This window comes from Coffea eugenioides, chromosome 8, assembly GCF_003713205.1.
Source record: "Coffea eugenioides isolate CCC68of chromosome 8, Ceug_1.0, whole genome shotgun sequence".
Lineage (NCBI taxonomy): Eukaryota > Viridiplantae > Streptophyta > Magnoliopsida > Gentianales > Rubiaceae > Coffea > Coffea eugenioides.
The window spans coordinates 18458156-18530244 of record NC_040042.1 but is presented as its reverse complement, the minus strand read 5'-3'; the positions used below and the strand labels follow the sequence as shown (position 1 = coordinate 18530244).

Below are 72089 nucleotides of genomic sequence, written 5' to 3'. Positions count from 1 at the left end.
AGAGAATAAAAATAAACAAATTTATGTTCCAAAGTGCATCAGGAAACAGAATTGGATATGGGGAATGAGCAGGTGATGCAGACGTCAAAGATCCTTAACAGAGAAAGTAGTGGTGTGGCAAGTAATAGGAGTGTTGATGATGTTTTATTGTCTAATCATATACTAGTGCTGCTATGGTGAGTGAGGCTAATCTATTTCACCCTTTGATATTGGTGGATAATCTACCTAGTACATCTAAATAGATACAAGACATTGAATCTTTGAAGAGTGGGGGTAAGATGAATGATGTATTTTTTATGCGATTAATGACAGTACAATTTAGGCGTTCAATTGGGGGGATGGATCATTGCAGGAGTCTATGAATCTTTATGATGCTATTAGGACTAGGTTTTCTACTAATACGGAAGGGGTGTCGAAGGATATTATGTAGAGACAAAGGTAGAAGAAAATCTTTTGATGCTAAAAGTAGTGGTTCAATTGATAAGGTAGAGTTGTTAGTTTTTTAGAAACAATTGGAGAAGCGGATGGAGGATTTCATGGCTCTACGTATAGAATCACCTATAACAAGGAGGCTACTGCATTGAAGGTACATGTTTAGCATCCAAGTCTAATTGTTCAAGCAAAAAATGATGAAACAAATCATGGGTTTTCGTAGGTTGCAAAGAAGAAAAAGAAGGGAGGGCCGCGTAAGAATCCTAACGCTATTGTAGCCCAAGTAAGTGAGGCAATTACCTCTATTCCTACCGATAATTAATGTGTACTCCTCTTAATTATTTGGTATGGAACATTCATGGGACTTCTAGGAGTGATTCCTTTAGATATTTAAATGATATATGTCATGAGTATTCTATTCGATTGTTGGTTCTCATTGAGCCAATAATGTTTGATCAACATAAAGATATCATCAGAGTTAGATTGGGGTTTGATTCAACTAAGCCATTTAATGATGGCAAAATTTGGGTTTTTTGGTACAATGAACTTGCATGTTTGCCATTGGTTGATCAATTACTTCATTTGTCCATTACCTTGTCTTCTGGTGTTATCATCTTCTTGTCTATTGTATATGCTAAGCATTTTCGGGTGACTAGAAGACCCTTATGGGCTACATTGGAAGTGTTGGCAGATTCTATGACTCAGCCATGGGCAATTACTGGAGACTTTAATGTAGTTGCTTCGGTTGATGAACGTCGAGGAGGTACTGCTTCTAGAGTTAGTGAGATTGAAGAGTTTAGAGAGGCAATCTTGCGTATTGGGGTGGATTCTTTAGATTTTGATGGATCGCCATATATTTGGACCAATGGGCATCTTTGGCAATGACTGGATCAAGTATTAATTAATCTGCAATGGATGCAGCTCTTTGCATCTTCGCATGTATTTTATTTAGGTCATGGTTTCTTTGACCATTTTCCTTTATTTGTTAAATATGGTGAGAATGTCCAGTCAAGATGATGCTTTAGATATTTAAATGTTTGGGGAAAACACCACAACTTTAAAAATGTGGTTCGTAGGTCATGGAGTCAACCTATGCAGGTGGTGGGGATGCAAGATTTTTTAAGAAAATCAATGAGAATTCAAAAGGTATTATGGGAATGGAATGCCAATGTTTTGGTAACGTGGGTGCTATTATGAAAAGGGCAGAAGCTGAGATGGTGGAATGTCAGAATGCATTTTTTTTTACATGGAGGTGCTAAAGCGAGAAGTAAGTTGAATGAACCAACTGCAAAACATGCTAGGGAATTAGCTATTAAAACTAAATATTGGAGACAAAAATCTTCAATTAAACGGATTCAATCAGTGATGCAAATACGGCCTTTTTTTCATGCAGCAACAAAGCAGAAGAGAAAAGGAATTTTATTGCTAGAATTCAACGTGAGGATAGTGCTGGGCTAAAAAATTCAATAGATTTCTCACATTCGGGAATGGAGTATTATGCTAATCTTTTTGGCCAGGATCCAACAGTGCAATGACATGGATATTCTCTTTATGATTTTCCCAAGGTTCCTTCTAATTCTTTGACAGTGTTGAAGGCTTGTACATCTGAACAGGAAATTAAGGACATTGTTTTTCAGATTGATAAGGACAGTGCTGCAGGGTCTGATGGTTTTTCATTATTGTTTTATCAATGTTGCTGGGAAATTATTAAGGATGATTTATGTCAGGCTGTTCAGGAATTCTTTCAAGGAGTTGCATAACCTAGAGGATTTACTAGCACATCTATGATTTTAATTCTTAAGAAGCAGGGGGTTGTTCATTGGAGGGATTTCCATCCCATCAATTTGTGCAATATTAGTTCAAAGAATTCATCTAAGATCTTGGCTAACTGTATTATTGTCATGCTTCCATCGCTAGTTGAGCTTTACCAAACAGGGTTTTTTAAGGGTCACAATATATCTGAAAATATTCTTATGGCCCAGGAATTAGTGTTGGAGATAGACAAAATTGAGAGAGCCTAATCTTATCTCAAAACTTGATTTAGAGAAAGCCTATGACAGAGTTGACTGGGTTTTCTCATGCATATGTTGAGGGAATTTGGTTTTTGTACTATACTTATTGATTTGGTGTTTAGAACTTTATTTAATAACTAATTTTTAGTGGTCATTAATGGTGTGGCAGGTGGCTTCTTTAAGTCCTTCAGAGGTGTTAGACTTACTCTTTTTGCCATTGTAGCAGAACACTTAGGAAAGGGATTACATAAATTTGTGCAAGATTGTCCTACATTTGCCTATAATTCTTCTGGTGGGGTGATACCGTATCTATCCTTTGCAGATGATACATTAATTTTCACACATTTGTCAAAGCAATTTCTAGTTGAGGTTAAGAAATTATTGGATCACTATCAGGCAGTTTTAGGGCAAAAAATTAATGTTGGAAAGAGTTTCTTCTTATGTTCTAACAAAGTGTCATCAGCCAAGATTAGATTGGTTGCTAAGATTATAGGTTTTCAACTGGAGAAATTTCCCTTTAAATATCTCGGCATTTTTTTATCCAACAGTTGGAGTATGGGTGTTTTATTTGATGGAATTTTGAGAAAAATTCAAGCAAGTGTGACAACCTGGAATACTCATTTTCTTTCTGCTGGTGGAAAACTCATTTTGATAAAGCATGTGTTAAATTCTATTCCTATATTTTTATTCTAGGTGATATAGCCTCCAAAGTCAATTGTTAAACAGTTGGGTAGGTTGTTCAATAAGTTTTTGTAGGATAAAAGGGGTGACAAACGGATGCATTGGAAGTCTTGAGATGATCTTTGCTTCCCGGTTTAGGAAAAGGGTTTAGGTTTTAGATCTCTTAATGATGTGATTGATTCATTCAGCATGAAGTTATAGTGGAAATTAAGATGCAATGATTCCTTTTGGGCATCATTCACACATTGAAAGTGTATTAAGCATTCACATCTAATAGAATATTTTTCAAGCGTTAGGTCTCCCACTTAGAGGTGTTTATTACAAATTCGGAATAGAGCTAAGAAGCGCATCTTTTGGCAACTTGGTCATGGAATGGTTGATTTTTCGCAGGATAAATGGGTTACTAATGATCCTTTGTATTTTTTGTGTGAGAGAGATAATCTTCCTTTTCCTTTGATGGGCGAATTTTTTTTGCAAGATACTTGGAATAGGGATAAATTATCTTTGGTTGCTCCAGAATACTTAGTTGAGTCGATCTATCAGTTGATTTTTATGCCTATGGAAAGGGATTTTGCAGTTTGGAATTGTCCTCTACTAGTAAATTCATGACTTCTTCGGCTTATGATTTTTTTAAGGAAAAGGAAGATGGTATCCTTGGTGGCTCATGTTAGTTGGTCTTTGCTTGTTCTTAGGAAGATGGCTTTCTTGTCATGGAAAATTGTATACAAATGTTTGCCTACTGATGATGTGTTGATGCAAAAGGGTTTTTCCATTCTCATGTTGTGTCTATTGCTCAGCATGTGAAACAATCAAACATATATTTTTTGACAGTCAAGGTGCTCTTTAGGTTTGGGTTCATTATGGTCGTATCTTTGGGCTGCTGGAAAGTTTGTCTGCATGTTTATTTATTACCTTAATGACTTGGTATTTATTTGGGTCTTTAGGGAGGGTAGATCATATTAGATGTGTAGTTCCAGTGACTATTTTGTGGTTTCTTTGGTGTGCTAGAAATGAGAGTAAGTTTCAAGGTATTGCCTTTTCTCTAGATAAAATCATTTTCAAAATTGATCGCTTCCTGTCTACCATCAGTGTTTCTCAACTAAAAGGTAACGAAAATTCAGCAATAACATCCTGGCTTACAGTTTCTTCTCCATCTCCTACAAGAGTTCTTCCTGTTTGTTGGATTCTGCCATCCAATGGGTTCAAATTGAACACAGAAGCAAGTGTTAAAGATGGGATGGCGATGGGAGTTGGTTTAGTGTAAGGACAGTATGGGGAGTTTATTTTTGCATTTTACAAAGAATTTGAAGACACAAATGTGTTATCAGCAGAAGCGAATGCGTTATTATTTGGCTTGATTCAACGCTCGGTCCGAGGCTTTCCCATTTCATTAGTTGAGGTAGATTCACAAAATTTGGTCCATCTCATCAATTCATCTTCTCCAGCTACATGGCCATTATGTTTGATTCTTTAGCGTATTCACAAATTCTTACATCAACTATCAACTGTGGTAGTGCACGTGTTTAGGGAGGCAAATGCAGCAACTGATTCGCTAGCTTCTTTGGGTATGGCTTTGCAACAATTTTTTATGTAATTAGCAAATTTGCCTAGACTATGTAAAGTACCAGTGAGACTAGATGCTCAAGGATTTTTCAACTTTAGATCAATTTTTGTAAGGGAGTAAGTACTCCTTATTTATGGGTTTTTTTTCATGTATTGGAGGTTTTGGTTTGGTCCCCTTCCATTTGTCTATTTATGTTGATGATTAATAAATTAGAGTTGGAATCCCTCCCCCGTGTACGGGATTTGCCAAAAAAAAAAGAAATTGTACATTCTAATATATGTGAACTTAATGGTCTTCTAACTAGAGCTGGCAGAATATATGTTATCATTTTAATAGATGATCATTCACGTTATGTGTATATATATCTGATGAAAATAAAAAAACGAAGCTTTTGATAAATTAAAAGAATATAAAGCTATTGTTGAAAATCAAAAAGGATAAAGGTTCTTTGCACTGATAGAGGAGGTGAATATTTTCCTAATTCTTTTTCTTTGTATTGTGAAGAAAATAGAATAATTAATCAACGGACTACTCTTTATTCTCCTCAACAAAATGGCTTGGCTTTAATAAAGAATAGAACCTTAACTAACATGGTGAATTCTATACTTCTGAATTCTAAGTTGTCATTGAATCTTTGGGGTGAAACTTTATACAACTGCTTGCCACATTCAAAATAGAGTTTCATTAAGAAAATTTAAGGTTTCACCTCATGAATTGCGCAACAATAGCAAAAAACCCAATCTGAATTATTTGAAAGTATGATGATGTACTGCATTTTTTTCAAATTCTTGATCGTTACAGAAGTAAATTAGGACCTGGAGTAATTAAAAGTGTTTTTGTTGGGTTTGCTAAAAACTCAAAAGCATATAGATTACTAGGCCTAGAGCCTAATGTCGTTGTGGAATCTATACATGTTGAGTTTTTTGATAACCAATTCATCTCTAATTCAATTATTGATGATCAAAGAAACGAAATTTGAACAAAATTAAATCCTTCAATGACTTCTTTTAGAAATGGTGTCATTGCTTTGTTGTTGCAATTTTTGGCCATTATAAGCACCTATGAAGTTAACATCCTCAACCAAGGTGGGAAACTCTCGATTGTAACATCCAATAGTTGTATGCCATATATATGGCAAGAGGAACAAGTTTCCTGAGGTTGAGTATTAGGAGTTAACATTAACTGCATCTGTTGTACTAGATGGCTTAATTCAGCAACATGTGAACCCAAATCCTCTGACGTTCCCACTTTATAGACACTCAATCTCTTGCCCCTAATCGGCTTTTGTTAAGAGTTAATTAAAAGCAGCTAACTCTTCAAGCGTCTTGTCCCCAATATACCCTCCAACTGCAATGTCCACCATGTTTTGAATTGTTAGATTTAACCTATCATAGAAAAACTATACTTGAAGAGCTAAAGAATATTGTTGGGACATTGGGCAAGTAGCCTCTTAAAGCATTCCCAAACTTCATGAATCGACCCTTCTTCCAGTTTGTCCCTCAAGTCAATGGTCTTTTACGATGAGTAGTACTTTGTCATAAAGATGTTATATACATCTTCCTATGTTCTCAAGGATCGCTCAAGTAAATTGAGAAGTGAGACTTTGCACGATCCTTAAGACAGTAAAAGAAGCATCTCATCCTCAAGTCATCCTCTGTCACCCCCATTTAGTGGAAAAGTCTGAACCATAGAATAAAACTCCCGTATAAAGTGTAATGGATCTTCATTAGCTAGACCATGGAATGCGGGTAACATACTAAAATGCTACTTCTTTACTTAACTAGATGTAGTGTGGGGAAGCTACAATAACAGGACATTGGATGTCCCAAGGATGAATTCCTGCTGGTTGGGTTGAGCTGGCTACTACCTACTGTTGATCATTAACATTATTTCTGTTCCCCTCAACCATCTCTTTTTCATCCGAACTACTTGATATAGTTAACTCATTGGCAATGTTAATATCGGGAGATGGTTGCGATAATGCTTGTTTTTTCAACTTCAATTGCTTTTTCAATGCCTTAGCAGTCTTCTCTATTTTTGGATCAAATATTAAATTGTGTTTCGAAAATCGGGTTATACACCAAGTACCTAAACAAGATAATTAAACACAAAGTGAAGAACAAAAAATAAGGTAGATTTGAAATAAATGAAAAACAAAAATAACTAAACTAAAAGAATTAAGCGTTGTCCACGGTAACGATACTAAAAACTTGATCAATGATTTCCTACAAATGCATAGAGTCGATCGTAGTAATAATTTATCTGGAGTAATCCAGGGGTCAAATCCACAAGGACGAATTAATTCTTTTTACTTCAATTATTTAACGAATTTAAGGAAATAACAAGATTTGAATTTGAATGTGTGATACCCCTAATGGTAGGAAATTGAATAAACCGTGTAATCAAGGCTTGGGATTTCGTTCTATTTTCACGCTAAAAGTAAGTTCTATGTACTCTGTTATAGCTTCAAAAGTTGAATAAACTAGTATAACAAGTCATAGCACATCAAGTCAGACATACCACGAGTACCAGAAAGTAAACCCTAGAAAAGCTGATAACTACAACCACCACGACAATTATATACATCTTACTAGTCAACCTATAACAAGTACAAACTCAACTATTCTATAGCCAAACGTCTAAACACCTTCCCGAGTGATCCCTGCGTCGGTCCCCTACTAAGAAAAACAAATGGAATTGTGAGGACTCGAAAATCTATTATTTTTAAATCCCTAATTTTGGCTTAATTAATTATTTATTTAGATTTTTGCCACGAATGATATTTTCTAGCCTTATTAGACCTAAGTACATGGTATTATAGCTTCGTTATATTTTTAAAGTGTCTCGTTTCAAAAATTATTTTCTTAGAAGCTTGTTTAGTGAAAAGTGAAAACGCGTTTGGAAAATTTAACCAATTGGGAGTACATTAAGCCCGGAAAATTGGAGACATGTACAATGGTCTTAAAATAGGTAAATTTAGGTTTAAGTACTCAAGTGATAGTTAGTGGTACGATCGTTATAAGAATTTCTCAAGGTTTCACTTTATCGCGCTAAATTGGAAATACGCGTTTTCACGCGAGCTATTAATTAAGGGACTTTAGACCATTATTTTGGGACAATTAAGAGTGAATAATATTTATATGAATATAAGTGCATTAGAGGTTTAGTGCACTAGTGAAATAAACTCGAAAGGAATCGAGCCCAAAATGCGAGCGTACACGCGCAAGAGAGAGTTGACTTTCGGCGAATTGTGGCCACACATTTAAGCTTACTTTAGAAGCTTTATTTCAGCATATCATATGCCTCTTTCTTTCTCATTTGGCCGAAACATCAGCTGCAACAAAACAACTCCAAGTTTTGCAAATTCCATCTCCAAATCTTACACAATCTTCATCCAATTCACACCCAACTTAAACCACACGTGGCTTAACACTTAAGGATCATTTGAGCTGCAAAGGGGAGCTGAAAATCACGGTTTTGCTGGAGTAAAGGGGGGGCCGAAATTCTGCTTGAACATCAAACCAAAGTAGGTAATGATCCAACACTCTAAACTTGGTTTATAGAGGTTGTTTAACACCTTTAAGCTTGGATATTCATATGGGTGGTTGTTATTGTTGGAAATTTGGAGGGTGGGCTCTATGAACTCCCACCCTTTGTCTTGATGGCTGATGTGATGATTGATGATGAATTTAATGTTGGTTTAGTGCTCAAAATGGTAGATTAATGGTGTATTAGTAGTATGAACTTCAAGAAATGCATGAGAGGAAAAGTTCCAATTCTGCCCCTGCTTTGAACGTATCTATTTCTGCGGAATTTTGGGGTTGTAATGACTTATATATGATGTTTATATGTTGTATAGATGGTGTATAAAATTTCATTGAAAAATATTGAGGTTTGGTGGGTCAAATGAATTGATTTCACAAAGCTAGTAAATCTGGAACTGTTCCCGTAATGCTCTGACCAGCTTTCGTGTTTCGACCATAATTTTGTGCTTCGATGTCGAGATCGAGTGCCGTCAGCGGCATTTGAAACTAGATATTCCAACCTTTCCGACGGTATAAAATGCACGTTCTGGTTCCATGTATGTGAGCTGAACAAACCATTTAAAGTCGGCTGTTCTGTTTCTCTGTTTTACTGGAACGAAATGCTGAGGCTGCAACTTGTGACTCGAATTCGAGCTAGTTGTGTGCCGAATTTCAAAATGATTTCTTCTGTGAAATTATAGCTCTATGAATGTGTTTTCCAACGCCATAAACCGTGCCCAATTCTGAGTTAATTTGGGTGATTTGTGATCAAAATACGGAACCTGCCCTGCTCTTGAAAACCCTGACTTTTGGACAGATTTGATGCAAGGCTTGGTATAGACTTGCTAACTGAATATTTTGGTGCTAAACACTTACCAAATGTACCATGAATATTCCTTAGGTTTTGCCTACACTAATGAGCCATGTTTGAGGAATTTTTCCTTGACCAAATGTTTGAAATGGAAAACAAAAAGTTCAAGGCAGTTTTGTCTTAGTATTTTCGAAACTTAGGGTGTTTGATTGACTACCTTCCCGAAGGTATTTTTCCATGAAATTTGATAGAGGGATACTCCTTATATAGGAGTATTATACTGCTAAATTTTGTACCAATCCAAGTCCATTTCGATACCTAACTAAAGTCCCAGAGTTGGAAGCTCAAATCTGGAAATTTGTTCACCAGTTTTGAATTTTTTCCAAACTTCGAGCTACCTTATCTCGGTGCTCGAAACTCCGATCCTTGATCCGCTTTTTCTGTTATAAACCTTACTTGTAACTCTAATTGATTTACAAATTTCAGAGGCTAGCTCATAACGTGTGAATTTTGCCGAATTTCCAAAGTTAGCGAAAAACCAACCCCGGCTCAATTCTGAGTGTTCTGGAACAGCAACTTTAAGCCCAATTTTGAATATCTTCCACTTAGATTCATGGAAAAGTGTCTTCTAAGAACTTTTAGTACTTTCAAAGAGGTTTCCAACGGTACCAAGTTTTCTAATTTTTGACATGTAGAATGTGAGATACGATTTTTTAAAATATCATATCAAAACTGAAAATTTTCCGAATTCCAAAGGAAGGGAGTTTTCAAGCACTCCTTATTCCTTCGATATTACTTGAACATGTTATACCTGATTTTCCAAAATGAAAACTCGATCGCTCTTGTACTTTAAGAAACTCTAATTGAATCTCGATTTACGAGTAATTGAGATTCGATTTCCTGAAATTTCCTTAGATTGTACTAGTGTACAATCTTCCTTGACAATTGGGATATATAAGTGATGCTTCACTATTATTTCCTCAGGCGCACACGAGGACCCACAAAAGAATCCCACAGTGGACGCTTAAACTTCGAGTGCCCTTTTCTTCTCGTTTTACTTGGTAAGTGTCAAGTGTGTGTTACTTGAACTCCTGTGAATTCGATACGTGATTACTTGTTATTAATACTTGAGATTTTGGGAAATGGAGTCGAGTGTGTACTTTATCGCACTCGTTCTCATTCGAAATGATTTAACTCATGCTCAAATTGCTTGAATATATCGATTGCTTGAATACATCGATTGCTTGTACATATCAATGCTTGATACATGATATGGTATGCTATGGCTGCATACGTCGTTGGAGTGAATCTCCTCGACACACAATTGCACATGGGGACGCCCACATCTCATTGGCCGACCTTGGACTCGAGCCGGTATGGGCTTGGTCGGGAACCTTGGCGAGCCATGAGATATATAAGTTTGACCTAATAAGAGGTCTTGCTTGGTATACTCGAGTAGTATCGCTACAAACAAATGACAGGCGGGCCCGATACAAGGGTATGTAAGGTGAAAGAGGACAGGTTAAGTGGAGTTCTACAGACAAAACCTACCCGATTGACGGAGTGTCAATTCGTGGAGGTTATTGATCGTGCAAGTGGAATATAGCTCCTGAGAGCTCCTATATCCTTGAATTGTTTCCGTTTACTTTCCGGTAAATTGTTAATTATTGAAACATATTATTGCTTAGCTTGTAATTGGGATTGTTACTTGAACTACGTGCTTGCATGTGTGTCCTTGGCCTCACGAGCGTTTTGCTCACCCTGTAGATTTGTTTTCCTTAACAGGAATGAAAATGGAGTTAACGCGGAGAAATCTCCTTTTGGATATATTTTGTTTTAGGGTTTCAAGTGTATTTTGGCTTGACCCCTTTATGATTGTACTTTTGAAAGTTTAATGTATCATTCGGATATATGTGATGTATATTTTGGAATTTAAGTTGTATTATGAACGCCCGACGTGCGGGCTGGATAATGGATGGATATTGTTAAGCATGAACGCTTCCGCACTATATGTATTTGTACTAATTTGATTGTGGTATCTAGTATCGCTTTAAGCTTGAACGTTTATTGCTTGAGTCCTGGCGAGAGCTAGGCAGGCGTTCCGCGGATACCCTTTGGCGCTCCTTAGGGAGAAGTGGGGGCGTCACAGTTAGTGCAGACATTTAGGCTTTGTTAGCGGCATTCAAAACTAGACATTCAGAGCTTTACATATAAAAATCCCCTGCTAGTTTTTTTTGAGTGATCCGTAGCAAATCAGCAAAGTCGGCTGTTCTGCTTTGCCTATGTGTTCAAATGAAACTGGAAAGCTGCATCTTGTGGCTCAATTTTGTCCCACTTGTGAAAAGATTTTCAAAATGAAGTCTTCTGATAAATTGTAGAATTTTGAACCTAGTTTCCAATGGCATAAACCAGCCTCAATTTGGAGTTGTATAGAGCTAGATATGGTTTGATTTCGAAAACGCGACAAAGCTGGAAATTAGAAGATTTTCCCTTCCTTGCTGACCGAATGGTCAAATCTGTTTTGGGATGTTATATTTCAAAAATTTTAGCGTCATTTAACCATCAATTGCTTATTAAATTTTTCTGGAACCTTGGTTTCAAAAATGGAGCGAATTGGAGCTGACTTAGTTGGACAAAACTTTTGGAAAAGAAAAAGAAATAGAATGGCAGATTCACTTTGAAAGATTTCACCAACTTTGGTCGTTTCGTTAACTGCCTTTCCGTGCAAGTTTTTGCCTAAATTTTGATAGAGTGGTAGTCAATATATGGAGGTTTAAGTGTACCAAATTTGGTGTAATTTCAATACCATTTTGAGATCCAAATGATGCTCCAAAGATTGCTCTTCAAATATGGAAATTCACTGTTCAAGTCGTGAAAATCAAACGACTTTAAACTGTTATATCTTGTTGCTCAAAACTCCAAATTTAGTTCTGCTTATTGTGTTTGAAACTTTAATTGGGACTCTTATTGTGTTACAAATTTCAAAGGTTGATTCACTTTCTGCGAATTTTGCCGAATTTCCAAACATTGCCGAAAACCAAGACTGGTTATGTCTTGCCTTCTTGAATTAGCAATTTTGAACTAAAAAATGAATGCTTTCTGTTTGGAATCTTGAAAAAGTTCTCTGGGAACTTTTAGCACTTTGGATCTAGTTTCCAACGGTATAAAGTTTTCCATTTTTTAGACATACGAAACACAAGATCTGATTTTACCAAGTTTATCGCGCAAAGCTGAAAATTCATGATTTCTTGGGAAATGAGTTTTTGAGAACTTTTCATTGTCTTTCAATATCGATCATCCGTTTTAAACTCATTTTCATGAAGGATGCAAGTTTCTCTTGTGACTTTAAATCCTCACTTTTGAATTTCAATTTTCGAAATATTAAAGCTCTTTTAAGACATTGTCTTAGTATTACGCAGGTGTACATTCTTCCTTGTTTGGCAAGGGGTTTGTAAGTATTTGTGAGTAATAGTTAATTGTTATTTCTTCAGGCGCTCAAGAGGATTTTGAAGAGAATCTCGGAGCCGACCACTAAAGATCTTATTTGCACTTATTCACTTATTTTGAATTGATGAGTGTCAAGTGCATGAATAGTTGCCAATTATGTGAATTGCTTCTTATTGATTAAGTGATTTGCAATCGTCGAGTCGAGTGTGTACTTTATCGCATTCGTTTTCTTTTAATTGATTATATAATTGAATTGCTCATAGTTGAATTTATAGTTATGGTTGAATATGCCGATTGGAGTGAATCTCATCGGCTTATAATTGTATTTGTCGATTGGAGTGAACCTCATCGATTTAGAATGGAAATTGGGGGATACCCAAATCTCAATTGGCCGACCTTGCGACTCGAGCCAGCATGGGCTTGGTCGAGAAGCTCGGTGGACCATGAGATAATCAAAAAATTGATCTATTAAGAGATCTCGCTTGACATACTCGTGGAGTAGTGCCTTTTATAAAAGAAGTGCGAGCTCGGGACAGGAGGTGTAACGGTGAACGAGAATTGTAGAGTAAGTGGAGTTCTACGGACTTAATACCTACCCGATTTTGACAGAATGTCATCCCGTGGAGGTATTTGATCGAGTCTTGGCGAAGCGAGTGGAATCTAGCTCCTGAGAGCTCATGTATCCTTATTAAGTGTGTTAATGTTATTTATGTGTTACATGAACTTCCTTGTTTTATTTCTTGTACAAATATCATTGTTACTTAACTATGTGCTTGCATATTTTCTTGGCCTCACTGAGCGTTAGCTCATCCCATTAGTTTGTTCTTCCTTAACAGGAGTTCGGAATGGAAAGAATTTTGGGCAGAGCTGACTTGTTTAGTTTTCAGTAAAATTTTGGGATGTAATTGACTCATCGACTCATAGTTGTTGTATTTTGGGAGGATTGATTTGATTTTGAGAACTTGTGATGTAAGATTTGAAAGTTTATTTAAGGGAGAGACTTCTCCTTATTTTGACTTTTATTATTGGTTGTATACCTTTAAGTTTAAATTTGATTTGTATCGAGTCCTGACGAGAGTTGAGCGGGCGTTCTGCGGATACCCTTGGGTTTGTCCTTGGGAGAAGTGGACGTGTCACAAACACTGCCGGTTATAGGGCTGGCTATGATGTTGGTCAAATTGATTGTTGAAAATTTATGGTTTACTATACACTAGGGCTATCGTGTTTTGACCACCTCAAACCTTGTCTATAAATACGGGATGATTTGAACATTGAAGGACATAATAGCCAAAAGAAAGAACTTTGGAGGCTAGAAACAACTCCAAAACATGTAGTCTTTGAATTAGAAATCTTTAGTTCTTTACATTATTATAGGTTAGGTAGTTCTTATACAATCTCTGTATGCATCTAAACTTGGATAAAGATTGAAGATTGAAGAAGAAGAGATCGAACGCTCACAAGTGACAAGAGTTTCTTCTCTCAACTCTTTTGATTTCTTGTATTTGTACTTCACTGATTAGTTGCAATACAAGATTGTTGTGTGCTTTCTATTTCTTTATATTTTGTTAAAGTTTATGCCTTGGATTGGATGAACTTTTTATGATTGTTATGTGATATTTGCTTGGTTATTTGATACTTTGAGCAAGTTATTTAGAACATTTGCTATAACAATCATGATTAACTAGCTATTAGTTGTGATTATATCAAGGTATTGATTCATCCATGAAGATGGGGATTCAATATTAGTTCAAAAAAGTACTAAACCTAGATTGTGCACTCATTAATATAGGGTTGCATCTTTGTGGCATTAGTAGTTTTTTTCATATAATTCATAGAGTTGAATAAATTTATAGCTAAATTCATATCACGTTAGTAGGTGTAGAGTAGTTATAGATATGGTTGGTACACTGACAGAAAGGGTATCACGCATATAAGGAAATTACGTCATAATTTAGTCAAGATAAACATACTCAATTAACCGGTAAAATCACTTGTAAGAATAATTAGGAATTTTGCATCCCTAGGAGCCTTTGGATTGTTGTTTTTACTTCCTTTTATTATATATTCATAGTATAGATCTACTTGCTTTTAATTGAGGTTGTCTAAGTAATAGAGGAGTTCGAAAACCACTAGTATTTGACAATCTTTCCTGTGGGATCGACACCTAATATAGCCTATATTCAATAATGATCTATATACTTGCAATATTTATGTTTTTAAAATTTGGAAAGAAGGAAAAAACCCATCACCTTCGGCACATTATCTTTTGTTGGACTGCTCACTCTTCTGGATACTTTACAATCAAATATGTAGTTGAAGTGTTAAGTGAGCACACTGAGGATACTATTGGTATGGCTTAAAAATTATGCACCAAGATTTGCTTTTATAGTTTGGCTAACTTGTCAAAATAGATTGGCTACCAAGGATAAACTCTCCAAAATAGAGTTTTGTTATTTATTAGTTATGTGGATGATGCAACACATAATGTAAGAGGCACATACTCTTGATAAGATGAATCTTCTTTCTAGTTTGCCATCGCATCCATCTCCTACCCCACCTTCTATGTAGCAGCCGATCCTATCTCTCACTCCTTCTTCTCTGCTTTTCTTTCTCCTTCCTCTTCCCCATCATCCTACTCATAACCCTATTGTACCCTTCCCATTGCTTCAAATTCAGATTAGCCCCACAAAAACCTAGATGCACCTTCAATACCTACTCAACAAACAATTTTCTCTTCATTTGAAAATTGCCTTCTTAATTCCCAATCCAACCAGGATAAACCTTATCCTGATGATTCCGAGAACGAAGGAGATATCTTTAATCCTCTCTCAAGCATTTTCTCAAGAGTTGATAAATCCTATAGTTGTAACTTTTGGAACCTCTCTCTCATTATCAAACCTTTAGGTACGACCTTAGATTTTAAATATGTCAACTAGTAGCTCCGTGTTATTTTGAAACCAATTGGATGTCTCTCATTTAGGACATTGGTTGAGATTATTACATAGTGAAGTTCAAGGAGCTCTTGGGTTATCAAAAAGTTCTGTCAAAAGGCCTATGATTCATCAATAAATACTTCATTGCTATTAGAAGATAGACTCCCAACTTCAATACCTTAGACACCATTAGTAATACTACTGTTATTTGCGTAAGACTCTTGTCTCCCAATGGAATATTATGTTGCATAGATCCTCTCTAAGGTGAGATATATTTTGGAAAATTTACTAAAAATTGATGCTAGAATAGCTAAGTTAGAAAGGGGGAGGTGAAAAAAATCTAGAAAGAGGGTGCTTTGCATGTCTGTGTAAAGCTCGATTTAGATAAACCTTTGATTCCATTTATCCAGTTGGGAAGATTTAAACAATCTTTGCAGTATTAAGGTTTGTGCTTCGGTTTCTTTGTGGATTTATAGGTCACGATGTGAAAAAATGTAAGCAAAATCTACAGGTAAAAAAACCTGAGAAGTCTATTGATCTTTGAAAAATTCTACTTATGAGCCATGGATATTGGCTAGTTTGAAAAGAAAAATGGAGTGGTACCACCGAGAGATCGGAAAATCTTAACCAATACAAATTTCAAATGAGCCAAATCTTCTTGGGCTCCATCACAAAAACCCAAAACTTAACCAAAGTTCAAAAAATTACAACTAACTCTCTAGGCCTAATACTTCTTCTTTAGATCGCCTTTCAACCTTGACTCTAGAATATATATTGACTTTTGAGTAAACAAAACTATAGTCTAATCCCAATTTCCCTTTTCATGTCGCCTCATGTACTTCATTACCACCTAACTCTTCTAAACTTTTTTGCAATATGGAAATGGTGTCTACAAATTCAACTTCGCCCTTTCTATAATTTCAAAGACTCATGAGTCTTCAATATCAAAGAGTGATGTTATTGCAAACCTTAGCAATTCAAATCAGAACCTTCTCATCAAATTAGATACTCTCTCTAACCTTTAACCTGTGAGGACCCAAAAATTTATTTTCATATCTTTTATTTTAACCATTTGTCTTGGTTGATTTAATGGTTGAGTAATGATTTTTGTATCATGTTGCTTCAACTTGTAGTATGTCGAGTTTCATGGTGCATTATGCTAATGTGACCAACTAGTGAGGTGAGTGCAATAAATTTGGTGGACAAGAAGGAGTTTTGTGCAAAAGGGATTATGTGCCAAGAGGTGTTAAGAATTAATTGAAGAAGAAATAGATATTTGGGTGCATTAGAAACAATTAGATAGACTTGAGTTAGATGCTTGCCATTTGTCACTCATCTAACCAACCTTGATTTTGACCAAAATCAATACTTATCCAACCAAGCTTTTCTTTCACCATTATTTCTTCTTCTTTCTTCTTGTCTTGGCTGAAAATAGGGAGAGAAAACTGAGAGAAAAACATAAATTTTTAACTTTGATTTCTTGTCTAATTAATGAAAAAACCAGAGAAAAATCCTAATCCACTCCATAAATATTTGAGGCAAGTTCGGAAGGAAACTCTTGGAGGAGTTTTTGGGGGAAGGAAGCTTTACAACTTTCGTGATTTGCTTTTCATACTAGGTTTTAGAGGTAAAAAGGTAAACCGTATTAGAAACCTATCTTTCTTATCTTATCTTTGAGTTTAGTTGATGTATGATATTATAGAAACTAAAGGAAAGACTTTTTTTTGGAGGATTTCATGTTTTCTCAAGTTATATTGTAAATTTCCAACTTTGGTGCATAAAATATATAGTCTAGTTTAGAGTTTATTTATGTGCAATTTTGATGGATTCCTTTACCAAGAATATATGCTATACACCTCATGACATGTTAGCTTTGATCAATAGTGTATTTACCATGAAAATAGGGTTGAAAGTTGGAGGTTTAAATAGAGAAACTTGGGAACAAGTTGCTGCCAATTCTTCTTTGGTTGGCTGAGAGAGAGAGGGGGAAAGTTTGAGTTGTAAGTTTAGGGTGATTGTGATATACTTTTGCTCAAGATACTTAATACTTTGATCTTCACATGTATGTTGGTTTTGAGCCAAAACAAAGAGGATTAAGTGGAGAAAAATGATTTTTCTCCAAACCATTTTATTACTCGAAATTTTCAGTTTTGAACCTCAAGAGTCTTGTCCTTTTTTCTTCAAAATTTTTGACTATAATCGATGTATTTGTGCTCCATATTATTCTTGAAACATTGTTTTAGCATGCACATGATTTTTTCCCTTGATTTGAGCAAGAAAAATTTGCAATTTTAGAAGCTATATTAGGGTAAAATCTGTAAATTGATGTGTCTTCTAAGTGAAACTTCAAAACTCAAATTTTTTCATTTATATTTGGTTCGCGTTGATGGACTCTTGATGTACTAAATGATCACAAGATTTGAGAGTGTTCAAGAGAAAGAACCAGGATTTAAAGTGAAAAGATCATGATATAGTGGTGTGTTCCAACTGCATGTTAGGACCATGTGATTTACTTGATTAATGCTTCATGTGACTTGTTGACCGAAATTGCTAGATATCTTGAATTGTTAGTGCACAAGCGAGTGTATACTTTATCGCGCTCGATCTCTGTGAACTTGAATTCCATGATCTTGAATGTGAACTTGAATGTGCATGAATATAGGTCTCATACATACTTGATTGCATCAGTTGAATTGGACCCTTCACTAGAATTTTTATCCGAGACCCATCTTAGTGAGGTCAGCTAGGCTGGACAGCCTTGGGTAAAGAAAGGATTTCTATTCTGTTTACAAGTGATCTGAACAAGTGAAATGCAATATTTGAACGTTGGATACTCGTGTGCTTTACCCCAACGATTCCACTGAGTGACTGACTTGACAGTCCATTGTGTACTTTTACCACATCAGCTATACTATTACTGGGGCTCCAAAATCCAAACCTCTTTGGCTAGTTGATCGAATCGAGCTAGCGAGCACTTGCTCGAGTAGATTGACGAGCCATGGGTACTGTTTATTGAACTTGTACTGGATTTGGTATACTCGAGTATTACCCCTCTTGTTATATATTTGGCGTTCGGGCCTGATAGGAGGATGATCAGTGGATGGAGAATAGAGTTAAGCGGTGATCTACAGGATATTATTACTGTATTCTAAGGTTGATGGAGTATCAACAAATCCTGGACAAACTACTACTGAATTGGCTCGCAAAAACATACTGTTTCTACTGAACTAACTCACAAGAGCAGACTGTATCCTTTTACATGAATATGTTATTGACTGTACATTGTTAAATGATTTATTTGGATATTGCTTGCTTCATGAAATATGTGATCATACCATCATGTAAATTTTACAATACCTGATAGATTGTTTGAATGTTTTTCTGGGACCTCATTGGGCTTTTAGCTCATCCCATTATTTGCTTTCCTTAACAGGTTGTGGGGATGAGAGAGATGATGACATCACTAATTTGTAATAGGAAATTTGGATCTTGTATTTGGCTGACATACTATATTATGGAACTAGTCTTTTAAACTCTTTTCTTTTGGCTTGTCCTTGAATTTGAATATTTGGATGATTTGTGGCATATAAATGTTATATTGAAGGACTTTAGTGTTATTGATTAGGGTTTGTAGTGAGTTCTGGCGAGAATCAGACAGGCAGTTAGCTACCCTCTGGGGTATGCCCTAGGGAGAGATGGGGTTGTCACATAATCTCTCCTCTATCCCTTATTGGCACTTATCATTTTTCAAAAAATTAGTCACCCTAGAAACTTCTTACATAGGAGGGCTCTAAGTGCAGAGTCCATATTCAATAATTGCACTCACCATCACCACCATTATGATTGTAAACAGGTGAGAAGAACCCTACCTTGCTACCAATAATATCAAAAACCAATTTCTCAACAACGAACAACCTCCAATCTTCATTCTCAAAGATCTCCCAGCTTGGAAACATGTGGACACCCACCACATCCTCAACCCGCTCTTGGCCTTGCAACCATACGTGACATGGAAGGACATCAAAAGGCAATAAGAAAGTGACATCTTGGGAAAAATGCATCTGTTGGGAAGCAGTATTGGTGTAGCCATCACAATGGACTTCGACCTTACTCGATCTACTTGGAAATCAAGCAGACCACTAGATGCCCTTATTGCACAATCCCGTAGGATAATTGCTCCAGTGATAGCTCCAAACCATTGATACCATCTGAGCCTAATTCCCCAAAATCATGTCCTAAGACATATGGCCTCAAACCAAAGATAAGAATGATTGCTCCAACCAAGCATAGAGTTAATTCTAGAGCAATTATCTATCTCTAGTGCTCTTAGAAAACAAGACTCAATAGTGGTTCTTATCCTCATAAGAGAAATCATAGGAGCTCGTATGTTCCTAACTTGTAGAGTGGACTCACTCTTAAGAGTGTTAGACTTCTTAACATACCTTTAACTTAAGGTCAATCAGAGATTGAAAGTAGAGATATTCAAAAATTGGAATGCTTTACCCCCCAAATAGAGAGACTAGAGGCTCAACTAGCCTTCAGCAAGAACTCCTAACCCTGACCTAATAAAGCTCATGCTACAAAATGTTTGGGGGGCCAAAAACTCTAGATTCTGAAACCATATTCTAACTTATATCAACATGCACAAATTAGGAATTCTCATTCTGATTGAGACAAAATTTAGTGAAAGTCGCGTTACTTAGATTTATTAGAGTTCACACTTTGCTAAGTTCAAAATTGTTAATATTGTTTCCTTTAGAGGAGGTATTTGGATATTGTGGAACAAGGCTAAAGTAATATTGAACCGATCTCAGAAACTTTCTAGGTTATTCATGTATTTGTCAAGATACTACCAAACTTCTCTCCTTTCTTATTTAGCACCATCTATGCTAGTTCTCATCTAGAGGAGAGAAAGAAATTATGGGATACGCTTATAAATTTGATTGATATAAATTTGCTCCTATGACTTTACATAGGATATTTTGATAAAATGCTAAACTTGTCTAATAAATTTGAAAAATTAAATTTGTTCTAATAGGGCTGCTCTATTTCAAAACTGTATCAACTGTTGTAGTTAAGGGACCTAGATTTGCATAGGTTAAAAAGTGTAGAAGGGTAGGGCTTATCTATGAAAAGTTGGATCATACTTTTGAAAACCTTGAGTGGCATAATATATTTCCTGATCTTGCTTTTACCTACTTACCTAAAACCTACTCTAACCACTATCTCATCTAAATCTTGCCTTTCTTTCTCCCAAAAAAACTCCAGACCAATCTAGCTAGAAAAGATTTGGATTGAGCACCAATCTTTTTCTATTGTTATTCAACAAACTTGTTATAGGCCTCCTACTCCCATCTTTAATCTATTACTTCCCTTTTAGAGACCATTCAATTTTGGAGTAAACTGAACTTCAAAAAGATTTTGTCGAGAAAAGAACAATCTTGAAAAGACTCTTAGGGATCCAGAGATCTCTGCAGGTCAGGTTATCTAGTTCTTCTCCTATTTTAGAAGAAAAACTTTAGGCTAATCAAGAGCTTATTTTTAGGAATGAACATGAATTATGAAGTTTAAAGATACATATGGACTATCTGATTTGGGATGTTCTCAACTTAAAATTCCTTAAGACCACTACACTTTGCAGAAGAAGTAATAAAATCCTTGGTTTGAGGAATGAAGTTTGAAATTAGGTCATGGGTAATTAGGGCATTGATCAATGTATCTCTTCCTTCTTGAACAAGGTGCTTACCTCTAAAGTTACTTTTGTATGTTCTAGAGATTTTTCACTGTCTTGTCAAGGTAATCTTCAATATACTCTAGATATTCTAACTATAAAACCAACCCTTTAGGAAGTTAAGAAAACAACTTTTAACTTCAAACTTTACAAATTCCTAGGACGTGATGGCTACCACCCTATCATTTTTCAAATATTTTGGGACTATACCACTGATTTTGTTTTGAATTGTGTTTCAAGCTCCTTTAGGTTAAAACCCTTCCCTCCTAGAGTCAACAATACCTTTGTCTGTTTGATCCAAAGGTGGATAACCTGTGACCATAAAAGTTTTAGACCTATTGTCTTGTCAAAATCCATTTATAAAATTCTCTTCAAAGTCTTAGTCAATAGGTTTAGACATTTGATGGCTGATCCTATCTCCCCTTTTCAATCAAGCTTCATTCCTAGACTGGTACAGATAATGTCATTCTAGTTTCGAAAGTTATGCATATAGTTAGAAAAAAGTCGGACAATAATGGCCTTTGTGCTATTAAACTAGACATTGAAAAGGCCTACAACAAATTGGAGTGGAATTTTATTAGCCTTTCATAAAGCTTATATTTTAATGTATATTCTCCTCCAGAATAGCCATCCTTATTAGTGGATCCTCCTCGGATTGGATTTACCCTTCAAGCAGAATAAGACAAGAAGATCCCATTTCTCCTTATATTTCCCTTTATGCATCGAATTCTTATCTCAAATAATTATTGAATTTGTCCATAATAAAGACTGGAAACCTCTCTTTTGGTCATAAGTGCCTCTTCTGTCTGATTGTCCTTTTGCTAATGATATCATTTTACTTTGTAGAATTGACAGCTTCTCTATAACCTCTGTTAAAGAGATTCTAGACTCATTTGGCTGTAGATCCAGTCTTAAAATTAGTCAAGAAAAATTAAAATTTTTTATTCTCCAAACACTTCCCACCCCACAAGATCCTCTATTTCCTCCTTTCTAAATATCTTTGAAACTAAAAGTTTGGACTTTTACTTAGGTTTTCCCTTCTCTACAAGCCCCTATATGAAATTCAAACTCATTTTGGAGAAAGTTTAGAATAAGCTTATAGGATGGAAAGCAAATATATTGTCCCTGCCTAGATACAAAGTAATTATCCAACACACTACCACCTCTATTCCTGTCTATTACTCTCTGTGCTACTTTATCTAAGAAATTATGTAAAGCAATAGACAATGAATAGAGAAATTTCCATGGTAGATCCTTAAATAAAAAAAGAAAATTACAGCTTGTTAACTAGAATTTCGTCACCAACTCCAGAGATTAAGGTGGGTTAAGGCTTAGACAAATGATTTAACCAAATATCCCTTATTAACCTTTGCTGGCAACTTACTGTTGACTAGCACAAGCCTTGGATTCAAGTCCTATCCAAAAAATACATATGGTTAAGGATAAAACAATTCTCTCTCGCAAGCTTGAATTAAAAGCCAGCAAAAGGTCTGCAAATCAATTTGGTTTAAGAAAAGGTTTGGACCTTATTAATAAAGAGACTATGTAACAAATCAGGGATGGAGAATCGACTAGAATATGGCATGACAAGTGGTTCTCCAACATATCCTTAAGATCCCTTAATGAAGGGTCATTATAACCTCTGACTCATTAGTCAAGAATTTATTTGGGTCACAAAGAACTTGGCAATTTGATAAAATTTTCTTTAATTTCCCTAATTGCATTAGCTAAGCTATTTTGGTTATCCCTAGGCAAAATATTGTGCCAATGCATGATATACCCAAATGAGCACATTCTAGTAATGGTACTTTTGATTCTAAATCTACCTATAAGCTTGCAAGTGTAGATCAGGAAGTTACTGATCCTCAAAATCTTGGAGGCTTTCTTAGCATTAAATGAATTTGGTCCTTAAATGCATCTTCTACAGTTACTTTCCTTGAGAGGTTACCTACTAAATCTGTGCTCTTTGGAAGAAAGGTTTCTCACGACTTTAGTTGCCAAATTTGCTCTCATGTATTAGAAGATGTTAAGCATGTTTTAGAAGCTACCATATTGTTCAAAATTTGTTAGAATTATTTGAATATACCAATCTCACCTAATCAATCCCTTAAGAATTGGCTAAAAATTGGGTGTTCCTTGGTTGACTCTTCTTCTATTCTTTCTATTCTTTGAAATATTCTTTTCCTTTTTACTTGCTAAAGTCTTTGAAATTTTAGGAATAAAACCTTCTTCAAATTTGAAAAATCACATCCCTTGGCCCATAAAGCAACTCTCAATCTTGCAGATGAGTTCTTTTTTCTTAACTCAGAGCTAAAGACATACCTTCCTACTAAAGCCTAGAAATTCATTTGTTGGGAACCACCACAAGAAAGTTGGTGAAAATTAAATTCTAATGGTTCAATAAATGGCAACCCTGAAAAAGTTGTAGCTGGTGAAGTCATTCAAAATAATTCTGATAGTTGGTAAAGGGTTATGCAAGAAACCTTGGCATAACATATAACATCTATGTTGAATATTGGGTCTTAGAGATGAACTTGTGCTAGCCTTGTTCCTAAATATTAACTTTTACTCCTTTTACCCTTTATAGATGGTTTAAGGAGAGCACTTTGCACCTTCCAAAAAGATGGTGCCAAAAGAAAAGACTAGCTCAACAAGGGTGCCCTAATGCTAAACTTGCTATTGCTACTACAATCCATTCTTCTTTCTTCCTCTTTGCTCTTAGAAATAACTTCTCATCGATATCCCATACGCCGAGTCCAATAGGCATCTGATACCAATACAAGTGGCTATGGTAATCTGTCCTATTCTCCTAACAATATATTGTGAGGAGTTTTACGAAACCATTCATGGTGTATTGATTTTCAGGGTAATATGTTTATATATAGCTTATCCTTTCTTATTGTGATGTGGAATTAAGATGGTTAGTGTAGAATTATAAGCCAGACAGCTTGCTTCATAGCTTGTGTAAGATGGCATTTGTAGCTATAAACTACTTTGTTTGGAGATAAAGGAATGGTAGAGTTTTTCAAGAGAAGGCATTGCTTATGATGTTTTGGTAAATAACGTTAAAATGAAACTTATGTGGATTGTGGCTGGCTAGAGAAGGATCCCCAATACACAACTCAATTGGGAGATTAGTTTAGAATGGAACTTTTCATAGCAAATATTTTGTAAACATTAGATATACTTGTTGTGAATAGCTATTGATGTATAGGACTAGTTAAGTGTTTTTTTTTTTTCTGTGGACAGCTTATAGTGCTTGTAACATTTTTTTCTCTATATCAATGAAAGTATATATTTTAAGTAAAAAACATTATTAGATTTAATTAACATTTTTAATTGAAGTCTAACATGCTACTTTTTTTAAGTTCAAGCATAATACGTTAGAGTGTTATGTCACATCTTGAAATTCCAATCATTTTCTTCATAATAAACAAATAGGGACAATGTTCATCATTTTATTATTTAAAATCTCTTGTTTCACTATAGGTTTTCTTTAATCAAAATTGTCACTCAATTAGAAATAACATATTTTTTTCGTTGCTTAACTAATAAAAGCATACATTTTTTTATCACCCAATTTGCATAAAAATGCACTAGTTTGTCTAAAGATGTATATTTTAGTTAGTTGATAAACTGATTTGGCTAAAAGAACAGTTTTCTTTGCCAACTTTAGGAATTTTGAATAGATTGGGGACTATTAACATCCTTTGCTTTTTATTAAAAATGAGAAAAATAATCTTGTTAATGTCATTTTAAACTTATTTTTACCATTGTTTCTTTGTCTCAATTTTCCCTCATTGTTACTTTCACCATTTAGTCTTGAAAAGAGTTCAATGACCTATTTTGGCAAAGTAGTCAAAACATATATTTAAAGTAACTTTCTCGAATGCATTCAAAAAAATACCTAAAAACACTCAACAAAAATATACAAAAACATGTATAACATCCAAAACACCCCATCAACAACTATGCCTCCCTCAACCCTCTCTCCAATCTCTATTGTTCCATTCTCCCTCTTCCTTCCCCACTATCTGCCATCGAATCCCCCTTCTCCTTTCTCTCCTCTCTCATTCTTAGCCCCTCATCTCTTTCCTCTTCAGCCTTCCTCCTACCCCAATCCCTCTCCCCTAGCCTCAATCTGTTGACCAAATCAGGGTTGGAAAGAGAGGGATGGAGGAAAGAGTGAGAAGAGAAGGGGGAAGAAGGAGAGAAGGGAAAAATATGTTAAAGGGGAGATAGGATGGGGGTGGTAGGAAAGGGGGAGAGGAATAAGGAATTAAAACAGATACATCTATAATTTAAGTTTAATAAAAACACCTTTAAATATCAAACAGACTTGGTTTCATGGTTATGTTATCGCAATTTTGTGGATTGGGAGAAATGACCAAAAAATCAATGTTTTTAAATTTGGACTGGTAAGTGAGTTGGATGACCTTCCAGTTCACGTTTCAAACTGATTCAACTTCGATTCAAAGATTTTCTTTTTATTTATTTTAATATTAAATAACTTGGATGAAATTGAAATTTAAAAAAAAAAGAAGAAGAAGAAATTTAGTATGAACTAGTTCAAAGGTCCTATTTTGATCGACTCAACGGTTCTTGATTAAGTTTGATTGATTTAATTGAATTTTCAGATTTACTATGAATTGGACTAGTGCCACTGCCTATTCACGATTTGATCGGTCGAACCATCCAGCTCCATTCAATTTTCAAAGCACTACAAAATGTCAGAAAGTATGTTTATTTTCCGTTGGAGATAAAGAAATACTTAGTGTAAATAGTTTTAGTTTTCTGATTCTCTTGGATATCTAATGAGTTAAAGTTTTATGGAATATTTAACAACAAGTTTATACTAGTCAAATGCGAAGTCCATGTATTTGTGATTGGTGCAGACCAAATTTTTATCCATATGAGAACCTGCATTCAATGGAAAGGCACTTTAGCTTCATGTTCGCAAAAGAATTTTGTGATAAGGACCAAACATGGCCCATATTTGACTCAAAATCGGCCCAACATTCAAAAATATTTTTGTCAGCTACGTATTGATTATCCAAATATGATGGGCTAACGTAGCGCTCCAATAACTAACTTCTTCCAAAGTGAGGAGCAAGGTATGTACCCAAAACCCAACTCAACAAGCTGTAACATATCTAGGTAATTTCGAACTTTATGATTTGATTCTCAAATCTTCTCTTTTTACCCTTCCTTATTTTAAAGTTTAAATCTTGCCTTGAACCTTAGAAAAATAAATAAATAAATAAAATAAGAACAAAGTGCCAGGCACACTATGTTGCTATTTTTATCTAATACTTTCCACCACAAAATAGAGGATTTGACTCCATAATAGTGGTGATAAGTTATTTCACTACATTGATTAAAGTAAAGTCTCTAATACCTATATCTAAAAAAATTATTCAAAATTCTTTTAGAAAAACAGTATATGCCGATATGTGATCCCTTAGGGATTAATACCTAATAATAGAAGAAAATTTGAGGAAAAGCTTTTTAGGAATTTATGAAGGTTCTGTACAAATTTTGTAGGTCATCCACTGGCTAAAGCATTGAAACCCATACAAAAGTGTCAAATTGAACGGTCCTTATGAGATGGCGAACAAAACTCAACAAAATCTTATGTATCAAACAACTACCTAATATCTTGTGGTACTTGACACCCTTTTTTATTCACCTTTAAACAACATATCACACCATAAAACTAGAATTAATAATAGTCATACACCGTTTAGTTTGCTTTATGGGATAAAATAGTAATTCCTCTCTCTAAAATAGGAATATCAAGTACGAGGATGGTACATCAGCTTGTCAAGGGTGTTAGGATCCAAGCAGGAACACATGGCTATTGAAATATTAAGTACACAACAATTTAATGATTAACAAGCCACAAAAATAAAAGATAAACGACACACAATATTTAACGTGGTTCGACTCCACCATTGAGTCTACATCCACGGAGAGAAACCTGTTTTTATTATGAGAGGAAAAAAAACCTATACAAGAATACAATTTCAACGGAAAGCCAATCCTTGTATATCATCTCTCATCTCCCATGAACCCTCTCTCACACCCTATGTATAAGATTACATGTCACCCTTGTATGCACTTGTATGCCTCTTGTATAGTATGTCAACCCACATATTTATAGAGAATATTATTTGACCAAAAATCAAATAACAATAGGAAACCAATGCTAATTTTTAGAGTTATACAGAATAGGAAATAACTTCTAAATTCTAAACAAAATAGAAAATTCTTGGCTACTACTTCAAGTAACTAAAACTAATTAGAAAACTAGTTACTTTCACACAAAACAAGAAACCTGTTTAAAAGAAATTAAGCCAATTTTCTAACAAATCTTCACCTTGGCAAATATTTCTTTTACAAACCATTTTTCTTCAACTACCAAATAATATGTAACCGAACTACACATCCAAATCAATATAGTTCTGATACCAAATTGATTCAATCGGTAAATGAACATGTGTAGTTACTCTGAATCCAACCTCCAGTTGACTCGCGAGAAAGTGCCTTAATTCATCATCTCCCTTTGTAGGATTTCTTTTCACCACCACTTATAATTTGAGATCCCCTTCTATGAGTTTTATTTCTAACCATTGAGGCAACCAAGTGGTTAAATCACCATACTTCTTTCCATCCTCAAGACTGTCTCGTCATGAGTGGTTTTCAAAACTCCATCTACAATGTAAAACTCGTTGCCATTAGAGTTTTCTGGCATTTGAAAATTAGATTCCTTTGTTTTTAGAACATATGTCACACCACCTAAAGAACATAACTGAAATCTAAAAGTCACCGGGATGAAGTATCAACTAATGGAGTTCTAAGAAAGTCTTCACCAATTTACATCTAAAATTAACATTGAACTCCACCTTTTTTCTTGACCTTTGAATTACCTGCCTATATTCACCGTCAAATATCTTCATGTTTTTCAACTTTTCATCCTTCGCCTTCAATGTTTCTTACCAATTTCTTGAAACAAGAATACCATCCATCAAATTGTTTAATTGGTAACAGCCACCTATCCACTTGATCTCAGTAGTTAACCAGGATCCAACCATGAACCCCACTTTGATACTAGTTTGTTGGGATTCAAGTGTCTGTGAGCAGTCCAGTCTCGCAAATAAACTCTGATACCACTTGTTAGGGAGAAACACCTCGAGAGCCCACTAAAGAGACTAATATGTAAGTTAGAAATCCAATTCTGATCCAAAAACATAAGTTATTAGGTCTCGAGCCCTTACTTATATATTAAGTACTCTTTTTCCATCTCTCGAAACAATATAGTAAATAATCTTTTACTCTTGAACCTAACAAATCTCTCCCTTCATGAATAACTCACATTAAATCCAAATTTACAAGTTTTTCTCCGAACCCACTTTAATATTCAATGTAAACCCACCTTAACACTTAAGATCACATTTTCTTCCAATCATAGGCTCACTTTTTTTTCAACATCCAAACTGAATTTTGAACCCCTACCAAGTTTGGCTCCTTGGTTTAACACCAACCAAACTCTTTGACACTTAGTCCACTACTAAGAAGAGAATTTTCACTGGTCCAATTCCGACAAGGATCCACTTGCCTATGAATAGTCTAGTGTCGCAACCTAAAACTCTGATACCACTTGTTAGGATCCAAGCGCAGAACAAACAATTATTGAGACATCAAGTACATAACAATTTAATGATTAACAAGTCACAAATATGAAAGATAAATAACATACAATATTTAATATGGTTCGACTCCACCATTGAACCAACGTTTATAGAGAGAAACATGTTCTTTATTATGAGAGGAAAAAAAATCCTATAGAAGAATACATTTCAACTCAAACCCAATCCTTGTATATCATCTCTCATCTTCCAAGAACCCTCTCTTACACCTCATATATAAGGTTACATGTTGCCCTTGTGTGTTCTTGTGTGTCTCTTGTGTAGTATGCCAATACATCTATTTATAGAGAATATTATTTGGCCAAAAAATCAAATAACAACCAAATAACAATAGGAAACCAATGCTAATTCCTGGACTTATATAGAATAGAAAATAACTTCTAAATCCTAAATAATATAGAAAATTTCTTGACTACTACTTCAAGTAATTAAAACTAATTAGAAAACTAGTTACTTCCATACAAAACAAAGAACCTGTCTAAAAGAAATTAAACCAATTTCCTAACAAAGAGGATCAACAAAGAATTGAAATTAGAACAATCTTTGGATTTGCTGGAGGAACAAATGAAAATGTGGCCATAAGGGAAGCTCAATATAAGCAACAAATGGCCAAATATTATAAGAAACATGTAGAGGAAAAATATTTCCAACTCAAGGATTTAATGTTGAGAAGAAGTGAAGTTAGTGGGGAAAGTAGGTCTAGGAAACTCAAACCAAATTGGGAAGGACCCAGGGTAATTGAAACTCGATGAGTGGATTAAAGGAATAATCAAGTTTCTTGATACTCAAATTGAGGGTTTGTTTGTTTTGAGCGAAAATATATTACAAAATGCATTTTCTGGATTTTCCTATGCTTGGTCACTTAAAAAAAAGGTAAAATTTTGTCTTCTCTAGTAATAAAATATTTTCCTTAAAAATGGAGGAAAACAACTTACCTTTATGTGCTGCTGAAGTTATTTTCTTTTTTACCTAGTTTGGGAGGAAGAAAATAAATAGAAAAGAAAAGTTTTGAAAGAATAATAAACTTTTTCCATCGTTTGAAAAGCAAAAATGAGAAGGAAAAGAAAAATTTTGAAAAAATTTCACTCCCTCTATGTTTTGGAAAACTTTCCACCCAAAGTTTGGCGGAAAAGGATGGAAGACACGAGCTTTAAGTGAATTTTTGAATATGATAATATTGCCCTTAAAATCGTGATACAAAAAATTTTAATTTTCGATAAATCCCTCAACTTACTTTTTTTTTTTTTAAAAGTATCCCTCAACTTACTTAATTCACATTTGTTATAAAAAGGACAAATTTGTAAAGTAACTTATTTGAGTATATTTGTTTTTTCATTTGTCTTCAACTTTCAAATAAAAAAAAAAAAACCACTTACCTTCTTTCTTTCTTAGAACTCTCAAACAATTTAAATAAAAATTTGGATCCTTTCCCATCCTTTCTTTTATTTGCTAACTTCTCCTTTCTCCTTCTTTTTTTCTATTTTTTATTCTAAACTCCCAAACTAGCTTATTTAGAAAGGACGTGTCTCTCACTTTTTAATTAACAAATTGAAACAGAAGAGGCAGAGTCGCTCCAAAAAAACAGAGGCACCGGGACTCAAGAGGAGAGAGAAGAAGAGAGGCTGAGCGATTGTGATTCAAGTGAGAGCAGTCTTCATCAATGGCGCCGGCAATGGACCGCTGCAAGGCGAGATTACACGTAACTTATTAGGTTTCCTTTTCTGTTTCAAAAATCTCCAACAATTTTCTCTAGCTAGTTTTGAGATTTTGCCAATTTAAGATGATGATTTCAAAACCTTTTACATTGAGATTTTGAGAATTTTAGATGATGAATTCAAAAAACCTTTGCATTTTTTCCAATTTTCTTTTTACAATTTTATTGGAATTTGACGGGTTTGGTTGCTCCGAGCTTGGATTACCATAGTTCTCAGCTCATGTTCTAAGTTGATATTTTTAGAATTTTAATGATTTTATGCGAAATTCCTATCCTAGTGGTGGCTTATACTGGCATTGTGCTATTTCTCCATGAATTTCTGCAGACTATCCACTCGAATTCCCATTTTAGTGGTGGCTTGGCATGGAATTGGGCTGTCTCTCCATAATTTTGTGCAGACCATTCTTCATATTTCACCCTTTTTCTGTTCAGTTTCATAGAGTAATTGTTAGACTAGTAACCTGATCTGCAGTCTAACAACCTATGCTTCATGATGTTTCCAAGAATAAGATATTTTGATTGCTTAAAGGGACAAAGGGTTCACACAGTAGCTTTGTATTTCGTTTGGTTGGTGGACCTTTGTGTGGTTTAATTCTTTGTTTTCTCGTATTAATCTTTGACAATTTGCTGTGTGCACATTTATGCTTGGAACTTGAAGTATACCTTTAAGTTGTGGGAGCACTTATGTTGAGCTCTACACTTGCATTAATCTTGACAATGTTGAAATATAAGTTTTCAGTACATAGTCATCAATACATTAGGAGGTTGTTGGGTGCTTCATTTTTTGGAACTAATAGAATTATTTGACTATTTTGCTCCGTAAGCTGAATTATTCAGCTTACGAATCTGTTGGATCTGTAAGGTATATCTATTTTATAGTGATGGTTCTTGCTGTAATACAATGGTCTTTCGGTAGTGACTGTTCATTAGTTAGTATTTGATTTTGTATATGCGTGCTTCCAGAGTCGTAATTGTTGGGGTGTAATTTTTGGTGTTTGACTGAATGGGGCATGCAAGAGCAAGACATTTAACTGCTCATTTTAGTTAAATGTGTTTGATCATCTCATTCATTCTTCATTTTATTATTACCATAAAATTCTGAGTAAGACTTGTATTTTTTATTGTTGTTATAGATGTTTCTTTCTTGATTATTAATCTAACTTTGAAAATTAGTGATTTAATTGATTCAGATTTTTTTTTTTAACTATAAGTGCTGATAATATAATCCAAGAACTTGTACATCATGAAAAGTACTAGTGGATTATGGTTGATAACTTAAATGCATTAGTATATATTTTGAATGGTTTGGGCTAGCCCTTGTAGAAATGAATTCCAATTGATCTTTATTGCAGGACCAGCAGAAAGTTTCAGGTTCTAAGCAGCTTACATGGCATTTGTTTCTCAAAGCACAAACAGCTCTGGGATGTATTTCATGAAGCCATGGGTTTGTTGATAATGTTAGTTTTAGTCAAAATGCATTAGCCATTCAGATGCAACAAATGAAGATTACAATCACAAAGAGAGGTTGTACAAGTTTCGCAAAGGCCTTTCTAGCCATTTCTATGGTGGCTTTGGTCATTGAACATGTTGCTTATTCTCAAAAGTGGATTCGACTTTGGTTCATCCTCGGGAGGTTCATGGTGTTGTGCAATGGTCTTAATTGGCCTGGCTGTCCTTAGGAGTTGATTATGCTGCTGCTCCGTTGCTATTAATGCTTTCCAAGTTCTTTGTTGTACTTTTCATGATTCAGCCATTGGATCAACTGGTGCTTTGTCTTGGATGCTTCTAAATTAAGTTCAAGAAGTTGATGCCAATTTGTAGAATGAGAAGGATATGACATTAAGGGTGGCTCCAGTTTTCTGATGGTTGCACGAATTCCATGTGCAATGGTAGACGAAACAACCTTTAATTAGGATTAAGTAGATGCATTAAAGCCTTTAAATTGTGTAAGAACGACCAAATGACCGCCTAGTTCAATCAGATGTTTTGTTGTTGTTGTGGGAAGATGTGCTGCCAGAGAAGCTTCCTTGCCATTCCTTTTCGGCAACTTGGTCTTTCTTCAATTGTTAACTAGTTAAAACAAAACCCTGTAGTGTGTGACCAGTGAACTAGCTCTGTAAGGGGCTCTATATCTTGTCTAATACCTTTTCCTTTTTTTTTTTTGGGTGTTCCCTTAAATTTACCGTTAATGCATTGGAAGTTGAATGTTTAGCCATTTCTGAGTATTTATGAATTTTATGATTTTATGACAAGTGACAAAATTAATGCCTTTTTATGAGACTATGTTTAATAACTCAATTCAGCATTTAAACTTAATGGATTTAGTTCTTAACATATTTAGACGCATTTGATAATAAAAAATTGAACATATGAATTAATTAAGTGACATTGAATTTTTCAACTAAAACTTGCTCTAAAAAATAAGTAATAAACTACTCATTTGTCACTTATAACTAAAATCTGAAATATGACCTCTAAAGTTTGAATTTATTAAATTATTAAATTGTTAAGTTTTCAGATTTCAGTTTTTATCAAACGCACTAGTATCTTAGTGATTGATTTTGCCACCCACTTTTTTTTTTTATTTTCATAACCATCTTTTGGTTGTCAAACAGGAATTTTGGCCGTTGACAAATTAGCATGAGAAGTATATAGACCAAAAAAAAAACGCTTACACACAGTACACAAAAGAATAAAAAGAAGAAGGCGAGGAAAAATAAAGGGCAACTTTTTGATAGCAAATATGTAATCCAAGCAAACTTTTTAAAAATGCTAAATTCCGGATCGCTTAATGGAAATGAGTATATAGTATAGTAGATAAAAAGTAAAAATGGTTAGTAAAGAGAAACATATTAGAAAAACATTTGCAACATATCAACAAACACCAAAAAGAGAAATTGGATAATATTTTTAATAGGCTAACCAAACACCTGAAAATTATGGAAAGGAAATAGTTTTCCAGGTAAAATGTTTTCTTCGGTAAAAGCTTGTCCAAACTGGGTTCATCAACTAATCAATTGAACAGCATTTTGTGCTCAATAAACTTTCAAATTCGGCTCAAATTTGGCTCAATTAGTATAAAATTGAAATTTATAGATAAAAATTTCAAACTACTCAATCTTGATTTAAGTTCAATTTGATAAAAGATCATTGAGTTAGGCTCAATCAATAAACAAACCAAATTTGAACATGATTTAAAATTCGTTAAAATAATCAAACAAATTTAAACACTAAACTTTCGGCTTAGTTAGATTCATTCACGCCCTTATTATTGAGTAGGATATTATAAGTCTCAACATGGATGGCAAAGAAATTCCTAGATTGTGAAATATTTTTAATCTGAAAATGTTTGATCCAGAACTACAAATAAAGATTTTCTGAATCTTTTGAAAAATAATTCTGGTTTCATACCTTTGGAATAAAAGAAGGCCTCATGACCATTATGAATAAGTATATTAACTAGTTGTGGATTTGGCTAAGTATAAAATTAGGGGGACTAATTAAAGGCATACTCAAATCTTAATATTTGTGTTTGGAGTACGTCAACATGTCAACATTACTATATTACTATAGATTTTTCTAATGGGTGAGCATCCATTAAAACACCTAAATCTGTAAATCATACCTAAGTTACCATGTAAATATGCACACTTAGATTTATTACATTCTCCTAAATTGTGATACTTTCCCAAATTAACTATACTCTAACACCTAAGACTCCTTTTGACGAATACTCATTGGAGACCTTAGCCAAATTGTGCTACTATTGAGGATTATTATTGAATTTTAATAATCCTTTGATTATTAGAATCTATACGAAGATAATAAAGACAGTGGCAGTTGGATACGAAGAGGGGTTGTAAATTCTTTCAAGCATGGCAAGCGTACATTTGGAAATCAAATTGAGCTTGCGCCGTGGAAATTAATATTTAATTAACATGGACAAAATGTGTTATTAAAACCTCAAAATAACGGAGATAGCATAATATTTAAAACGTGAGGGTAATACCTGAAATTATCATAAACCTTATTGGAGATATTTGAAACTATCCCTAATAAATTAGTAATGACAATTACCACTAGATAAATTTTATTCTTCTAAACTAAACAGAAGGATTGAATCGTCACTGATTACGATCAAAATCCTTTTCCCTGTTAGTCCCACAATTTTGTCCTTACTATGATACATGTGTATATAAAGAACTAATACTGTGATATTATATTAATCTTGAGAATGCATGGATTGCGTGTTGCTTCTAATTCTAGTACAACCCTAGATAATTTATTCGACGTAGAATTAACTAACAGTAGTTTACCACTTGCAATTAACGCTAATGGAGTATATATGAAGACTCATCATAGAATTTACAATAGTTCTCCACTTTAAAATTTATCCACACAGTATACTAAATCATTTTTGTGATTTCCTAGCTTTTTTTGATAAAACAAAAGTCAATGTTATTAATAAATTAGTTGAAAATTGTCCAGCACGATTTGTTTGACAAAGCAATCTGCACTAATGGAAGTAAATATATAGAAAATGTCACAGATATGTCTGATCTGAAAAATCATTAGATTTAACATAGTTACAAAATATAAAAAATTATTTTTCTGATTTCCTAAGTTTACTAACGCAATTATTGACTAAACTTGAAGGCCTGAAAAATATTAGATATGTAACAAGATTTTCGAAAACCAAAAAAATGAAGTTAAAAGTTTTGGATGAATATATTTGTTAAACAAAGTATAAGTCAAATATTCTTCATATTTTGAACTTATATTGCGTAATTTTTAAACAAATTCGAATGATTTCATATCAAAAGTTATCTTGATGTGATACTTTCATTATAACTTGCTTCTTGTGTTTGGATAAAGTGTTATTTGAAATAATAATTGTAGCACTTTTTGTAATATAATAGATGTAAGATAAAGAGGTTAAATATATAAAAAGGTGTGTTAGAAAATGTGTTTATGATGTAAGCCAAATATTATTTGGAAAAATTTGCTATCCAAAAGATAAGTCCAATAAATGATATTAAAATATAAGCTAATTACCAAATCCATTAAACAAATGTTCTTCACATTTGGATTCGGAATAGGTAACCCAAATTGTGAACCAAACATATTTTGTAGTGCAATTTGGGCTTTCTTAATTAAAGTAGATTAGATAACTAGTACAATAGCGACATGATGATGATAGCTAACGCCAATATTGAAGGTGTCGACGACATCTGAATTGGTTGCAAACTTTCACGTTTGGATATTTTTGGCTTTTCAATAGTTAAGCCTCTTGTATAACTATGGCCGTTCCATCTGGTTTCGGTAGCCAAAGCTAACAGAACTAGCTGCTTTTTTGGGAAATATTTTCTTTTCCTAACAGGAAAGAGGTGAGATTTAAGAAATGAGGAGGGGACAGAGGAATTAAAATTTCTAATTTCTAATTTTTTGGAATCACAATAGAACTAGTCACTTGCATGATGAGTGGATTAAAATTTTAGGGCATTATTCTCATTACGGCAAAGCGCCATAGGATTTCGTTCAACATGAATTGGACCAAGCAAATACTATGAGACAAGGAGTTCATAGATATATAACAAATTAGGCTTTCAAAATAGCTAGAAAATGGCTATTAGAGTACATCATTTTGCTGTAAAAATTTGAAGGATTCGTGCCAAGTTCATCACTGATTTGAACTCTCTTACTTCAAAGAATTTTAACTATAAGATTAAAAGGATTTGGTGAAGGACTTGTGACTCTGGTGGAACTGCCATCTTCGACTTTATATCTAGCCTTATTTGGCCAAATACAAAGGAAAATGAGTACATATTCGGAATCTACATGGAAAGATGAGGTGCAGGCGAAATTTTGCTATAATTTGACACTAAGGGGGAGGTGGTCAACCATCGTTTAACAATAGTCAGAAGTGGGGAATGGCGGCAGGTACAGTTGGTGGGAGTAGAAGAAGCTTGCTGTTGAAAATTCGCTTAACGTTAATTATTAAGCAGATAGATGGCAAATGATATTACTTCAAAAAAAAAACTTCAATCATTCTACTCTTTCTTATTATTGTTCAAAATGACATTAAAACTCATATCTTAGACTCTCTATGAATATCAACATTACTCTCAAGGTATAGTTTAATAATCATTTTGCATTACTTTGATTAAAGTCACTACACTATTGACTATGAAGTCTTAATTGTTTTTTTTTTAAAAAAAAAAAGAGAATAAACTCCAATAATATTTAAACTTGTAAAAATTCAGCTAAAAAAGTAATGAATAAGCCCAAAGTAATACAAAACTCGTAAACAACATGAATCGTTCTTGACTCAAGGACTACTAAACAATTCATCATCATTATTAGCAATTTCATCCATCATTAGTTGGTTAACAATTAAAGACTAATTTAAATGTAAGAAAAACTAAGTAAATTCAAGAAATAAAGTAGAGAAAGTAACTAGTAAATACGTAGAGGGGAATTTTGTCTCTTAAAATTTTTTGTTGGTTTTTTTGTCATTTCATTAAGCAATGAAAAAGGGTGGAGTGCTAGGAGCATTTTTTTCAAGTACTAATATCATTCGTCTTTAAAAATTTGGGAGACAATATAAGATGGGATAATTTCAGAAACCTCCCCTAAGGTTTCTTATAATATCACTCAGGTCCCCTCAAGTTTTTAAAATTTCAATTACCTCTCCTATTCAGCTTGACAAGACTAAATATTTGTATCAAAGGTCATAAAAAGACAACATTATCCTTCTCTTAATAATTATTTAACCAAAAAAAGAATAAAATAAAATTTGAACCAAAGTATGTAGATAAAAAAAATTGAAATCTAATAATGGTTCATATTTGTCTATATTAAGATTGTGGTGGGACAATAAAGAATGTGGGTAAATTAAATCTAATCAAAGTCAATCGCTTAGAAGGATTTTGGTGAGTAATTAACACTTTAAAAAATTTCATGGGCAGTTATAAGTCAGGAAATTTTTTTAGGAAATATATTATAAGGAAAATTCATTAAAACGCCCTTCACATTTGTAAAATAACTTTTTCCATCCCTCACTTTAAAAAATATAATTTTACATCCCTTATAAATTTACATTGATCAGATTTTGTTTCTACCTAGGTTTCCGACTAGTGTTTGGTCAGATTCTACTATGTGACTTGCACGTGATCATTTTTTAAGGGCAAAATTGTTAAATCAAATTTTATATAATCTGATCTATAGTCCCTCACGTTTCACAAAATGAATTTTTTTCGTCCCTCACATTTTATAAAATGAATTTTTGTATTCCTAATTGATTATGTGTATGAATAGTTTTTTTTAACCCATATATATATATATTTATATCTATTTAATTTCACCTTAATAGTACGAATAACATGTAATATTTCTCTATTTGATTTTGCCTGCTGTTTATATCAAATTAAATTTAGACAAAAAATAAACAAAGGAAAAGCATGACAAAAAGACCAAGTGATTGGCACTTTCAAATTTTAAGACAATCACAAGGCAAGTAATTCAACTATTGGTCTTAAAGGTGGTGAATAGAAACTTTAGATTTAAACTGTAATTTGTTAGTATGACTATAGAATTCGAGCTAGAACTCATTAATTAGATGATCTTATTATACAACTCAATAAATGAATTATTACTAAAAGAGAAAAGACCACAAATATTGAATAGATTCACATGGTGAAATCAAATAAATATATACATGGGTTTAAAACAAAATTGTTAGTTTTAAACCCTTGTATATATCTATTAAATCGCATATAGTCTGTTTAGGTGAAATCAAATAAAGATATGTTACATGCTATTTGTACTGTTCAGGTGAACTTAAACATATATATACATGAGTTAAAAAAAAAACTATTTATACACATGGTCAATGAGGATGAAAAAATTCATTTTGTGAAATATGAGGGATGAAAAAATTTAATTTGTGAAATGTGAAAGATGAAATAATTCATTTTGTGAAATGTAAGGAACTATAAATCGGATTATGTAAAATTTGATTTGATAATTTTGCCACTAAAAAATAATCACATGCTAGGCACGTGGTGAATTCCGGTCAAAAACTAGTCGGAAATCTAGGTAGGAACCAAATTTGACCAATGTGAATTTGTAAGGGACCTAAAATTACACTTTTAAAAGTGAGGGACAAAAAAATTATTTTGTAAAATATGAGGGATGTTTTGAACTATTTCCCTATATTTTAATACATTATGTAGTTTAAGTTATACTGAAAAATAAAATAATCTCTTCGTACGTGTGAACTTTTTAATGTGTAAAATTTGCTTTTTTTTAATACAAAATAAATAGTTCAAGTCAAGAAATTTACACCTTATAAAAATTTAACCTCATTTTATTGTTTATTGTTGTTGTAAACTTCATAAGTAAAATAACACAAGGGTAGTATTGAAATAAAAGTTTTATCTTTCTTGTTTTTACTCTAAAGGGGCTAAAGTGTTACAAGAAATGTCAATTTAAGGGCGGTAAGTAAAATTTCAAAAACTTCATAAGAGCCAAGTGATATTATGAAAAATGTCAATGGAGGTTTTTGAAATTATCCCGTATAAGATATCTCATAGTTGGTGTGCAGAAAGAGAATACAAACATAGAGATTCAGAGGCATCCAATGATGTTCAAGCACTCCCCGATGTTGAATTCATGGAACATAATAATAAAGCATTTCATACCTCTCCAACTCAGTCGAGAAAGGGACTCAAAAGATAGGTTAGCGGCCGGGCGAAAGGTTGAAATTGATTTACAAGGGCTTGGGGCCCTATTCCCATACATGGATGATCGGATAACCATCTGAGTGCTTGCCCAAAAGGAGTGACGGGTTTACTAAAAATGGAACTTTGACACGTCTAAAGAAAGTTAATAGGCTAAATAAATAGCAGAGCTATTGATGTCACAAGTTAATTTGGGATATTCCAGATTTAATGTCCTAGTTTAACTAATGCACGATGTACTTAGCAAACGAGGATTTTGGATATATTATTACACGTTTTGGTGTTATATTACACTATGTATTAAAGTGACATTTTTTTTTAATATTAAAAGATTAGCGATCAATTAAAAAGGACAAGATTTGCTTTGATATATGTTGCAACATGGAGTGTAACACAAAGTTACAAATTATCTTAAATTCTGTCACTCTTGGAATGATCCAACCGATCTTAAATGTTGAAATTCGGCTATGTCATCGAAATGCAAAAAAAAAAAAAAATGCAATTAAAGAGCCTTTCGTCCTGCAAAAACTGTCAGGATATGATGTAACAAAGAACTTATCCCATTCCAGTTTCCAACCAACTTGAATAATCCAAGATCTACTCCCTAATGATGCATGACGCATCTTAAACTTATCCAATGTAACTCTAGCCTACTTTAGTTTGTTCCCTATTTATCCATATTTTCATCCATAGGGCTAGGTCTTCATGGAGTGTACAACTTTGATGTTCAATACAACATGCATAATATTTTGGACCCCCTCAAAAAATATCCATTAAATTTAGGGCATTTTTTAAAATTACTATATTTAATATACCTAGTATAATTACCCAAACTGATAGTTGACATATTTTCTTCAAAAAAAAAAAAAGAAAAGAAAGATCATTGTCAAATATAATCTTATTCTTTGTTAATTGCTTATTTGGAAAAGTAAGCCTCTTTCGTGTTTTGAATGCAAACTTAATTTTGTCATTCCCCGCAAGCAATAAGGTCTAAGAAATTTTGAGCAGTTTCAGAATTCCTAATTAAAACCAAATAAATAACACTAGTTATAAATTGAAAAATATAAAATTTTGAAGCGCAAATTATCTGGTACCGGTTAAACTGGGTAAGTCATCCGGTTCACTATCCATTCCGAATTTAAAAACATCGGCAGGCATTCTACCACGTTTCTAACATCGTGAAAGGAATGTGTCAAGGCATGGATCGTAGTCCTATTGACATTTGATGTCCAGATTACGTTCCTAACCAACACATGAAGTGTTAATACTAAACCAAAAAGTATGGGTTAATTTCACATACCTCCCCCGAGGTTTTTGATAATTACAAAAAGCTCTTCTCAAGTTCTAAAACTTACACCTACCTCCCCTATTTTCACTATTTAAGTAACACTTTAAACCCAAAAGGCTATACTTTTTTTCCAAAATTCCTATAATGTCCTTGAGATATAGTTTACAACAAAAATGTAAAGAAAAATATGATTACAGTCTCTATTTTATTTATCTTTACTTGCTATCACTATTACTTACCAATCAATATCCAAATCACCATTAAATAAATACTTATCTTTGTTCCAATATTCCTATTTTATCTAAAAATTTCTGATGCAGATCATTGTATTAACTATAAACGCTACATCAGATACCCAAAAGCTAACCTACAATTTCATATGAATATCAGATTTTATTTAATATACAACAATATTCATCAATATCCTTAAATATCAATTCTATGGCTGTCACCTTATTAATACAAGATAATCTAAACCATCACTACTAATAATAATATCCAATATACTTCATTGGCACAGAGTTCAAAATCAATCAAATTCGCTCTATAAGAATAACATTAATAATTGTAAATAAAAAATAGAAACACAATGCAATTATAAATATATACGAAGAACACTTTTTTTCATGACAACCATAACAGTATCTTCTTCCTCATCTAGTTTGATAATAAAATTAGCAATCAATTTGTCATTTGAAAATTTCAATTTGCTAATGCCTATCAAAAATTGGAAACAAAAATGGGCGCAAGGAAACTATTTAATGATAATGGAAAATCAAGAATTGGAAATAGATACCAAAATATGTAAGTATTGGTGGTTTGGTGTGTATGGTGATTTTATTAGTGATGACAGTACATAATTGGTTGATAATAATAAATAAATGAATTGAAAGGAAAATAGATGTAGGAGGAAGATGATGGACAGTTAAATGGGAAAGATTATGGTTTGAATTATTGGTTGATAATAGATGAGAAAGGTTTCATATTTGATAGAGTTTTTCATATTTAAAGGGCATTGTTGTCTTTTTATCCCACTAAGAGAGGTCTCTGTAATTATGTAAATCTCAAGGAAATCGAGTGAAATTATTGAAAATTTCAGGGGCGGTTTCTGAAATTATCCCTAAAAGTATTCTAGCTTTTTAAGTCCTCAACTGTTAGTTAATTTCTTCCTTGACTAGATTTTCCTTAAACTTTTTATCCACCAAAAGTTATATTAGTTGAAAAGGTAAAGCAGAAGAATGTCCGAATCTATTGGAAAGGTAATATAGGGGTCCTACATTTGTAGAATATGGAGTGGGTATTCAGTAGATATTGGATTTTTTTTTTTGGAGTGGGTATTCCGTAGATATTGATAAAACTAAAGTTTCATGTCCATCATGCAAAATTTTGCTTATAAAGTAAATTTCAAAATTAAAATTTTCAAACTTAAGAAAGCCTTTTATCTTTATTTGTACATGTTTAAGCTTTATGCTATGTGCATTCTAATTTAACAATAACAAATAAGATCGAAGACTAAATGTTTCAGTTTATTGCCACTAAATGAGTTGACGAGATTTTGAAATATTTTTTGGTTAATTTATTTTATTTGAACAAATAATATTTTTGCTTTTAGTAATTGAGTTTACAAATTTCAATTAGTATGAGTTAGTGATTTATGGTCCCAACGAGGAGTAGGGTGATGATAAAATCTAGTGGTAGAAAATTCTACTAGTTAATGAGAAGATTGTCAAATTGAAATTTCGAATTGATTTTAATGTAATAAGTGATGAGAATGTGCCCTGATAAACAAAGTTTACTTTATGCTTCCAATGACAGTTTATTTAGTATGGATGGTTTGTTATATAAAATTCAAAAATTATGGCATGTTTATATGGTTATCAAAATGTATTATCAAATTCGTGGCGTTTTACAACTCTAGTCATTGCGGGTTTGGGCGTGACATGTAGGATCTCTCAATTAAGGAGTAAATGAAGATGCCTTATTTACCTAATCAAAATGAAATTGAAAAAAATTTTCGAACCCCAAAAGTTTCAATAAGCATATTTCAAAATCAGTATAAACTGTATGCAAAAACTCAAATTGAACGTTAAATATTCCAAGTGTTACAATTTAATGGAAATCCTACCTATTTTCATCGAAAAATAGGGTCAAACCTAAATAGATATGTGGTCGATATTAAGCCTGAGGCCTCATACACCAAAAAAAAAAACAAACAAAAAAAACAAAAAAATGACTTTTCTGGTAAATGTGTTTCACAAAGTTGGACCAAGTATTGCCTGGAAACCAATTTAATATAGTTCTGGATATTGAAAGGAGGGACCAAAAACGATAGGCCAGTGGGGATCAGCTCTCATTTTGACCAATCAAAGCAATGCCCGAACCCTTCCATGGATCCCAATTAAATTAAGACCGCAAGACAGCACTAATTGATGGATGCATCTAACCGTCCCAATGCGAATGCGATTCACGTTAACGATTTAAATATTAGTTTTGATGCCGCAACAAGTAATTTACATTTAAAAATCGTTAAGATCTTTTATTTTTATTTCCTTTTTAATCAGATATTTTTTTTATGGTGACTAAAAGTATCATTTCTAGAAATATAAATGGTCTTGCATGTCGTTCCACAACCAAAAAGAAACAGAAAAAAGGAAAATAGTTTTTAACCACTTTGATTTTACTGGTCTGTAGAATTTGGAACTCGGGTTCCAAAATTTTTTTTTTTTCATCTTTCCTTGAAAGATAAAGCAATTTTTTTCCATCTCACTAATTAATGTTTGATAGTTGAGTAACATAAGAGTACTTCTATTAGACTTTCCAATTCAATTAGATAACAAAGGAAAAGAAAGAAAAATCTAACAGGTTTTGTGACGACGTAAGGGCAGGAAGGAAAGGGACTACAGTGTAAAATATATGCCTAATATTATGATATACTTTGGTAGAAACTTATTGAGATGTCTTTGCATCCACTTTTGGTTGCGGGGTATAAAACCATTTGGATTGAACGATGTGGAACAAAAGGAAAGGAAAAGAAAAGAAAGGACTCTAGTTTTTTTAAAAAAAGGAAATAGACGTAGTTGGCCACCAAAAGAGTTTTAAGACTCTTTTTGGATGTAGGTCAAGGAATTAAATCTCTTGGCCTACATTTTAATATCCAAAATTTCCTAAAATGTTCCGCCAGCGAGTGCGTAGGCACTCGTCTGAATCGGCAGTGGTTCAGTTCTCGTCGGGTTCCCTTGGACCCATTTGGGTCCTTCCTTCCTCTAGTATAGAGTAAGTGTAGATATAGTATATAATCTATCGTGTTTGACGAAAAAAAAGTTGAAGAAAGTAATTTCCATACATCTTGCTTTCATTAAGCACACAATAAAAAGAAAAAAAAAAGGGTGAATCTATTGTTTGGACTGGGAAAGGAAAACAAAAGAAAGAAAAAATTTGATGTGTTGGTTATGTTTTTGTGCATAAGTTAACAAAATCTAATTTACAACTACAATTTAGCACTTTACCTTCCTTTTTTTTTTGGAGTATTCAACTCTTTATTATCAAAAGGAGGAAAAAAAAAGCCCCCATGAAACGATAGCATACTGAAATTGAAGGAAGCATTTTTTTCAGAGGCAAGACCTATTGACCTAGTCTCCCTCATTATAATTTTATACCAAGTCTTTAGTCCGCTGGAGCTCTAATTCCCTATTTGTGCCTCATTTGGTGTTTATGCCAAACCACCATCATAAGAATTTTCTTTTTGATTTAACCTAAAATTCTGTTTTCAGCTATCACATTATTATTAGTATCCAAAATAAAAAATAAAGGATACAAATAAATTGTCTTAAGACTGTTCTTTTAGTTTCTTCAATTGTAGAACTTCTGACCTAATGTTGATATAAAATGTGCACTCCTTCAGAGCTAGAAAGCATTGCGAGTCACAATCGTAGCTTGAGAATTCATGGAGTCCAACTTCTACACTTTCCCTTTTGCATCTTTAAAATAAATGCCAAATGTAATGACAAATAAATAAAGATTTGCAATTTCAGCTAAGCACATTGAACAAATCAAAACAGCATATATACTTAGATATCCACATTTGAATATTTCAGAAGGATAAAAATCTAGATTTTGCAAAAGAAAATGGCATATACGCAGATACCATGTCACCAATCAACTTGCTTGGAAAACAATTTTGGCAAATTGTGATTTACGTAGTTCAACTCTTTAATCCTGTTGATTGTATGAATTGACACCAAAACGCAGATCAGAATTTTAAGATTACATTTGACAAGCAAGTATTGTTGATGAAATCTCTTTGCCGTAGCTTATTGGCCTAGCCATTCCAACCAATTTGCGATACCTTTATATTTTTGTTGTCGTTACATTTCTTTATTGACTATATGTTATGTTTGTTATACCTGGGGTTGAAAGAGCCCTGAGTGTTAATATTTTGGAAACATAAAGTTGATTGGAGAAAACATGTAAATATAAAGCGTAATGTGTTGCTCTTCATTTTTTTTTTTTTTGGTGCAACCTCAATTTGATCTCAACAAGTCTAGTGTCAAGTTTTATCTTCGAAAAAAATGCAGTATTTCGAAAACAATGTAATTTCTCATGCTATTTCATTTTTGTATTAAGAATTAAGTATTACTGCATAATTTGCTTACCCTCTATATGAAAAACTACATTTTAATGAGATTAATTACCCACATACTAAGAAGACTATAATTAACGAAACATTTTAGTAACAAGAGCTCAAAGTTTTGTTTCCTTTTCTTAAAAATAAAAAAAAAAAGTCAACGTTTTCTTGCTTCTTCCCTTGGTTTAGGAGTATTTATTACCAGCACACCAAATTCAATAACCAGCCGAATTTTTTAAATGTGTTTACCTAAATCCCTTACCTGTCCGGCATTGAAATCTGTGTATCAAACTGAACTGCATCGAAATGGATACCATAGGCAAGCCAATGACATCCAACCAAAGAATACCACAAGTTTTTGTTTTGAGTGTCATTCAAAAGACTCACTATTATTGTGTTAGACAAATATGTAATACTTTTATTTATAGATTTTAATTTCCTAGAGGGCCTTTAAAATTATTGATGTTAAACTAATAGACTAGAAAGTCGAGTTAGAAACTTTGAGCTTTCAGCCATTGAAATTCAAAACAGCAGTTTTCGTCCAATAAATTTTGAAATCCTTGAATTGATTTTAGTAAAAATGTCAAGTGGTAGATTTTTTATTAAATAAATTATGTTATGTATCAATACATACATATTAAGTATTTAGAGATCTTCTACTGAATTTCATGAAGTTACTCGTTGATTATCTAAGTAGATGTTTAATGGGTTTGGATACCTAAAGATGACCGTTATATTGCTGGATAATTGACAATGGAAAGATGCAATTCTTTGAATATTTGTATAGACCAAGAACATAGTATACGTAAATGATGTGACGTAGCTTATTGAATTGCCAAGCAAGACATTGTAGGGATTGGTGAAAACGTGTAGAAGGTGAAAACGTGTAAATAGAACGACTCGGCCACGAGGTCCAAGTCATCCCTCCAATTAGAATTCTATTCTGTAGACAGGGAAAGCAAAAATACAAAAGCTAGAAATATTGAAAATTTTGACGAACAAAAGAAACTTCCAATGAAAAAGGGAAAATTACAGTTTACACCCAAGGTTTATATACCCTTGTCTTTCTTTGCCCGTTTGAATTGCATTTATTATTACTTTAACCATTTTTAAACCCCTAAAGAGAAAAGCTCCCCTTAATTTCTTCTTTTTTTACCTTCATCCTTTTCTTTTGCTGTCACTTTTCTTTTCATTCATTAAAAATAAAACGTATTCAAACGATAAATGTTTAATGACTGTAGATAAGAATAATAACATAGGTTAATAACTTTATAGTTAAGTTGATAATCAACAATTTAGTGAAATGCAAAATTATTGATTGATTGATCAACTATTGATGTGTAATATGCTATATTTCATGATTAATCAATATTTACAGTGGAAAAATTACAATAAAAAGATTGCAATGGGACTAAACAACTAAAAGATTTCACTCTAAGTACAGAAAGGAGAGCTAACACGTAAGAAAATAGTAATAAGGAAACAAGAAGCAAAAGAAGGAAGAAGGGGAAAATTATGAAAAAGAAAAAGGAAACAGAAAGAGGAAACAAGGAAAAGAAGAAAACTTGAGAAAAAGAAATGACAATGAAAGTGTATAAGAAAAAGAAAGAAAAAAGGAGCATAAGAAAAAAAAGCATAATAATAGTGGCATTTTTTTTTTATCTAATAACACTTCAAATTCCTTAGTCTAGTAGCAAAGGTTGAAATTCCAAGAATTATAGGTCCTGAATTCTGATTTGCTTTGTCTCTTCTCTGATTCTTAAATTCCACCCATTCTCTACTCTAAAAAAAGAAATTCAAATTCAAAGAAGGGGGGTTAAGTCCTGACAAATAAAATTATAGGGGGTAAAGTGAGACAAAAATGTAAACCTAGGGAGTTCAAGTGTTTAATTCAGCCAATGCCAAAAAATTGAGAAGAAGCTTCTTCCATTATATATACTTGAATAAATGAATTCTCTGGTCTCCCAATAGAAAAGTAGCCATGACTTCAACTCCAAAACCAAACAGGAAAAAACAGCAGCTATATCTTTCCTCTTACATGCCGGCCACTCTTGTTTTCCTCTTCTATGGCTCAAATCCCAGATAGCAGCTGCAAAAAGGAAAACCATCAGCCTAAAAGAACCAGCAGTTGTTTCCTGGGCTGTTTTGGATCATCTATTCCTCCCCATAAGGTCAAAGAAAAGAGCAAGAAAAGCAGCACTAGTCCTACTACAACTACAAGAACTACAGTTTCGTGGTTTTCTTGGTCCAAGAAATCCCCTAAGAGAACTGTTCCAGTTGATGCTGCCACCAGTGAAAAGCTCCATCAAAGAAAAGATGGTTTTTTAATGGCCAAATCTATCAAGAAAGTGTTAGCTAAACCTCCAAATCTTCCAGCAGACGGCGCCGTCGCTGGTCAAGCTCCGGGTGGTCCGATTGGTGATGTGATTGTCCAAGGGAAAAAATTTGCTAAGGTATGATATACGTGCAGTTATTAGTATGTATTATTTCCAATTATGTTGAGAAAATTACTTAAGAGTCCCAATCCAAATTACAAAAAAGAAGGGACGTTATTTTACTCAAGATTGAGTTAGATTCTCATTCTAACTTTTTATTCAAAACTTCTGAGGAAAAAAACAGAAATAGCAAATTAGTGGATAACTTGAATGATGAGATATATTTTAATGCCATGATAGGTGAAGGGACTAATTTCAATTCTTAAATTGGCCAGATGTTGGTTTTACTAGCAAATAATGTGTTTGGATATAGGAGATAATTTGGAAAAAAATTTATTTAAAATAATATTGTAGCATGTTTTGTGATATAGTGTATTTGAAATAAAAAGATGATTGAAAATTGTGTTTATAATACAAATTGAATAATATTTTTTTAAAAAAAATTTTGGCAAATCATGTGGTTGTTCAAGCTTTTTGGAGTCTGGATGTTGGTTTGACTGCTTGGCCTTTTAACAGAAGGTCAAATATAGCTCACAATTGTAAAATCAATACGATACAAAATTCAAATATATACAGCTACACAATACCTTTCTATCATGATTGAATTTTTAATGTAACATTTCTTTTCTTTTTTTTTGTCAGTCAAAGTACGAAAATGCTCAAAAGATCATCCTCGAGAATAGCAAAAGCTTAAATCGTTTGGAGTCCATTGTGGAGGAGACAACGTATAAAAAAGGGTCATCTAAAAAACACTCTTCAAGTCATCGTTCACCGGAGGACAAGCAAGCGGCTAGCCAGCGGGCCGTGGCGGTGATCTCGCACTCAACCTCTATGCCGCCACCGTCAATACAGAAGAAACCCGCGGTGGGCAACGGTGGCGAGCAAAGTTTTCTCGTGAAGAAAGACAAATCTCAAGGAGAAAACGACAAGCAAGGTGGCAAATTTGACCGGTTTGTTGGGATGTCAATTATATTGGTGACCCTAACAATTATGGTAGTTTGGGGTAAGTTATGTGCAATTTTGTTCACTTCTGCATGGTTATATTGCTTCCCTCTCATCAAAGCCCAAAAGGTTGAACCAAAAGTTACAACAAGAAATGGTTCAAAATCCTTTGATCTAGATATAAACTCAGAAGAATATAAGAAGAAGGTTGTTTTAGAGGGACTTCTGGAAAGAAACCGTAGGAATAATGCATAATGGTGTTGGATTTTTTTAGTCTGGAACAAATTTCAGTTGAACTTTTCTTTTCTTGGGTTTTTGTTTTTTTTTAGGGGGGGGGGGGGGGGGGGGGGTGTGGGTTGATTAAGGGTTGGCAAAATGGTGCATTGATGTTGCTCATTTATGTAATGCTGTTTTCCAACTAAAAGTGGCACATTTGTTTGTATACTTTATAGGAAGATCTCCTAAATTTTGTGAAAGGAAATAGATATCTTGATCCATTCTATTGATTTGTCCACTTGTTTATTAATTTGTTTAGCCATTCAAAAGTAACTAGAACTCTGAAAGGCCAAAAAAAAAAAACGAAAAAAAAAGAAATAAGAAATTAAAACTCAGAAATATAAAGGTTAGCTTATATAACGACTCCAAAAAGAGATGTTATGCTTGCACAGATGAATTATGTTAAAGCAATCTAACATGAAATCGACTAATTGTCATGCCTGTCCCAGATGGGTTATCGAAAAGAGGCCGTATTCACTTGAATTAGACATTTTAAAATAATAATTAATATTCGCGAATCATTGGGTTAACCTAAACCCAAAGTATAGTAGGATGGTGGGCGAATATTCGAAAGGTTTTCTTATTTGGTGCCTAGACGTATTAAAAAAGAAGAGTAGATCAACTATTAATGTTTTATAATTGTCACCCACCTCGTGAATTACAATACTTTTCTACAAGAAATTTATCCTTTTTGTCAAAATTATCACCCATTTCTTGAATTACAATATTTTTCTACAAGAATTTTCTACTTGTTTGGATTGTGATTTTCTGCAAAAGAAAATTTATATTTTCCGTTAACATATTTTCTAGTAATCTTTTTGCCTCATGTATATCAAATCGCTACAGTGTATTTTTCTGCAAAAACTTCTAAAAATAGCAATTCAAACGTACATAAAAAATATGACATTTTGTCATGTACATCAAAATTTTCTACATTACATTTTTTCAAAAATATGACATTGGGACCACTTACACCCACCCTATTTGAAAAGGCAACCTTTTCCGCGTGGACAAAACTATAGGAAGGCAAAATAATTTCTTAACACGTTTTTGTTCCATTAATCACGTCAGTATTTGAATTCCAATCAGTCCAAATATTTCATTATCTATTATACAATTTTCTTTTTATCCTTAACCAAACTAAGCATTTATTTGTACTCCATTTTTTCTTATTAAAATTGTGTTAATGTTGTACTTCCTTTGTCCCACTTTGTCTTGGTTTTTTTTTCACATAGTTTAAAAAAATTAGTTAACTTTATTAAAAGAATAAATCTAACTTAATGTTTTTCTAAAATACCCTTATGTTAATATTAGAAGTATGAATAATCATTATACCTTTACATTAATTACAACAATAATACTGAAGATTGCACCATTCAAGCATGAATCAAAAATAATTATTAAATAAGGTAAGTTATACTCACTGAAAATAAAGAAAGTATGTTAAATAATGATATTTTAGAGAAATTAAAAATTAATTATATTTTCAATTGAAAAGTAGACTATAATTTGAGGTAAAAAATGAAAAAGAAAAATAAGATTATCAAAATGGGATAGAAGGAGTATAATATTAGCTCCACCAAATCCATTAGCTCTATTTGATTGGTTCTGGTGCTTATCCTTTATAACTGCCATTTGGAGGTTTCACGTGATGTTGATATATGGGAAGGCATTTGTTGAAAAAGCCAGAAATTGAAGAACCATCTTCTGGTTCAATTTCTAGGTCCAGTCCTGCTGTCTGCTTCCTGGCTACCTAGCTAACCACTTGCGGGGATTAATTAAAAGAAAAAGACTGAATCAACTACTCTTTTTCTTGTTCTTTCGGCATCTGTTCTGGTTATCACTTTCTAGTTTAGTCCTGTGGATAAGTGAGAACTCATATATCTATGGTTTTGGGTAGAGGTGGCAAAATGGGCAGGATGGGGGGATTTGTTTGGATTTGAAATGGAACCGAGTTATATGGGTTTGGGTCCAACCTTACCCATATGTGTTTTGGGACTAATTTGGGCGGGATCACTTTGGAATGAGTTTAGATTGATCCCGCCCAATACCCAAATCTATTTTCTACATATTTTTTTTCCTTTAATTCATTTTTTATTTTTTATATAATTTTAATATTTTTGATTTATTAAATTTCTTTTAGTTTTATTAAATAAACATGCAAGTGCTTTATACTCAAGATTCCCACAAAAAATTGGATTAACAAATAAAGGAAAAGATAGATATACAGCCATATTCCAACAAATATCAAGATGGCCAAGGTACTTAGGGTGTTGAATATTTATTCTCATCATTGTCCAAGGATGACAGGTCTAAACTAATTGAAATACTGGAAATTCTTGTGGATAATGACTAGGAAGACGACTAGATTATATTCGCTGGTATGACTATAAAAATTGTTAAAGATAATTTTTTAATCTAAGACTCCGTTTGGATTGGCTATTTTTTCAAAAAATAAGTTTTTCAAATACAATGTTACAGTAATATACAATAACTCAAAAAACATACCATCCATATTAGTATATCAAATATTCCAAAAAAATTTTATAGTAAAAATTTTTCATATACACTGCTACAATAAAATATTTCAAAAATACCCCCCAAAAATAGCTAATCCAAACGGAGCCCTTGCTATTTGAGTCCAATGGGTACCCAAGTATTTCCCAAAATTTCCTATCAATTAATGAGTACAATTGGGATTTGTCCCATTTTAAACCCAATATCAAATTCCAGTACCCATCTCACCCAAAGTCCCCATGGGCATTGGTAACCCATTGGGACTTGAGACAAATTACCACCTCTAGTTTTGGGACATTTGGAGCTTAAAGATTTATAACCATTTTAACGGTCGGTCTATCTACAAAAGAAGCATAAATGCTAATTATGATATGGGATAATTTCAGAAACCTCCCTTGAGATTTCTGATAATTTCACTGAGTTCCCTTAAAATTTTCAATATTACACTTACCTCCCTTGATGATAGACAATGACCATAATAACTTTCATAATTTTTCAAAAGATAAGCCATTGATTAAAAAAGGGAAAAGATAACAGAAAAAAGGAAAATAAAAAAAGGAAAACAATTCTTCTTGACCAAGCCATATATTGTGGCCAAACTATTTCAGTCGTGGCCATTAAAATTGTAACATTCTATCACTCAAATATACTAATCAAGGTAGATATCTCCTTTATTCTATCACTCAAATATGCTACTGCTTTTGATGGTAATGGAAGCAATCATTACTGAACAACCCAATTGTTCATATTATTAAACACAAAAAAGCTAGTGGATTACGAAAAAGTATAATTTGATAGACTGTACTAAAATTACTATCCCAAACTTGCACTTTGTTGATATTTTGCCTGGTTCCTCTTAATAGAAATTAAATTTGTTCTTGATAAAATTGTGTCAATTTAGAGAAAAAAGCGTGGACTGATTTAGGATGATCAACCCAAATGTTGAGAGCAAAGGTTAGAAAAATTCTGGTAACTAAGGGCTTGGTTGTTTGAGTGAGGAAAAGGTAGGGATTGTGAGTTTTATGACTAATGGCTTGGTAGGCATATATGGAAGAAACCTATAGAGAGGTAAGATTGTGAAGGTAAGAATTACGACAGTAGATTTTGGCATCTAAGACAAAGAGTTTGTTTGGAAGAAGAAGAAATCATAAGAGTTTGAAAGTTTGGGTAGATGTAGAAAACCATAGGGATGGAAAAATATCAAGACATTAGTTAAACAATAAAACTCATAATTTTGGTAGTATACAAGTGTATTCTTCACTTTTTAAAATTTTAATGATTATTCATATTAAGGAAATTTAAATGAGGGAAATTTTGGGTATTAATATGCTTTTTTGGTCTTACATCATTAAGGTGAAATCCAAACCTATGTTTTAGGGGAGATATGTGTAATTTTTAAAACATGAGGGAAACTGTCTGAAATTACTAGAAACCTTCTGAAATTATCCCTTATGATATATGACAGTAAAACAGATAAATTAGATGAATGTATACGTAATAAGAAGTTGCATTTATTTTGGAGCGACTTTTATTGGTGCCATGGTTGGAATATTCGTCCACAGCCCCAGGACTGGTCAATGAGAACGAAGACTAACTAGTCGAGACTGGCTGTCGGTATAACTGCAAATGACTTTCAATTTATCATCCTAATGACATTGCCATTTAGACATGAGATGTTTTAAACAAGAAAATGGTATGTAAGATTGTGCCAATTGTTTCGTCAAAAATTTATTCATTCTTGTGTTGACAACTGTAACGACCCCACCTCCCCCTAAGGCGTACCAGAGGGTTCGGCGGGCCGCCTGCCCAACTCTCGCCGGGACTCAGTCGTTCGCTACAGTCCTCAATTAAAAATTGAAATAAATCACAAGAATAAATAGAGCATTGATCCAAACTTAAAGCGGAACTTATATACATTGCCAACCCAAAAGAGAATATAAACATCAAATATACAAGGGTTCTCAATCCTTCATACGTCCAACCCGTGCCAAGCACTAGGCGAGAACCACTACAAAAGAAACAAAAGAAACAAAACTAGATTGGCTAGTCTATCTCAAGCTCACGTCCTTGCTCGCCTTCCCCTGTAAGGAAAACAAAACTAAAGGGATGAGCTAAAAGCCCAATGAGGTTCCGAACACATAATCAGATAATCAATCCAATACATTAAACATGGAGTATCAATAATTCAAGAAACATTTTCAATGGAAAGCGATAGTAACACATTCATTAAAAGGATACGGCTCACAAGGAGCAATTCGTTATTTCGTTCATTCGTTCTCCTGACATTTCCCCTTATTCCTCCAATCATTTGAAACTGCATTTTTCGTTTATCAATAACCCTCGTTCGATCGTTCGTTCATTCATTCATTCATTCACCCCCGTCCTGGCCATTGGCCAGTCTCCACCAACCTACAGGGTAATACTCGAGTATACCAAACGTTCACCCAAGTCCCTAATCGCCCGACCGAGTCCGCTTCTGGCTCGAGACGACCGGTAACAAGGGGCAATGGCCAGTTCAGCCCAAAAAGGCTTACATTCATGCGCAAGTAACATTTCAATCATTAAATCCTTGAAAATTGCACAGTTATTTAGGTCGAGTGCGATAAAGTACACACTCGCCTAGGAAGCTCATTTTGGAAATCATTAAAAGCACTTAACACATTAGCAAATGATAACAACAAGCCATAGAATCAAATAATGAACACTCACCTAGAAATGCAAAATATCGTGCAAAATATCCTTCCGGATATTACCCTTAATCACCAATGAAACCTAAGGTTGAACAAGAGAACATATTACAGTTTATCGAGCAAAACATTTAAGGGAAACAAAGAAACCCGACTAATTAGGAGTAAAACGTGTAAAGATGACTTTCAAGTAAGAAGAGGGTTGTTTGAACCCAAGGATGAAAAATCATGTTTTAAAATGGAAAACCGGTCATGGTATTGGCCTAACAAAAGTATACAAGTTCAAATAGAAACCTAGCCCTCGGGCGAAAATTTGGGCAGCACGCCCTTTGTGTTTACCTAATTTTCCAGCCATTTTGGCTTCATTATTTTTCCTCAACCACAACCCAACATCACACATAAGCAATTCAAGTCAAGAGCCGTTCCATAGGCTCACAATATCATAAGAATAAGAAATACAGTAATAACAAATGCAGAAATTCAATTTAGCAAAAGACAGATTTGACGTATGAAAGCGGAAATAACTTATCCGAGGCTACGCTTATCGGATTAAGACGCAACCTATGCCGTTTCGAAGCTAAGACTCAGGGCTACAATGTTCATGAAGGTCACTTAGTCCAGTTTCTAATGTAACTTGGTCAAATTCTCGAATTACTAAACCAGAAACCAATTCATCGGCTGCTTAATCGCAGAACACTGTAATGGTCATAATTCAGTGTACAAAAATCCAATTCAGGTGTTCTTAGAGGCATTTTAAAGCTACTTCAGAACACTACAACTTTCATGTTTTGGCCCAAAGCTAAATCAAAATGGATCCTGGTCAGAAAACGTGATAAACTGGACTTAACTGAAGAAACGGACTGCTGGGAAATACTTAGAACAGTAAGGGTATTTTAGACTTTTCACGTCCTACGTTGCTCCGATTGAGCTGAAATTTTGTATGCACCTATAAAATGCCATTCTCTACAACGTTTCTTCTTTGACCTAAGGCCAATTCGGCCTCTAACACACAGATAAAAATTCGGACAGAATGTTGGGGAAATTTTCCAGATTCTGGAATTTCTAGTTTCTAGTGAATCTTTCCTTAATTTCTTGGTCTAATCACTACCACAACACCTTATAAAACCTCAATTGCAACATATAAGCATCATACAACAATTTGGGCAGAATTTCCACAAGCCCTAGTTCATCAAATAAATTGGGGAAAACTTCTAAAACATGCTAATCATCCATGATTTCACCACAAAATCAAACTACTAAGCTTAATTTAACAAAATTGAAAGTAAAACTTAGAAAGATAAACTCTCTTACCTTGAATAAAGGTCACTAAGAGTAGCCCAAGCTCTCTCCTTCAAAAATCACACCACAAGTCACTAACTAGTCACTCAAGAACAAGTTTAATCGGCTTAGTTTCTTTGTTTCCTCACTTTGTGACTTGATTCAAGAAGAAATGGAGAAGCTTTTCTCTTGTTTTTGCTCTCTCTCTCTCACGGTTCTTCAGCAGAAATAATGAGGAAGAATGGTGCAATTTTGGGGATAAGAAGGTTGGACAATGTCTTGGTCAATGGCCTCTAATGGTGTGACACTTGTCACAACCCTTACCAAGTAAAATTTCCTTTTCTTTTCTTGTATTTTCAGCCTCTAATTTCGGTCAAACTTAGCTGGAATTTAGGAGATATTTTGCTCAAATATTAATGAGCTCATGTGGTAAGAAAGTGGTGGTCAAGTGGTGCGTTCAAACGGTAGTGCGCGGGACCCGCCGGATCGCGCCGTTTTTCTTAAAAACTCACGTACTAGGTTTTTTCACTTCCCATTCACTAACCTTATACCATTGCCACTAGTCACATCTTATTTCTCACTTAAAAGTCACTTTTAATCCCCAAATTAATTCTTACTTTGTACCGAAAATTCATCCGGCTAAAAATCGCGAAAACCCTAATTTCGCTCCAAACTTAAAACCGAAGCGTAAAACCCTATTTTCTAGGTCTATTTACACTTAGTGTGAAATATTTGGGTAGTGGCCTTTGATAAATAATAATTTTCAAATAAAAGGGTATTTTTGAGAAAAATACAAGAAATTTGCGAGTCCTCACATTCTCTCTCCCTTAAAAAAATTTCGTCCTCGAAATTTTACCTTCAGTTGCCTCAGACGAGTCCGGAACTTGTCGGTTGTCTAAAGCATAAACCTTTGCCGGTCCGCTAGTTCGTTTCCCTCCTTCATTCACTTGTGATTTAGCTCCATCTAGTTGCAGAGTATTGCTTTCACGTGACTGTCTCCTCGGACAGTTGCTAACTTGATGATCGCCACTTCCGCAGATTAAACATTTCCGCCCCTTTCTCCAACAATCGCTTTCGACATGATTTGCCTTTCCACAGTACCCACAGACCACGTGAGAAGCCATCTTTTGGCTTTCTTGAAAACTTTTCCCAAATCTGATTTGGCTTTCTTTTGTAGATCCTTCATCTATCGCCCCTAATGTCCATGGTGGGTGGGACAAAAAGTTCACTTTTTGCACTTTGGAAGGGACTCTCGCTTCACTTAATTCCTCCACTACACTACTCGATGCACTCCTTTTCTGGGTCTAGGAAGCTTTTATCTGTGCCTTTGCAGTCTCGATTCTTTGAGCTTTCTCAAGGGCCTCCGTAAACGTATTCACTTGTACTGCCGCTAGTGCTTCTTGGAGTTCCAAATTTAATCCTTGTATAAACCGTCTTACTCTTCGCCGTTTTGTGGCTACCAATTCAGAAGCAAACTTGGATAGTTTCGTAAATTTCGTTTCATATTCGGCCACACTTAACGTTCCCTGGCGTAGTCCAATAAACTCTTCCTCTCTCCTCTCTTGAACTAAAGGAGGGAGGTATTTCTCGTTAAATTCCCTTATGAAATTCGTCCATGTCCATACGGTCTGTTCTCTTTCCCATTTTGCTTTAATAACGTTCCACCACGCTCGGGCCGATCCTTCAAATTGGAACACCGCAAAGTTTACTTGTCTTTGCTCGGTGTAGTTCAAGACGGTGAAAATATTAATCATGGCCTCTAACCATTGTTCGGCTATATCCGGATCAGATCCTCCAAGGAATTTCGGAGGAGTAAATTTCTGGAACCTCTCAAGAGCCTTATCTTCTCCGATTTCAGGGTTCCGGGGTTGATTCACGGCCATTTGGCCTTGTTGATCCACCAATCTTGCCAAGATATCTGTCATTTGTTGCATTACCGTTGCCATTTGGTCTTCGGCTTCAACCCTCATTCCTTGCTCTTGTGTAGCTGTTGTTTCTCTTTCCTCTCTTGGCTCTTGAGCTCGTTCATTCCCACGGCCACGTCCACGTCCACGGCTACGTCTCCCGTCCATATATATGTTTTCCCTCTCTTTTCTTTTCCCCCAAAAAGGTAATTTAGTAAATAAACACGATAAGGTTACTAAAGTAACTATTGAGGGCACCAAATATTCAAATGAACATATACCCACATAACACGCCATACCAAGAAGACGGATAAGCAAATACACAAATACATATCAAGTTGGACAGATAACCATGTACATACAGGTATACTAATGTCATGTAGTAACAATATACTGGTAAATCAAAAGGAAAAGGTGAAGTCGCCCCAGTATCAGCCCGTCTGGTCTCTCACGTCACTTACTATCCAAACTAGATGTCCCTGACCTCTTGTGCTCATTCTAGTCAGACAAAGCCTGTTCATGTTCCCGAAATACAAGTCTCAAGTATTTAGCAGCACCTCAACTATAGAGTACTCAGGCACGAGAATCCGAAATAAGATAATTCACATCTCGAGCTGCAGTCTCAAGAGTAAACTATCTACAATCGGAATTCCTACCTGACATACCTATCTATGGTCTTCAAATACCATGAGAAAGATTTAAGGCCTATAACATTCGCAATTCATAGCTTCACTTAGTCCCTCATACTTTTTCACCACTTAGTCCAGGGTCACTCCACGTAGAAACCACGCGAAGCAGCTATAAGTTTTATCCCTCAATCGCTTAACTTTCAAGTCCAATCAAATCCCACAGTCCGGTATCCTAATCTTTAATCTAGGATACACTACAGAGATCTGAAGCCTAAGCTCTGATACCACTTGTAACGACCCCACCTCCCCCTAAGGCGTACCAGAGGGTTCGGCGGGCCGCCTGCCCAGCTCTCGCCGGGACTCAGTCGTTCGCTACAGTCCTCAATTAAAAATTGAAATAAATCACAAGAATAAATAGAGCATTGATCCAAACTTAAAGCGGAACTTATATACATTGCCAACCCAAAAGAGAATATAAACATCAAATATACAAGGGTTCTCAATCCTTCATACGTCCAGCCCGTGCCAAGCACTAGGCGAGAACCACTACAAAAGAAACAAAAGAAACAAAACTAGATTGGCTAGTCTATCTCAAGCTCACGTCCTCGCTCGCCTTCCCCTGTAAGGAAAACAAAACTAAAGGGATGAGCTAAAAGCCCAATGAGGTTCCGAACACATAATCAGATAATCAATCCAATACATTAAACATGGAGTATCAATAATTCAAGAAACATTTTCAATGGAAAGCGATAGTAACACATTCATTAAAAGGATACGGCTCACAAGGAGCAATTCGTTATTTCGTTCATTCGTTCTCCTGACATTTCCCCTTATTCCTCCAATCATTTGAAACTGCATTTTTCGTTTATCAATAACCCTCGTTCGATCGTTCGTTCGTTCATTCATTCATTCATTCACCCCCGTCCTGGCCATTGGCCAGTCTCCACCAACCTACAGGGTAATACTCGAGTATACCAAACGTTCACCCAAGTCCCTAATCGCCCGACCGAGTCCGCTTTTGGTTCGAGACGACCGGTAACAAGGGGTAATGGCCAGTTCAGCCCAAAAAGGCTTACATTCATGCGCAAGTAACATTTCAATCATTAAATCCTTGAAAATTGCACAGTTATTTAGGTCGAGTGCGATAAAGTACACACTCGCCTAGGAAGCTCATTTTGGAAATCATTAAAAGCACTTAACACATTAGCAAATGATAACAACAAGCCATAGAATCAAATAAGGAACACTCACCTAGAAATGCAAAATATCGCGCAAAATATCCTTTCGGATATTACCCTTAATCACCAATGAAACCTAAGGTTGAACAAGAGAACATATTACAGTTTATCGAGCAAAACATTTAAGGGAAACAAAGAAACCCGACTAATTAGGAGTAAAACGTGTAAAGATGACTTTCAAGTAAGAAGAGGGTTGTTTGAACCCAAGGATGAAAATCATGTTTTAAAATGGAAAACCGGTCATGGTATTGGCCTAACAAAAGTATACAAGTTCAAATAGAAACCTAGCCCTCGGGCGAAAATTTGGGCAGCACGCCCTTTGTGTTTACCTAATTTTCCAGCCATTTTGGCTTCATTATTTTTCCTCAACCACAACCCAACATCACACATAAGCAATTCAAGTCAAGAGCTGTTCCATAGGCTCACAATATCATGAGAATAAGAAATACAGTAATAACAAGTGCAGAAATTCAATTTAGCAAAAGACAGATTTGACGTATGAAAGCGGAAATAACTTATCCGAGGCTACGCTTATCGGATTAAGACGTAACCTATGCCGTTTAGAAGCTAAGACTCAGGGCTACAATGTTCATGAAGGTCACTTAGTCCAGTTTCTAATGTAACTTGGTCAATTTCTTGAATTACTAAACCAGAAACCAATTCATCGGCTGCTTAATCGCAGAACACTGTAATGGTCATAACTCAGTGTACAAAAATCCAATTCAGGTGTTCTTAGAGGCATTTTAAAGCTACTTCAGAACACTACAACTTTCATGTTTTGGCCCAAAGCTAAATTAGAATGGATCCTGGTCAGAAAACGTGATAAACTGGACTTAACTGAAGAAACGGACTGCTGGGAAATACTTAGAACAGTAAGGGTATTTTAGACTTTTCACGTCCTACGTTGCTCCGATTGAGCTGAAATTTTGTATGCACCTATAAAATGCCATTCTCTACAACTTTTCTTCTTTGACCTAAGGCCAATTCGGCCTCTAACACACAGATAAAAATTCGGACAGAATGTTGGGGAAATTTTCCAGATTCTGGAATTTCTAGTTTCTAGTGAATCTTTCCTTAATTTCTTGGTCTAATCACTACCACAACACCTTATAAAACCTCAATTGCAACATATAAGCATCATACAACAATTTGGGCAGAATTTCCACAAGCCCTAGTTCATCAAATAAATTGGGGAAAACTTCTAAAACATGCTAATCATCCATGATTCCACCACAAAATCAAACTACTAAGCTTAATTTAACAAAATTGAAAGTAAAACTTAGAAAGATAAACTCTCTTACCTTGAATAAAGGTCACTAAGAGTAGCCCAAGCTCTCTCCTTCAAAAATCACACCACAAGTCACTAACTAGTCACTCAAGAACAAGTTTAATCGGCTTAGTTTCTTTGTTTCCTCACTTTGTGACTTGATTCAAGAAGAAATGGAGAAGCTTTTCTCTTGTTTTTGCTCTCTCTCTCTCACGGTTCTTCAGCAGAAATAATGAGGAAGAATGGTGCAATTTTGGGGATAAGAAGGTTGGACAATGTCTTGGTCAATGGCCTCTAATGGTGTGACACTTGTCACAACCCTTACCAAGTAAAATTTCCTTTTCTTTTCTTGTATTTTCAGCCTCTAATTTCGGTCAAACTTAGCTGGAATTTAGGAGATATTTTGCTCAAATATTAATGAGCTCATGTGGTAAGAAAGTGGTGGTCAAGTGGTGCGTTCAAACGGTAGTGCGCGGGACCCGCCGGATCGCGCCGTTTTTCTTAAAAACTCACGTACTAGGTTTTTTCACTTCCCATTCACTAACCTTATACCATTGCCACTAGTCACATCTTATTTCTCACTTAAAAGTCACTTTTAATCCCCAAATTAATTCTTACTTTGTACCGAAAATTCATCCGGCTAAAAATCGCGAAAACCCTAATTTCGCTCCAAACTTAAAACCGAAGCGTAAAACCCTATTTTCTAGGTCTATTTACACTTAGTGTGAAATATTTGGGTAGTGGCCTTTGATAAATAATAATTTTCAAATAAAAGGGTATTTTTGAGAAAAATACAAGAAATTTGCGAGTCCTCACAACAACGCTCTCTCAATTTTTTCCCATTGCTAGTACACATGCAGACTTAGGATTTTTAATAAAGGGAGCGATATAATAAAGGTAGAAATTTTTTTAACAAGTGTGATTCTAAAATTATGAATTTTGTGTTAATTTTTTCCATTTCTTTGGCTTAATAATCAGACTTGATATCTGCTTGCAATTTTTTGAAAAATACTAGAAACCAACATTCTCTAACAACAAGTTCTTTATTACCAATATCGTTTCCACAAAACACCATTAAAATCAAGTCTAGAAAACATAATAAGGAAGTCACATACCCAATAGTAAATTAAAATATGCATTAGTATGTCAAAATTACATAATAACCCTTGCATCTATCTTCTCTTTCTCACCATCCTACACAAGAAAAAAAAGAAAAAAAAATCTATGTAGATGAATATAGCGCTAAGTTTTATTTTAAAGTACCGAATGGGATTGTTAGCTAGTAACAAGTGTTAATTGCAATACATGTTTATGATGAGCTATTTTGGAAGCTAATAAAACTTTGTCTAGTGGTTAAGGTTGAGACATCAAAATTAGAAGTGTTGAATTCAAATTCTCTTTCCCCTTCCCTACTTTCCATATTCACTCTTCCCTTGCTAATAAAAAATGAGATATTTTTAGAGACAATACATGAAATTCTAAGAAGATTACATGTGTTGAAAAAGAATTTACTGGGAAACTAAATTGTGTAGGACAACCAATTTAATAAGCGTCTCAAAATATTTAGAGAAGCTACTATATTTCCTGAGGCAACTCAAGTGAAGAGGGCGGGGCAATGAAATTGTTCTAAAGTTCAAGTGGGGCAAAACAATAAATGTAAATAAAAATTATCAAAATTTCTAGGGGTTCAAAGGGGATTAGTCAAAACTTGGGAAGCGGCTGCTGCAGTTAGCCCCTGCGGCTCGCCCTGGTTCCTAGAATTTTCACACTGCATTTAGCTATATTCTCTCAGAGCTTACTATATTTACTAACTACAAATTTCAACGTCCTCCAATCTTTCTTCCAAGCTGTAGTTAGTGCTATTATTTCGACAATTGGTTTCTATAAATCAAAGGCAACTTTAATACTTGCTCCTTGACAAAGTCTCCATTATGGTGAACTTTATATCTAACATAAAAAAACATAGTGTAAAGAAGCAAAAAAGGTACAATTGCCCGGATTTTTTTCCCAAAAAAATAATGAAAATAATAAAAAGTGTATCTCATAAATAATTATCTAAATTATCAATTAGTAGAGTATTATCTACTAAACTGTACTTTTAAAGCTAGACTAAACTTCCACCCCAATATTCACACTACAGGCTAACTAGGACTTTATCAACTAGTCTATGACTTCCAACCCAATGTTAACAGGACAGGAAAACTTGGAGTTTGTTGATTAGTGTACACTATCTATATTGCCAAACTAAATTTCACGTTTCTTTTTTCCTTTGTCTGATAAACACTAAATAAATAAAAAGTGAGTGAGTGTGGATCAATTGGAGAGAACATTAGAGAGACAAGGCAAGTATGTTAAGGTACAAAACCCTTAGCATATATATATTTTTTCTTTCTAGCAATGTTTTTTATGCTTAGACCTGGAAACTTTGATGGATACCTCAAGTTAATTCGAGATCAATTATTATAATACTAAGAAACTAACCTTTTGGTGGTATGAAAGCTTCTTGTTAAAATTAAGGGATATATTTGTAATTACTCAAACTGTACCACTATGTCTATTGTGTAGCTTATTTACTTCTTGGCACGAGAAAGTTCTTGCTTACTTGCACCTTATTTCCCTTCCTTGACATGTCTCACAATACAGGGATACATTTTACACCAGTTCGATTTTGGTTATAGTTTGTAAACGAAGGAAAATGAAATGTGACTTTGAAACTTGAACTGATGATTGGCAGTGGATCCGGCTTGGATGCTTGTAGGATCCGATGCTGGAATCCAAGTCGGAATTTGGTCAAAATGCTCATTTCTTGAGCAAAACCAAACAGGTTAAGAATTAATGTTCATTTCATATTTTTACAAGTAATTGTTTTCTTGGTTGAAGCAATAAGCAGTCTCTACAAAATAAGTACAAACCTCATTGAATCCAGAAGATGATCTCAAGACATTTAGTGAAACTATAGCATCAAGCAGTGGCAAAACTAAGAACCTTGGGTCATGGGTGCATAATTTGTACTTTGTTAAATATTTTCACACATATTGATAATTAAATTAAATAAAAAAATAAATTACAATTTAGATGAAGGGCATATGTTATGCACCCAAGAAGAAAAAGGTATGCACCAAACAAAAATGGTGCCACTAAGTGAAATTAAAACCAAACCTAAAACAAAATAAAACTATTTTTACTTTAATACATAAAAGGTTCACAATTTTCCTCGATGAATAATCAGGTTTTAAAAAGAATAAATTGTTATGAAAATTAAATTCTACCAAAGTAATCATAAAAAATATGTATATTTTAATTTAGAGTAAATCTTATATACACTGACAGTATATACACTATCACCGTTTGATTCATGACATGTGTACAAAAGTTAAATTTCAAATTCAAATTCAAATTTTGTATAGTTGTTATTCATCCAACGTTAATAGTATATACACTGTCAGTGTAGGAAAGATTAATCTTTTAATTTATTGTATATACTAAATTACATGTAATTAAAGTACAGTTTCTTCATTTTTAAATCAACAAATAAAATGAAAGGTCTAAAATTAAAATTATAAAAATATTATGAAACTAAGAAGAATAATATTCATGATGAATATGAAAAGATTAAGTTAGTTTACATTATATTGGTGAATTGTGAAAGAGTTTCTTAATTAAATAAATTGTTGTTGATTTTTTTCTCAAACTTCTGTTCAAGATCTATCCTATGCTTCCGTTGAATCTTTTTTTGTTTCAGCCAAGAAGTCTTTGGTTTGAGTTTGAATTACAATAACTTTATCTATTCTTGGTAATTTAGAGTTAACGTTTGAATTAGAAGATCAGACTATAGTGAAGACATTGCCTTTGTTCTTTTAATTATTCCTTGATTTTCTCGTAGAAATAAGTAAAATGATTTCATTAATTTCCTAAAAGGTAGCAAGTTAATGATTGCGAATTAGTTTTTTACTTGTGTAAGTGATTATGCTTTATACGTTTGTCCCCCATTTCTTTATTTCAAGGGCAACTACTAAAACTTAAGTGAAGGATTACCCAACTCTAAGGGTAATTAATGAACTTGAGAGAGGGCAATTGCCTACCCTCAAGCTAATTAAGGTGGCCCCGCCCCTGATATCAAAAGATGCTATGTTTTAGCGAGAAGCATTAAATTTTAAAGTAGACTCAAAGTTGTCTTACATTACTTGGTTTTAGTTGATATCCTATAAGGTTCATAACTAAGGTTCCATTTGATAAAACTGAATCTGAATTCTGAAGTTTGAATTCTGAAATCTGAATACTGAAACAATTAATTTGCTGAATTTTAAGCACTGAAAAGAAATATATGAATGTCTGAATTTTAATACCAAACCTATCTATACTGTTTGATAAACAATTATAAATGAATGCTTAATAAGTTAAATTTGACAATTTTGCCCTTATATCTTTTCATCCAAAAAAGAAATAGAACCTATGATTTAATTAGCTAAAAATGTTAGGTATGAAAATGACAATATTTATTTTTAAATCAAATTAATATAAAAGATGAATTATATTATATAAGGAGTATGGAGAAGAAATGAAAGTCATTCAAAAGGGAGAAAAGAAAAATAGAAAATCATTAGATAGAGAATATTAGGTTGTTTAATTATACAAGAATTTTGAACATAATTAATAAATAAGGGTAGATTTGGTAGATAAGATAAGATAGTTGAAGTAATTCTATTGATTCTTATCAGAATTAAGCATTCAGTTAGGATTCTTGTGCTGAAAAAAAATACACACAAGTTTAGCACTACTTAACAAGTTCAGCAAATGGATTTTCATTTATCAAACACTCAAAACATCTGAATGTCTGAAAAAGTTCAGATTCAGCACTTTTTTATGTTATCAAACAGACCCTAACTAGTTGTAAGTAGACAGTTAGAAGAAAATATGCCATCGATGGATCCATTTTAATTTTGAAGTGTAATAGTTGCTATAACTTTTAAACAAAAGGAAGGAATAAACAATTTTGATAGCATGCATTAGTTAATAAACATCCATAGGAGTGCATTGTCATTAGTTTCAATGTAGAATTTCTTTTTGTACATCAAATGAATGCAAAAAGCATTCTTAAATGGTGATTTAGATGAGAAAGTGCCTATGGAATAATCCAAAGGTTTTGTTTTGCTTGAAAATGAGAAGAAAATTAGCAAGTTAGTGAAGTCATTATATGGTTTAAAGCAACCACCTATATAGTTGCTTGAGAAACTTGAATGACTAGAGTATGCAAGTGTTGATTGGGAGGTTAATGTAAGCAATGCATTGTACAAACTAGATATTTCATATGTAGATTGTTGCAAGATATATCAAGAATTCTGGTGTGGATAATTGGAAGTCTATTGGGAGATTTCTTGTTTATCTCAAAAGGACTAAGAATTTAGGATTCTTTTATGATAAATTTCCAACTGCACTAGAAAATTTCTCTAATACTAGTTGGTTTACTAGTGTGAGTGACACGGATTCTACAATCAGGTGGATATTTACTGCAGGAGGTGCAATATTATGGGTTTCTAAGAAATAAACGGTAATTGGTCATCCTACTATAGAAGTTATAACTTTGGCTACTACTTGTAACAGAGTGGAGTGGCTCAAAGATTTATTACTCGATATGAAATTATGGTCATAACCTATGCCTTTAATCTCTTTATATTATGAAAGACAAACCACTATGTTTAAAGCCTTAAACAAGATATATAATAGTAAATGTAAATATATTAGTTTAAAACATAAGTATCTTAGATAAATATTGAGAGATAGCATCATTACTATTGTATATGTTGAACATACAACAACTTTGTGGATCCTTTGACTAAACCGTTATCAATGGAAATAGTGAATTTGACCTCATTGGGAGTGGGATTGAAACCCTTCCTCTAGAATTACTAGCAATGGAACCTTACATTTCTCTAGCGCTAGATTAAAAGTTTTAAGGGTTAACAAGTTTTTAATAAGTGGTTATTAGCACTAGTACTTATGTATACCATTCTACCCCACTAGTGCACCACTAGTGCATAATGATATTAAGAGGATGAATATATGCCAAATATATGCTCTCTTAATGACATGTAAAGTGTTTCATGATGAGTTATATTATAAAGTTAGAAACTAACTTCACTAATATGATTGTAGAAGTGGTACCTTCTTTTAGACAAAATCTTGGATTTGCTTTTCTATATATGCATGGCACTAATATAGAGCACATGGAAATTTGTAAAATTTTTTGTGAATTGATCAATGTTTATAAAACCATATGTATGATGTATTTAATATAATTTGCAAATCACGGTTTAAAACTATAAGTTACCCTAATTTCATTAGATTTTAGTGATATATATACACCAAGAAGAAAGTTTGAATCTAAACATACCTTTTTTACACATAGTATTCATGGTGTTAGTTTGCTAATTTCATTTACAAAATAAGTGTAGGATTGTTAGTCAAAGTTTCTAAATGAAAAAAATGAAATGTGATACTTTGAAATTTGGACTAATCATTGGTAATGGATCCAACTTGGGTTCTTATAGGATTGATGCTCAATTTCAAGTTCTGTGATAGTCAAAGTGCTTATTTCTTGACACCAAACGATTTCAGATTGGGCTTGGACCAAGTAAGGATTTGATGCCGAATCATATGTTGTCTATTGATGATGAACCTGATTGCACTCCAGATCTAGTTCTATGCTCAAGTGGACTTGGGGCCGGACTTTACTAACGGTTCGAAATTATTGGTGCCTTGTCACATTCAAATAATAGTTATTTTAGTACTAAAAGGTGTTTTTCTAGTAGAAATTATTTCTAGATATTAATGACAAGTGTGAGAACTCCTTTTTCTATAGACAAACTAATCTCATAGCAATTGAATCAACTTTGTATTTGATAATTTGTTAGTGAGAAAACTTGATTTTGCTATCAAACATTTCTATGTCATAGACATATATTACTATAATACTGAAGCAAACTATTAAGTATGATGTGGACAACAAAATCTTTAAAGATAGCATATTTCACCTCAAGTTCATTATTCTTCCCTATTTGCTCGTATTAACCTTGTGTTGCAAGTTTTGTACCTTTTCGTACTACTAGTTAATTTGGACCTCGCGCGAGGCGCGAGATTGCCCAGATATGACAATTAGTACGTGTTCCAAAGAGTCATGATAAATTGAATATACAGTATTGCTACAATTGAACACATTAAAGCTAAAAAGAAATAGTGATTATTCAGGTTAATAGTAAACTGTTGTATGTAAGAAATAGTGATTATTCAGGTTAATAGTAAACTGTTATATTTACATACATAAGAATCTTTCTACAAATGCTTTCACACTAACACTTTATGATTTAACAGCATTAATCATCGTAGTTCTTCATACTAATACTTTATGATTCAACAGCATTAATTATCGTAGTTCTTCATGATATTTGTTATTATCATTGAGCTAATACATGAAAAATTACACAAAGAGAGTGAGGAATTTTTTATAAGGGAAAAATATCAATACAAATCAAGCTTAAAAATCGAACTTTTTATAAGGAAAAAAGACATATTCATTTGAATATTCAGTTCAACAATAGATGGGAAAATAAAGGAAATTGAAAAAATAAATCATAAAAGTCTGTGACAGTGGAGGAGGTTCTATTTGGGAAGTGACATTGGTAACAAGGTTGTAGACAGCAGTCAGTCATCACTTACCGTCAGATGTTTGGGTTGTACCCACATTTTTTTTTGTTTCCTTCGGTTGTTGTATGGAGAAGATAATTCAGACTGTAACATTTCAGTGTGTGCGATCAGAAAATTCATGTGACAAAAGCATATGAGAAACACCACATAATTTGCTGACATGGTAAGCATAATTCAGCTCCAGCAAAGCCCAACAGTCCCACCCAAAAGTATGAAATGACCAAAAAGGACACCTACTAAAGGTATCAATAGGGGACCAATTGTACTGTTACTAAGCCCATTCGCACTTTTATTCTCTTAGGATATACATCAACATATGACACGTGTTAAAATGACCACATCAACCATGGTATTGGTTTATCACCTTTCCCTCAACCTAAAACAAGGAATTTTCCCCATGGTTTTGGACATGAAAAATTGAAAAATGACCAATATATATATAAATTCATATGATTGTAATAGTTGATTTTTCATGATAAATGATGGTTAGAAAATATGAAATTGTCATGTGTTTATGTTTGATTTTGAAACTAGGGATTTTGATAAGAAATGGATTCATCATCTTTTTAAGTAAAAATAAAAAGAATGGGGTAACAACCAATATGGTTGGCACAATCTTCCCGGTGTCAATCTGGTGGTTGAGAATAAAGCATGACTAATGCAGCTATTATTACTATTAATTTCACCATCGGTAGTACATTGAAGTCATTAGCAATTATTGTTGCTATTGAAATTTATATTGAAACTTACTTCTCACCTGCACGTGTACAATTCGTTCACAAGTACAACGAATACTAGGTGTCAATCTATCAGAGAAAGAAAGTCAAGCACCAAAATGTCTCAAATTACAACATTATTTAGACTTCATTTCATCACTAGAGAATAGAAGAAATTAAGTTGACAAACTAATTAAAAAATTAAAGTTAAATAAAAGCAAATTTAATAGGAGCTTATCAATTTCTAACTAGTTCTAGGTTTTGGGTTTCTTAAGTTGACTTAGCCAATACTCTTGTTTTGGTTATCTAATTTTATCTCATGCAAAACTATGGTAGATCTCATTAATTCATAAAACCTACATTCGTAGTGCATTAATTATCTAAAAAAACAAGTCTAAATCTATTTTCATGATTACAAACAACTAAAACAGTCATTAAAATCATAACATGATACAAGTACCATCTGTGTATTTCTCATGATGCAAGTACCCTCTATGTATTTCTCTATTTTCATGAGTTAAACAATAATGATTACAACTTTACCAATTTATTAAAAATAACAACTTCTATTTTTCAATTAATACTTTAGATACTTCGCATTAATGGTCATTTATTCACAGAAATGGGAGGGAAAGAATGGATTAGGTGGTACAGAAGGAGAGAGTGTAAGTGAGATGTCTCGAATTCGAGCGAGACCTCCCACTTACATCAAAACAAAAAAGATTAAAAAAAATAACAAATATAAAACAATATGAACGAGATATTGCCAATTAATTAAAATAGATCATCAACTAAGCATAATTGATTTCACCCAAACCCTACAAAAGCATTAAATTAGTTACTCGTAATATAAATAAAAGATATGAAGGAATTGTTAAAATCATAAACTTCATTAATAAAAGTAAAGAGCAAAAGAAGAGAAACTCTTATTCTAAGATTTGGCATAGAACTCTCCCCTTGTCCTTAACAATCTCCGCATACAACTTTAAAGGTTAGTAAAAGTAATTGTTTTGTAGTTAAAACTACATTTGAAAAGGCCTAAAGTTATATCAAAATGTCCACAAAACATCCTATTTATAGCTTGAAGAAATTAAAAACCAAATAGACTTGAAATTGAAAACCCTAGCCAAAGAGGAAATAGTGGTGATGCGAACCAACCGGAGCACCCAGTTGAGTTTATTTTGACGCTTTAGCATGTTACACCAGCCATTGGTGGAATTCTTCAAGTTTTTGTGCTTTCTTGTTTCATCTTCTTTACTCACTTGTATCCAATGTTTGTTCAACTTGATCTCTTATCCAAGTTTCTTTGAAACCTACCAAAAAAAATAAAAATAAAAATAGCACCAATTTAATCAATAAAATGGCCATTCTTCTTGAACCATGCTCAACTACAAAAGTAGCTAAAAACCTAGTTTTAACTAACTTTACATTCCAAATTCATGAAAAATGAACTAAAATGCACGTGAAAACTTAATCAAAAATGTGACGCTCCCACTTCTCCCAAGGGCGAACCCAAGGGTATCCGCGGAACGCCTGCCTAGCTCTCGCCAGGACTCGAGACAAATCAATTCAAACTTAACAATATATAACAATTTATACCAGTCTAATAAGGAAAATTCGCTTCCATAATCGAATATCCAAGTCTTGTACCACGTGTTCAAAATACATCCGTTATCCAATTCTTACGTCAGGATCCAAAAGATACATCAATTCCCAAATATATACAATAGCCAAAATGTCTAGCCAATTACAATTGAACCCTAATACAAAAGTACATCCAAAGGGTTCCAACGAGTTTCACTCCATCCATTCCTGTTAAGGAAAACAAATCTACGGGGTGAGCGAAACGCTCGTGAGGCCAAGAAAACACACATGCAAGCACGTTGTCCAAATAACAATCCCAATATTCAAGTAATTTACAATTCGAGCGAGAAAAAAAAATAAACAGAAACAATTCAAGGATATAGGAGCTCTCAGGAGCTATTTTCCTCTTGCTTCGCCACGGCTCGATCCGATACCCCCTCGTGATGACACTCCGTTATCCTGGTGGGTATTTTATCCGTAGAAACTTCACTTATTACTTCCTCCGACCAACATTCCACCCTCTCGGATCCGAAACCAAACACGCACGAAAAAAAAGGCGATACTCGTCGAGTATGCCACACGAGATCTCAGGAGATCAAGTTTTGATTTTTGAACACGCACGAAAAGGGCGATACTCCACGAGTATGCCGAACAAGATCTCAAAAGATCAAGTTGTGTTTTGTTACTCTCTTGGTTTATCAAGCTTCTCGACCAAGCCCATGCCGGCTCGAGTTGCAAGATTGGTTAAGAGAATTGGGCATCCCCATAAGTCGAGGAGGTTCACTCCACCCGACAACAAGACACGCACGACATACACGACATGCATGGCAACACGACACGCACACGAAAACGGGTATATTTTAATCGACGAGATTCACTCAATCGACTTTGAAAACCAAGTTAATACAAGTAAAGTGCAAGTAAAGGAGAGCGAGTGCGATAAAGTACACACTCGTCTCATCAAGTGATATTCACGTATATAAGCAGGTAAATCAAGTAAACACGACAAGTCATGCACTTGACACTCACCAATTCAAAAGTAATTGAGCGAGAAAATCCTTAGTTGTCCCCTCCGGGATTCTTTTCAAGACTCGCTTGAGCACCTGAAGCAATTAACAAGTATTTTTCACTCACAATCACGTATTAATCAAGAAAGGAGTTACGCTCATTTGGACTAGTCAATACCTCAAACCAAAAACCTTAGCCACTCAAAATAAAGGTTCAAAAGTGAGGTTTTATTAGCACAAGAAAAACTGATTTCCTTCATGAAATCAAGTTTAAGCGATCAATTATCATCAAGAAGGAGTAACAAGTTTTCAAATTTTCATTTTCTAAGAAATCAGCAAATTTCAGCTTTGCGCGTCAAATTTAGAAAAATCAGATCTTGCACTCAGTAGGTCCAAAATTATAAAACTTGGTACCGTTGGAAACCTCTTAGAAAGTACTACAAGTTCTTAGAAGACACTTTTCCATGAATCTAAGTGGAAGGTATTCAAAAATGGGCATGAAATTGCTGTTCCAGAACATTCAGAATTAAGCCGGGGTTGGTTTTTCGCTAACTTTGGAAATTCGGAAAAATTCACTCGTTGCAAACTAGCCCTTGAAATTTATAACTCAATTAGAGGTGTAAGTAAGGTTTAGGGCAGAACAAACGGATTGAAAATTGGAGTTTCGAGCACCGAGATACGGTAGCTCAAAGTTAGG

General features: G+C 33.9%; 1 protein-coding gene and 1 long non-coding RNA gene across 2 annotated transcripts; both read left to right on the top strand.

The window, feature by feature from the left end:
* Positions 1–30413: 30413 nt before the first annotated feature.
* Positions 30414–32716, top strand: LOC113781448. Its single transcript, XR_003469607.1, has 2 exons — positions 30414–30555; positions 31911–32716. It is a non-coding gene; the product is annotated as an uncharacterized LOC113781448 (long non-coding RNA).
* A 14481-nt stretch (positions 32717–47197) lies between these two features.
* LOC113781334 (uncharacterized protein At5g23160-like) lies at positions 47198–48894 on the top strand. Its single transcript, XM_027327250.1, has 2 exons — positions 47198–47664; positions 48289–48894. The coding sequence occupies exons 1-2, from the start codon at positions 47278–47280 to the stop codon at positions 48841–48843; spliced, it is 942 nt and encodes a 313-aa protein (XP_027183051.1). The 5' UTR covers positions 47198–47277; the 3' UTR covers positions 48844–48894.
* The last annotated feature ends 23195 nt before the right edge of the window (positions 48895–72089 follow it).

Excerpts from the sequence above, each read along its gene's own strand:
- LOC113781334 (XM_027327250.1), top strand. The coding sequence starts at position 47,278 with ATGGCTCAAATCCCAGATAGCAGCTGCAAAAAGGAAAACCATCAGCCT. Across the intron at positions 47,665-48,288 it reads AAGGGAAAAAATTTGCTAAG|TCAAAGTACGAAAATGCTCA; the intron begins GTATGATATACG and ends TTTTTTTGTCAG.